This window comes from Coregonus lavaretus (genome assembly GCF_964263955.1).
Source record: "Coregonus lavaretus genome assembly, chromosome: 36".
NCBI classification, from domain to species: Eukaryota; Metazoa; Chordata; class Actinopteri; order Salmoniformes; family Salmonidae; genus Coregonus; species Coregonus lavaretus.
In genome coordinates this window covers 18,286,653-18,352,221 of record NC_140023.1, presented here as the reverse complement: position 1 = coordinate 18,352,221, position 65,569 = coordinate 18,286,653, and the positions used below count along the sequence as shown (strand labels likewise).

At 42.5% G+C, this 65,569-nt stretch overlaps 1 protein-coding gene across 2 annotated transcripts; it reads right to left on the bottom strand.

Moving 5' to 3' along the window:
• Positions 1 to 6,626: 6,626 nt before the first annotated feature.
• Positions 6,627 to 63,131, bottom strand: LOC311110566 (cullin-9-like). 2 transcript variants are annotated; one of them, XM_084153072.1, is made up of 41 exons: positions 62,989 to 63,131; positions 61,209 to 61,865; positions 55,972 to 56,126; positions 55,067 to 55,645; positions 54,776 to 54,956; positions 54,419 to 54,609; positions 53,882 to 54,269; positions 53,363 to 53,555; positions 53,055 to 53,256; positions 52,670 to 52,863; positions 52,350 to 52,546; positions 51,266 to 51,503; positions 48,544 to 48,649; positions 48,054 to 48,281; positions 46,933 to 47,023; positions 43,576 to 43,747; positions 43,158 to 43,263; positions 42,951 to 43,046; positions 42,659 to 42,834; positions 42,440 to 42,573; positions 41,889 to 42,074; positions 41,515 to 41,544; positions 39,485 to 39,618; positions 39,130 to 39,312; positions 38,757 to 38,914; positions 37,348 to 37,549; positions 32,987 to 33,158; positions 29,928 to 30,073; positions 29,691 to 29,820; positions 29,241 to 29,440; positions 28,784 to 29,040; positions 27,557 to 27,932; positions 23,402 to 23,542; positions 21,448 to 21,612; positions 21,046 to 21,209; positions 20,812 to 20,905; positions 19,753 to 19,938; positions 16,093 to 16,210; positions 9,029 to 9,162; positions 8,814 to 8,905; positions 6,627 to 8,688 (listed from the first exon to the last, which is right to left on the bottom strand). In XM_084153072.1, the coding sequence occupies exons 2-41, from the start codon at positions 61,858 to 61,860 to the stop codon at positions 8,508 to 8,510; spliced, it is 7,728 nt and encodes a 2,575-aa protein (XP_084009198.1). In that variant the 5' UTR covers positions 61,861 to 61,865; positions 62,989 to 63,131; the 3' UTR covers positions 6,627 to 8,507. The 2 variants fall into 2 exon arrangements, with proteins under 2 accessions (XP_084009198.1, XP_084009199.1); XM_084153073.1 differs by having other exon boundaries at positions 54,815 to 54,956.
• Between the last annotated feature and the right edge of the window lie 2,438 nt (positions 63,132 to 65,569).

Below are 65,569 nucleotides of genomic sequence, written 5' to 3'. Positions count from 1 at the left end.
GATCTTGACACCTGTAAGCTCATGCTGAAAGCTTGTGATATGAATAAACCTTATGATCAAAGTTCAGTATGAGCGGACTCCTTTGTTTATCAGCAATAATTGCCAGCATTCACCCGATACGACACGTCTCTCACAGTTGAAGTGTACCTATGATAAAAATTACAGACCTCTACATGCTTTGTAAGTAGGAAAACCTGCAAAATCAGCAGTGTATGAAATACTTGTTCACCCCACTGTAGCTACCACTCACTCACTCAGTCATGTGGCTGGCTAGCGCCATAATGAAAAGGGGCATGAGGGAAGTAGTGAGGACACTCGGGAGCAGGCAATATTGACAAGTAATGTTTAGACATGTTGTACTTTGCTTAAATGTAATTTACTAAAACAAGCAGACAAAAATAAAAAGGTTAAGTATTTGCTATGAGCCAATGGGGTAACCTAGGAAACCACAGATTGTTTTCCGCGGGCGGTGCTGCGACGTTCTATTTATGGACCGGCAGTTCACCTCAGTTTCATCAGCTGTTTATTAATGTTTGTTCTAATATCATTAACACTTAGCTCTATAAGCTATAAGTATAAGCAAGTGCAAGCAAACGAGCTGCGACGAGGTAGGCCTATTCGTTCAGCACTTCAAAAATGGACACCGACAGAAATTCAGATGTTAGTTCAGATCAATTCAGCAAGATATTGAGGCCTTAACTTTACTCTTTTTTAAGTCACCACACACACACACACACACAGGGAGAGAGCGAGCCACACTCGGTTAGTCTACCATTTGAAGTATTGTATTAGGCCTATGTGGTCTTAAAAGGAAAATACAACACAGATTGCGCAAACAAAACAACCCTCGCAATATCAATTGGAATTACATGGGTCTATTACTTTTTGTTTAAAATAAATATTTGAATGGTTAGAGATTGTCACTGACAACGTTATATAGTATCTCCTCCTCATCAAGAAAAGCACATGAGCTAATTATAATACACAAAGTAAGCAAAACAATGAAATCATTCCAACATTGCCTAAAATGATGAATAATATACTAATGTTATACCTATATTAGCAATATAACAATTGAGATGTACAAACTATGGCATAAGGGAATGATGCGCGATAAGATGCAATCCGTAATTTCGATTAAGATATTAATGAGCGAGCTAAAATGTGTGTAGTCAATAACTATTTGTTCAGCCCTTTTGAAATGTACAGCGACAGAATTCAGAACATGGGCCGTTCTTACAGTATTCACCCTGTACACCAAGTCAGAACCATAGGATAAATAAAGTGGGCATATAAGCAGACAAAGAAAGCTCTTACAATATTCAATGACATTTCTCTAAAACAGGCTACATCTGCGCCACCAAGTCAGAACAGTAGGTTAAGTTCTGATGGGGAAAGGGACCAAATTATTAGGGTGAGGCACATGGGCTACTAACAGCTGGATGGCCGTTCAAAATGTATTTTCCCAGTCTGCGCTCGTTTTTTTCTGAGTTCCCAATTGTCTTTAACTCACTGAAGTCTAAGATTTCCCAGTTCCGAGTTTCCAGTTGTTTTCAACTCGGCAGAAGTCATGCTGCATTGACAGCATGGCAAGTGTATTCAACCTTTTCTGGCCCATGGTGTTGCGTGTGAATGTTTATCCTTTTAAGATTGGAAAAGAGACCCTTTCAGACAGATGTTTTACATCCTTAAACTCAGACTTGGACCACACACCCTCTCCACCGAATAGCAGGCAGGTGAAGCAAAATAGTGATTGCTTTGCAACACTTGCATTTAGCAACTGATTCCTTCCAAACCACTCATTGTTGAATTTGCGATTTCCGACTTGTTGTGTAATGTTTATGTCCAATGGCCAATGAGCACCGATACGTTTTATCTATAATTTCTCTTCATATGAAAAATATTTGCCAGTAGATTGTCGATGTGATTCATGACTGCTTGTCTAGCTTGCTTGCTAAGATTTTGAAAGTATGATGTTGACATGATCCGTCCAATCAAAGCTATAGTAGATATAACGTGATTTGACATCATTTTATCTGTTGCCAATGACCTTGAGCCTTCTTGGATGGGCACTTCAAATGTAAATCTATGGCAGCACTCTAGGGGGCTTGAACTGCCTAGCTCTCCCTGTAGATTCTGCGGTGATGTGGTGTCCCCATGAGTGACAGGACACTGAGCCAATCACGGCGCAACTAGAGAACATCACCAATCCCTACGCTCCGAATTTTCCGCTGGCTGCCCCACCACCACAGAGTGCACTGAGCTAGGCTGAGACACCTGTATTTTGGAGCTGCCTTACTCAAGAAAGAGACCATGTTTGTATGCGGCTTTATTCACTCAATACATTAATTTTTACATTGTTTGCAAACTGATATGTGACCCAAATGAATGCCAAAATAACATACAAACAGGTGGGGCTCTGCCTGTTTCAACTGTGCTCCAAATCGTTTTGAAATCGGAGCATCTGCAATTTAAAATCACGAGCGGAACCTCTATCCTTGTCCCGTCTTGCCACAGCATTGTGATCCGCGGCACATGATTGGTGTAGTTATGGAAGGGATCAAGGGGATTGGAAGCATGTTTTAAAGAAACTCCCTTCAAGATTAGAGTGGAGCTGAATGCAGAGCGAGAATGTTCTCCGTTGAGTTTATAAAACTGTAAAAAGAGCAGCATGGTAGTGCTAAAGTCTATTTAATCCACACTTGCATTAGTCCCATCGTTTGGTGATTGGCATTTAGGCAGTGACAACGAAAAGGCATCAGACAGACCTACAATCAAACAGTATTTGGTTGGGTGACCTTATTTGTAACTATGAAAATAATTTTGTCAAACAGATTGTGAACCAAAGTTTGATTCTAGAGGGGGGACAATGAATATAACAATTATTTGGTTAGGGTGAAGGGGCAGATTTATGTAATTTTGTCTTCAGGAGATTGTCTATTTACTTGATTTAGTCTGATCAGTGGAACAACTCTCATTCTTAACAATGGGCTAAAATATAGGGTAATTGCTGTGCTTGTCAGCAAGAACACTACTGTTATTCCCCATACTTATTTTATTATTCCACTTCTTCCCAATTTTGCCAGTGTAATCACATATTTGAAATCTGATATGCCTACTTGTCTTTGAAAATGAATGATAAGAGGCTATGTATTATTGCAGCCATTCATGGACAGTTTTGAATAAGTTATACAAATAAGCATTGGATATGAAATGTTCCAGGAATCAAATAGTTTGTGCACAAGCTAGGCAGAGATGGTAGGGGGACTCACAACTCATAAACGTATCATATTTTGTCTATGTAGTGTAAGATGATGGCAAGGATCTTCAACTATATAGGTAGTAGGCATAAGTAGTAAGTAAATAGCCTTGCACAAGCCTTGGTTTATGCGAGCCGGAACGGCTCATAGGGCAGGAGCCTATCTTTTGTTTCTGTAGCGTGAGGCAGCTTGATGTACAAGTACATCCCCTAGACAGGACGCTAGTCCATTGCAGGGCCTCACCCCCAATCTATCTCCTTAATAGGCATAAACCACCTGAATATTGATATTCATTGGATTTTTCATGAAGCTTGGGTGATTTTGATTAATTATTGTTATAACAAGAACATTTTCAAACACCCAGAACTTGGGAAACATAGATCAGGGGTGGCCAACCCTTCTAGAGAGCAAACTGGATTTTCTTACAGCCCTATTTTGCCTGTGTCCCTATCTCATTTAATTACTGTGAATAAAGTGTCAAAGCACCTAAAAAAAGGTTTTAGCATTTTTTAAATATCTTCCCTAAAAAAGAATAAAGTAACAAATTAGTCGTATTTTGAGTGTTCATTTAATATTCTAAGCATCCTAAATACGTAGAATTGCAGGAAATAAACTTTAAAACAGTAACATTTTCCTGGGGGAGGACCCCCAGTCCCCCGTCTAGGGGTTGTGCAACGGGGCAATGAAATTCACATAGCAAATCTCACTCCAAGCTTTCTTCAAAAGTTGGCAGACCTGCATTGGACTTGACTGAACTAGCTAGCTAACGATAGCAGCAGCCACCTTGGGGTGCACGAGAATGGGAGGATTCGATTATGCTGAGACTAAATAATACTGGAGTCCAAAGGCGGAAAACGGGTAGAAGCCGACAGATAAATATGAGGGTTTACATGATCGCTGACCCTACCATCCAGCTGCTGAACAGGATAGGTACATTTGCCGTATAATATCCATACAGGACACACACATACACAGTGCTTGCTTTGTAAGTAGGCTAGGTGTGACTCTATCTTGTGATTAGACATACTTATTGAAGGTTATTTTACTGATTAAAGATCATGGACCCTGTGTATATTAGGATAATTATTATTAGATTAAATAATGTTTCCATATCTCAGTATCTTTAGACTATCCTGTGAGGCAGATCAAAGTGCATTATGGTCAGGAGGAGAGCAGCTTCTTGAAGGTTCTGGGGGAAACATTCCCCCAGATTAATCCAAATGTAGAGGCATTTAAGACAGACAGGAGGAGGAGGCTGGTTCCCCTGCAGCTCAGCTGGGGCTAGGGCGGTCTGTCCTGTACTTAAGATTTCAGGTATTTGATAGCTTGTGTGTTAGGGGGAGGGAGGTAGATTGAGCTTTATTATGTCACGTGATAAATGCCAGAGGTAATGAATTAATTAAAAAAGAAACAGGATTTCCCTCTGTGTACAAAAGTAATAAAGTATTTGAGTAACTAGTGCTTGCTTGTATTTTTAATTCAAAGGAAAGTGTAAGAGGAGACAACCTCAGAGGCAGAGACTCTGTCCATGGAGATATGCCTACCTGTTGCCTCACCACAAGCTTCAGTGACACTAGAGGTTTGGAATGTTAGATTACCTTTTCCACTTTTCTCATCAAATTATAATCTGGCCACGAAAATAATGCCGCATTCACATGCTAGTTGAAACTCTGAAATTTCCAACTTGCTAACTGGTTGTAGTCAGACCATATACTCTATTTAGAGAGTTAGGCCAACTTTTAGAATTTTGAATATTGTTCTAATTCTATACATTCAGTTACATAGCATTGTTTAAATATTCCCATTTAATGTTAATGGGGAGCTAACATGGCTGCCATAGAAAGTGAGGATTTTTTTATGGGGGGTCAATGAGTGTGTCAAATTTGGTTAGGTTGTTACCAATGCTGATAAAAGTGGATGCACGTGGCATTTCAGCAACTTTGGGGGGGAAAAACGACTTAAAGGTAGATTCCGCTAAAAGACATTGCCACGAGCAGCACCGCAGATATTGAGATGAGCAAGATGCCAGACTTTGCTCTCACACAGGTCACACACAGTATCTGTGCATGTGGACGGGTTCGCTTCACGGTAGACAGGGCACCAAATCAGTGGAGAAGTTTTGTCTCGCGCTTCAAAACTCTTATTGGCCTACTACGCTCTTTACTTTCTGCATCTACGTCATATCGCTGAGTCAACCTTTAATATTAGAGTTGTGCCTGTTGTTCACGTGTATCTGCAGGGGTGTAGTGCTGCCGGAACAGGGAGGAGCGGGGCTCTCTTACTTTTTTCAATTTGAGAATACAAGGAGCTGGTAAAACTATTTCTGGAAAATTAATTCTGATAAATTCTAAATAAATTCTAATTAATTACATGAATTAAATATAATTATTTAGAATTTGAATTCCATGAAAAACAATAGAATAACAAACCAAATAAATTTGTATAGCAACCTAGAGGCAGATGGTGGTTTCTTCAGTCTTCTCTCTGGCGGTGGCGATAATTATGAAATATAGGCTACGTGTGTGTGCTGCGGAGACCCAATAGTCACTATTATTATTATTATTATTATTATTATTATTATTATTACAAATAGAAGATTACCACTTCTCACAATGGTGCTCGTTTAGTAAAGTTAGAGGAGTGACAAAGCAGTATATGCTTTGATTGAAAGGCTAATAGTTTATCATCTGCTTTAATTCGCTCATGAAATAGTAATTCAAGAAAATGTAAACGCATATTCCCATGAAACTGAGATCAATCAAATGATTGGCATGGAGATGCAGTTTGGACATTTTACCAGTAAAACAAATAATTATCATTCACGATTGACAGTTATTATGGCCTATTTTGAAATTGGGTTGCCTATGCCTAATTTGGTGTTTTAGGGTAAATAGAAACATTTATTTAGACAATATGTGTGGGCACAGGCAGACGTTGCAATTGGAGGATGCATTTTATGCATATTCTATATTGATAGGCTATTCAATTGGCTACATCTGTCGGTACTAACTTTGAGGAAATTGACGTCTTTTTGTGGTTGCACTCCATCAAATAACAATAAATTGTACTACGCCACTGGTACCTTCCCTCTCATTGGCTAGAATGGTCCCACCTGATCTCACCTCCTCCCACCTGCCTTCCATCTTTGAGGACATGTATTTCCATTGTTAGAGCGGTCACTCAACTATCTTGTCAATATAATAGATATTCTTTGGGGAGAGCCCCCTGACAAAATATTTCACCCCTCACTGCACAGAAGTATTCTCTAGCAGCCTATGGTGAAATTATGACGTTAATAATGGCTCATTTAAATCAGGTAATGCAGTTATGAAATAATCTATATACAGTTATGAAATCACTCCAACATGATAGCAAAAGCGCATTTATTTAGTCAGCTGACATTGCACAACTTCAATGAGATCAGAAATATAACATTTTTGAAGATGCACAGTGTGAATATAAGGATCTCTCAACAGCAAAGTGGTATGTTGAGATATCAGATACCTCTCAACCCATATACAGATAAACATTGACACAATTTCAAATGTTCTCCCCCCCCCCAAAAAGCATGACGTAGCCTAGGCTAGATGAAGCACGTGGAGTAATGAGTAGGATGTTTTCACATGCAAAAGTGATTGCTTTTGATAAACATGCTTTCTGTGCCTTCCCAATGAAAACTAGTTTGAAAATTCAAACATATATTTTATGGAAAAGAGATGTAGGTTTTAGACGAAGCACCATGCTGCCTTGTTAACATGAGAGCGGTGCAGATTACTGTTCGATTTGTGAAGGGCGCTCCTCCCTCACCGCTTTTGCCCGTTCATGTCATGGGCCGTAGACTGGTGCACCACGGCTCAGGCCCTCTGTAGCTCAGTTGGTAGAGCATGGCATTTGCAACGCCAGGGTTGTGGGTTCGATGCCCACGGGGTGCCAGTATGAAAATGTATGCACTCACTAACTGTAAATCGCTCTGGATAAGAGCGTCTGCTAAATGACTAAAAATGTTTAAAAAATGTTAATAGAACTCCCTCATTGCCTGCCACGCCCACGGACGTTAATTTCTTCTCCGCAATGAGTTGCTCTGTGCTTGCGCATTGTTGTTTTAGGATGGGTATCTGTATAAGCATTTTGTGACAACTGCTGATGTAAAAAGGGATTTATAAAATACATTTGATTGATCCGAGTACCTCCCTGACCCTTCACCGACAACAAACACATTGAAAGGCAGTCTGATTGGTCCAGAAACCGATGGGTTGGTCCAGAAACCGATGGGTAAAGCAGCGGTTTGAAAATGTGTCATTGGCTTTGATACGGATTGGTAAGAGACGATCCAATTGCTGATTACTTTTGTACAACGCCTCTCGTCACCACAAACTACTTCAATGATGGCAGTCTGACTAAAGTATGTAGCAAACTACAATGCAGCGGAATTATTCAGTGCAAGTCGTCAAGCTACTGTGGCCAGGCACACCCAATACCTTACATCCTTCTCCTCCCAATCTTCTCCACCTCCAGCCCTTTAACCCAGATGCATGAAAATGTCTCACTCTTAAACATTATGTATTAACCGCAGTCTTGATTTTTAATAGCCTACTAAACTAACATAAAATATAATTGAACAGTATTTGAAGTTTCACTATGGAAATATACATTTTCTGATTGTGTTCTTTATTGTTATGACTGAAGGCATATCCATGTATTAAAACATATCAAGGCAAACCATTTGGTAATGAACGACATTCTGCCAACTCAACAGCCTTCCTAGCGCTGGATTATAAAATTCATTTTCAGTCAAAAAGCAGCATTTGTATTAAACAAAGTATGGGCTTTTTGTCAATTATATGCCCCCCCCCCAAAAAAAGAAAAGAAATACATTTCCTTCATTATGTCTGATGGTCATTGAACCCTCATCGGCTTCAAAACAGCGTCATGTGAAAAAGAATGAAAGGCTCTAGGAATTCAAACCTATGTGATAAATAATAAGTGGAACATGTAAGTGTGCCCATCCAACAATTGCAGTTGTGGCATGGGACTGAAATTGTTAAGGCTCAGCACAAAGAGGCTGACAGGAAAAATGAAGAATCACACCCAGCCTCACTTCAAACCAGACCATGGCTTTTCTCTGTTACCATCACTCTCTGATGGATTTTTGTTTGATTATTAAGTACTGTTTGTTTCTAATATTTTTATGGTGCACAGACTGAGACTGACATTTGTTTGATCCTTTTAAAAAATATTTTCAGATATTTAGTCAAAAGGACTGAAATCCCCCTCTAGGTTTTCGGACTCGTCGTCATCAGAGAAGAAGTCATCCTCGTCATCTTCATGCCATTCGGGAACGTACTCATCGTCATACCATTCATCCTCCTCTGCCTCATCTCCACCCTCATTGCTGTTGTCAGAGTCACCAGACTCAGAGCCCCCGGCCCTGCAGAGAGCGAAGACCTGGTCTCAACGTGAGCACAGCAAATCAGGAAGAACATTTTCACAGTAATATGCTACTAGATCCAGGAACCAATGTGGAGATCCACTTCCCAAATCTCCCGTACTCACACTTTGTTGGCATCTGTGGTCTTAGAGAGATTTGAAGCTTGAGCAGATTCCTGTTCCTGTCCCGTTTGGGAGTTGTATCCCACTCGAAAGTCCTGTGTTTGGAGAGACCAGATAGGAGGAAACCCTCATGACTTGCCGTTGATTGCACCCAATAAGTATTACCACCACACTTTGTGCTGTGCTCTTCAGTGTATAAATCCCTCCCTTGTCCCTACCTGGGTCGAGTGTTGTAGAATGGCCACCAGACGCTCCTGAATGCGGCGGATGAGTTCCAGGCCAGTGTTGAGGTGCTCAGGCTTCAGTAGACGGATGCAGGACGCTAGATCCGTACACTGCAACAGGGTCTCCTCTGGAGGGGAAAGACACAGACAATAAGAACTCATCCATGGTGTATGAAACATCCTTCAAAGTAGGGATGTTCGAATATCCAAACAGATGTTAGTATTCGATTACTTGGGAGAGTAATCATTTGAGAAAAATGCCTTTTATTTTTAGGCTTTGTCAAAAATTATCTATGTTACATAGCCTACAAGGATAGACTATTGCATGCAACATTTTAATAAAATAGTGAGTTTTTGAGTGCGCCCCATAAAAAAGATGCACCGGTAGCCTAAACACATTTCACACGTGTAGCTTGTTGTGTTATTGTCGGTCAATCAAAGCGGCGCAGCAGTCAGAGGCTCCATGTGTAGCAAGTGAAGTGGGAGATTTCTAAATCAATGCAAAATGGAATTAAAATTACAGAATTAAGTAGGCTTCAATGATCAACCAACAGGTAGGCAGTTGTTTCATAGGAATGGAGTTGTTGTAGATATAAAAAAAAATCTTGGTCGACCAAGAGTAGTCTGTTCTTTAGACCAATCAATTGGTTGACATTTAACGTGTATTTTTCCATATTTAGACACATCCAATGTGTTTTAATCTACAGTGAGGGAAAAAACTATTTGATCCCCTGCTGATTTTGTACGTTTGCCCACTGACAAAGACATGATCAGTCTATAATTTTAAAATGGTAGGTTATTTGAACAGTGAGAGACAGAATAACAACAAAAAAATACAGAAAAACGCATGTCAATAATGTTATGAATTGATTTGCATTTTAATGAGGGAAATAAGTATTTGACCCCTCTGCAAAACATGACTTAGTACTTGGTGGCAAAACCCTTGTTGGCAATCAGAGGTCAGACGTTTCTTGTAGTTGGCCACCAGGTTTGCACACATCTCAGGAGGGATTTTGTTCCACTCCTCTTTGCAGATCTTCTCCAAGTCATTAATGTTTCGAGGCTGACGTTTGGCAACTCCAACCTTCAGCTCCCTCCACAGATTTTCTATGGGATTAAGGTCTGGAGACTGGCTAGGCCACTCCAGGACCTTAATGTGCTTCTTCTTGAGCCACTCCTTTGTTGCCTTGGCCGTGTGTTTTGGGTCATTGTCATGCTGGAACACCCATCCACGACCCATTTTCAATGCCCTGACTGAGGGAAGGAGGTTCTCACCCAAGATTTGACGGTACATGGCCCCGTCCATCGTCCCTTTGATGCGGTGAAGTTGTCCTGTCCCCTTAGCAGAAAAACACCCCCAAAGCATAATGCTTCCACCTCCATGTTTGACGGTGGGGATGGTGTTCTTGGGGTCATAGGCAGCATTCCTCCTCCTCCAAACACGGCGAGTTGAGTTGATGCCAAAGAGCTCGATTTTGGTCTCATCTGACCACAACACTTTCACCCAGTTCTCCTCTGAATCATTCAGATGTTAATTGGCAAACATCAGACTGCCCTGTATATGTGCTTTCTTGAGCAGAGGGACCTTGCGGGCGCTGCAGTATTTCAGTCCTTCACGGCGTAGTGTGTTACCAATTGTTTTTTTGGTGACTATGGTCCCAGCTGCCTTGAGATCATTAACAAGATCCTCCTGTGTAGTTCTGGGCTGATTCCTCACCGTTCTCATGATCATTGCAACTCCACGAGGTGAGATCTTGCATGGAGCCCCAGGCCGAGGGAGATGGACAGTGCTTTATTTGCAGTTATTTTGTGTTTCTTCCATTTGCGAATAATCGCGCCAACTGTTGTCACCTTCTCACCAAGCTGCTTGGCGATGGTCTTGTAGCCCATTCCAGCCTTGTGTAGATCTACAATCTTGTCCCTGACATCCTTGGAGAGCTCTTTGGTCTTGGCCATGGTGGAGAGTTTGGAATCTGATTGATTGATTGCGTCTGTGGACAGGTGTCTTTTATACAGGTAACAAGCTGAGATTAGGAGTGTGCTCCTAATCTCAGCTCGTTACCTGTTTAAAAGACACCTGGGAGCCAGAGATCTTCCTGATTGAGAGGGGGTCAAATACTTATTTTTTTCATTAAAATGAAAAAAAAATTTATAACATTTTTGACATGCGTCTTTCTGGATTTTTTTGTTGTTATTCTGTCTCTCACTGTTCAAATAAACCTACCATTAAAATGATAGACTGATCATTTCTTTGTCAGTGGGCAAACGTACAAAATCAGCAGGGGATCAAATACTTTTTTCCCTCACTGTATATGCACTGAGCTTGTCTGATGCTTTAAGCGCACTGTTTGATAAAAAATTGACACACATTTATTTGATTGTGCCGGGCAGCGCTCAGACTTTCTGCGCTGTGTTAAAAGAATGACACAGAGTGACTGTGACTAGCACCCATTGTCTCTCTCTCCTCCCTGCTGCAGCGACCACCACAGAACATCAACAGTGTTTCTCTCCCTGTCCGTGTTGCTGAAGCTGCAACATAATTACAGCCATTTGACTGAAAAGTTATTTTACCGAAATCCCTCATTTGTTTAGGAAAAAACATTCCCTATTCCCTCAACACTTGCTCTCTTTACGTGACACATGTATGCATCACATGCACGTGACCAATAAGGCCTGACCTATAATGTATCATAATCACATAACTAAATTGGTTATAACAAACTCCGAACACCATAACAGCAAATTGGATGCAGAGGATGTGACAAACTCGAAACGGGGCAATGTTTACTGGTTGCTCAGGAGGTAAAGGGGAAGTCCGATGTCTGGAATAAATTTGAGTAGTTGTGGAAAATACTGGAGATCAAGAAAAATAAGATAAGGAGCAAGCGCTGCGTGCATATATTGTGTGTTCCAAACAGGTGTTGTTAGATTACAAAAAAATAAATTAGGTGTACCAGAGAGTCTGTTGTAACTTTTTTTTGCTAAGCCTTTATTACAGCAAAGACTAAACAGTCGCATTCATTCGTGAATGCAATTTCTGAAATGGAAGGGCTTATTTATTGTTTACGCTAATTATTCAAGGGTCGCTTTATTTTATAAAACTAAAATGCTTGATTGAATTTCAAATCATGAATGACTCGCCGAATGCTGTGTGATGACAAGAACGAATGAATTATTGATTCAGTAGCCTATTTAAGTATTGAAATATAGGCCTAAATAAGTTACGGTATTAATACTAAACAGGATGCGCTCTTAGTCCTACAGCTCGATGTGGTTATACAGTGCCTTCGGAAAGTATTCAGACCCTTTCCCCTTTTCTACATTTTGTTACGTTACAGCCTTATTCTAAAATTGATTCAATAAAAACAAATCTCATCAATCTACACACAATACCCCATATTGACAAAGCAAAAACAGGTTTTTAGACATTTTTGCAATCGTTTTTAGGAAACAGAAATACCTTATTTACATATGTATTCAGACCCTTTGCTATGAGACTCGAAATTGAGATCAGGTGCATCCTGTTTCCATTGATCATCCTTGAAATGTTTTTACAACTTGGAGTCCACCTGTGGTAAATTCAATTGATTAGACATGATTTGGAAAGGCACACACCTGTCTATATAAGGTCCCACAGTTGACAGTGCATGTCAGAGCAAAAACCAAGCCATGAGGTCGAAGGAATTGTCCGTAGAGCTCCGAGACAGGATTGTGTCGAGGCACAAATCTGGGGAAGGGTACCAAAAAATGTCTGCAGCATTGAAGGTCCCCAAGAACACAGTGGCCTCCATCATTCTTAAATGGAAGAAGACTCTTCCTAGAGCAGGCCACCCGGCCAAACTGAGCAATTGGGGGAGAAGGGCCTTGGTCAGGGAGGAGACCAAGAACCCGATGGTCACTCTGACAGAGCTCCAGAGTTCCTCTGTGGAGATGGGAGAACCTTCCAGAAGGACAACCATCTCTGCAGCACTCCACCAAATCAGGCCTTTATGGTAGTGGCCAGACGGAAGCCACTCCTCAGTAAAAGGTACGACAGCCTGCTTGGAGTTTGCCAAAAGGCACCTACAGGATTCTCAGACCATGAGAAACTAGATTCTCGGGTCTGATGAAACCAAGATTGAACTCTTTGGCCTGAATGCCAAGCGTCACACGTTTGGAGGAAACCTGGCACCACCCCTAAGGTGAAGCATTGAGGTGGCAGCATCATGCTGTGGGGATGTTTTTCAGCGGCAGGGACTGAGAGACTAGTCAGGATTGAGGGAAAGATTAACGGAGCAAAATACAGAGAGAGCCTTGATATTTATTTTATACATTTGCTAAAATGTCTAAAAACCTGTTTTTACTTTGTCATTATGGGGTATTGTGTGTAGATTGATGAGGGAAAAAAACTATTTAATCAATTTTATAATAAGGCTGTAAGGTAACAAAGTGGAAAAAGTCTAGGGGTCTGAATACTTTCCAAATGCACTGTACAAGGCTGCTATACTAAGCCTACTAATGATAATGACATTACTTATTATTATAATGATGATCATAACAATAAGGAGATCAAGAAAATTTGGAACAGTGTAAACACTAAATAAATAACAAATAATACCTTCTAACGAAGAAAAGTGTAAAGCCTTTATTACAGCATAGCAAAGATTCAAAACAGCAGAATTTGTGAAATTGTTTATCCGACATGTTGTGGTTGCATGAGGCTTGGTGTTCACGGAATCAGCAGGCTATTAAACAAACACTCAAACAGGCAACAGAAGCAGGATCTGCCAGGCAGATTTAACAGTTAGGCTATTGATTATAGACCTAATTAAGTTGGGGTTCCCCCTCTCCTCACTTTATTTTAGACAATTAAGGCAAGGGCTGTTTTCTCATCTAACTCCACTGCTGCCTCCGCCGCATTGTTCTCAAAACCAATATGCTGGTTAACTTTCCTATTATGCACATAGCAACATGGTCTAGGAAAAGGCGCCAATTCAACAGCGCCCTAATGTTTCAGAACCGCGGACAACGACCACTATCCAACGCGGGAGAAAGCGTATTTGTTATAAAATATTGTTCTTATGTAATATAACCATATACAATTTCAGTAGCACGTCTTAAGAGTGATGGACATTGCCATCCCCACGGCCTCCACAATGGACAAAAAAAATGGAGTCAGCCCTAGTTGTACACAAGGACACCTAAAAACTCGATTAGCCTGGCTTCTGTAGCTAGCTTCTTTACAATGATTTGATGCAGTCAAGATAGGCACTACCAGATGGTATGATGGACAAACTTGTTGCTGTCATAGGTTATCTAACTAGTGCGAATCAGTTTGGCTACTTTCTCGCTCTCCCTCCATGCCACTAGCTACGTTTCCATCCAATTAGTGACAGATTTTCATGCGAATATTCTAGAATCCGCATAAAATATTTTCTTCCCACCAGTGGTGTTTCCAAATGGACTTGTTGCGGATAAAAACCAGTGCACACAAAATGTACTTTTCCATGTACCGAATAAAAATCTAAAGTTTCCATCACATTTTCAACTCCACCGATAGATGTCACAAAAACGGTTGTGTTAAATAGCAAATGTGTCTCTGGTCTTGGCACGTGCGCTCTAGCCAACAACCGCTCGCAGGTACAGTGCAGGTAAGCTAGTCTACATTATGATATTATGATAAGAGCGAGAATATTTGTATTTGTCAAACGGCAGTTAAGCATCAATCATCAAGTCACCAGAATAAGACCCTCGATATTTATTGGAAAGGAGCATCAAGGTCACGTGCACTTTCACCACCCTGTGAAGTTCATCAACTTATTTCAACTGTAGCCTAATAAACTGTGTGGTTTCCCGAGTCGTAGTGACTCCAAGTTTACTTCGATATTATGGTTATTATGTCAATATTTGTGCATAAAGGAGTTTCCACCGCCAAACAAATTCTGTCGGCATTCAAATTTTTACTGAAACTTCCTGTTCCATCACAGCTGTCATTATTTTTTTTTTTTACAAATATGGTATGACTTCAGCCCTATTAGAAATCCCCTCCTCCACCCTTCTGCTGAAACAAGCAGAGTGCAGCACACCGGCAAGTCTCCATTGAAGTAAATATTTTACAAAATCATATTATTCTAATAGTGAAATCATTTCAAATGCCAATCTGTACTTAACAGAAATTTGCCTTGACAATCTTACAATGATCATTTTCCTTCCCGATATACAGTGCCTTCAGAAAGTATTCATACCCCTTGCCACCACCATGCTTGAAAATGAAAATATGAAGTGGTACTCAGTGACGTTGTGTTTGCCCCAAACATAACGCTTTGTATTCACGTCATAAAGTTAATTTCTTTGCCACATTTTTTGCAGTTTTACTTTAATGCCTTATTGCAAACAGGATGCATATTTTGGAATATTTTTATTCTGTACAGGCTTCCTACTTTTCAAATTCGGCCTCCTGGTGAAATCCCTGAGCGGTTTCCTTCCTCTCCGGCAACTGAGTAAGGAAGGACGCCTGTATATATTTGTAGTGATTGGGTGTATTGATACGCCATCCAAAGTGTAGTTAATAACTTCACCATGCTCAAAGGGATATTCAATGTCTGCTTTTTTTTTTTTACCATCCACCAATAGGTGCCCTTCTTGGCGAGCCATTGAAAAACCTCCCTGGTCTGTGTTTGAAATTCACTGCTCGAATTAGGGACCTTACAAATAATTGATGGTGTGGGGTACAGAGATGAAGTAATCATGTTAAACAATATTATTGCACACAGAGTGAGTCCATGCAACTTATGTGACTTGTTATGAACATTTTTACTCCTGAACTTATTTAGGCTTGTCATAACAAAGGGGTTGAATACTTATTGACTTAAGACATTAAAAGCTTTTCATTTTTTATTAATTTGTAAAATTTCGAAAAACATAATTCCACTTTCACATTATGGGGTATTGTGTTTAGGCCAGTGACACAAAATCTCAATTTAATCAATTTTAAATTCAGGCTGTAACACAACAAAATGTGGAAAAGTTCAAGGGGTGTGAATACTTTCTGAAGGCACTGTCATTCCTGCAGGTCTTACCCAGCAGGATCTGTAGGGCGTTGGTGTGAAGCTCCAGGGCTTCCATTTGCTGCTCCATCACATCCATCTTCTCTGTGTCCTGGTTGTAGTAGCTGTACACACATGAATAGGCCAGCACCTACATGGCAGTCAGGCAAGGGATCCATATTAGTCATATGGATACATCTTTTGAATGCTGACAAGGTTCATCATGAATAGGGCTCTTGCGGTGACCGTATTACCGCCACACCGGCAGTCATGACCTCAGTAAAATGCCATGTGACCGTTGAGTCATGGTAACCTCCTCTTATGCACTCTGGACATGCGTCGGTAGTACCCAACAAATTAACGACCATAAGGTCACTTAATGGCCTGGTACTCAGGGCTCTATTGTCCCTCAAACACTTATCATCAAAACAGTATTGTGCTTTTAAAACTCACCTCATTGTGATTGATCAAATTGAAGAAAGAAATTCAACAGGTTGAAACAGTGGAAAACATGGTCGTTGTGGATGTTGTTTCAAAGCCTAACAACGAAATTGGCAGCACTTTCTAAAGGTGATGATTCATTCAAAAACAACCATATGCATATTAGAGCTTATTCATCTACATATGAGGCCAAGCCCGAAACCCCCCGAATTAAAATAATGATTGTGCCGTTATACGATACATAGCGTACACATGGCAGAAAAACATTTAAAAAACTGATTTAAGATGTTTTTGGTTCATAATTGGTCTAGCCTATACTCCAAAAATTAAACAAATTCTAGTAATCGCCTTTGAGTGTGGACTGTATTATTATGCATACTGGATGGACTGGTTACCTTATACTACACTCCAAACTTCCTATCCATGAGTCTGGGAGAGAACGTATAGGCCTAGGAGATGCTGTTGGTTCATTGATTGTGCAGGGCGCCTTACAGAGTTAGCCTACAATTATAGTGAATTTGCATTGGATTTTGAATAGCCTAGTAATAGGCTTTAGCTACATGATCTCACCACCGTGCGTTTCCATCTCTCGCTCTCCTTCATTCCTTTCTCAAGCATGCAGAGAGGGGCTGGCAACAGTTTAATGAAATAGTAACATGTTTTCACAACAAAACATAGGCTATCGATGTTCATTAACAGATTTCACTTGGTTTCCCAAATTAAGCACTGGGAAGCTGCAGGAACATGGTTGGAGAGCCCATGGCATAGAGTTTTGGGGGGGAATATCATCTGTCGTGCAGCAAGATGCTGCATGCTCCTCAATCACAGTGCCATCCGTTTTGTCTCCAAAGCCCCATACACTACCCACCACTGTGACCTGTACACTCTTGTTGGCTGGTCCTCACTACATGTTCGTCGTCAACGAACCGGTGGGAAAGCGGACTCCATTCGCTATTCGAGTGCATACAGATTACATCTTTCTTCCCCTGCCCCTTTGATAATGGGTCATTCTGAATCTAAACTAATTTTACATATTAGTAAAGATGAGATTAAATTGAGAACAACACGTGCAGCCTGAGGCAAGGAGCAGAGCGTAAATTTGTTTTGCGACTTTCTCAAATTATCAATAGCCTATAGTCGCACCATATGTTTAAGATTTCTAAGACATTCTAAGGTGTGTATAATTTATACAAAAATATAAACGCAACATGTAAAGTGTTGGTCCCATGTTTCATGAGCTGAAATAAAAGATCCCAGAAAATGTTCCATACACACAAAAAGCGTATTTCTCTAAAATGTTGTGCACAAATGTGTTTACATCCCTGTTAGTGAGCATTTCTCCTTTGCCAAGATAATCCATCCACCTGACAGGTGTGGAATATCAAGAAGCTGATTAAACAGCATGATCATTACACAGGTGCACCTTGTGCTGGGGACAATAAAAGGCCACTCTAAAATGTGCAGTTGTCACAACACAATGCCACAGAGGTCTCAAGTTGAGGGAGAGTGCAATTGGCATGCTGACTGCAGGAATGTCCACCAGAGCTGTTGCCAGAGAATTTAATGTTAATTTCTCTACCATAATCCACCTCTAACGTCATTTTACATTTTTGAGGATTTGGCAGTATGTCTAACCGGCCTCACAACCGCAGACCACGTGTAACCATGCCAGCCCTGGACCTCCACATCCAGCTTCATCACCTGCGGGATTGTCTGAGACCAGCCACCCGAACAGCTGATGAAACTGGGTTTGCAAAACCAAAGAATTTCAGTACAAATGGTCAGAAACCGTCTCAGGGAAGTTCATCTGTGGCTCGTCGTCCTTACCAGGGTCTTGACCTGACTGCAGTTCGGCTTCGTAACCGACTTCAGTGGGCAAATGCTCACCTTCGATGGCCACTAGCACGCCGGAGAAGTGTGCTCTTCACAGATGAATCCCAGTTTCAACTGTACCAGGCAGATAGCAGACAGTGCGGTTTACTGATATCAACGAGTGCCCAATGGTGGCCGGTGGGTTTATGGTATGGGCAGGCATAAGCTACGGACAACAAACACAATTGCATTTTATCGATGGCAATTTGAATTCACAGAGATACCGTGACGAGATACTGAGGCCCAATGTCATGCCATTCATCCACGCCTCATGTTTCAGCATGATAATGCACGGCCCCATGTCGCAAGGATCTGTACACAATTGCTGGAAGCTGAATATGTCCCAGTTCTTCCATGGCCTGCATACTCACCAGACATGTCACCCATTGAGCATGTTTGGGATGCTCTGGATCGACGTTTACGACAGCGTGTGCCAGTTCCCGCCAATATCCAGCAACTTCGCACAGCCATTGAATAGGAGTGGGACAACATTCCACAATCAACAGCCTGATCAACTCTATGCGAAGGAGATGTGTCGTGCTGAATGAGGCAAATGGTGGCCACACCAGATACTGACTGGTTTTCTGATCCATGCCCCTACTTTTTTTTTTTATAAGGCATCTGTGACCAATAGGTGCATATCTGTATTCCCAGTCATGTGAAATCCATAGATTAGGGCCTAATTAATTTATTTCAATTGACTGACTGAAATTGTTGCGTTTATATTTTTGTTCAGTGTACAACTAAAGTTGCAAAATAACTCAATCTAGCGTATAGGACTGGTTTCAAATGATCACTTTTACACTCAACATAACTACGTCAAATGCGCACTCGCACCGGAATGGGAAAAAGACCCTTTATATTTTATTCAACTAAGTTCAATTATATTCTTCTTACTATAAAATCACATAATATAAAATAATGGCACGAGACCTATAAGCATATGTTGTCTGCTAAATGAACAAGCCTACTTACAGCCTATGGCATGGTGCATAGCCAGATAACATTTAGTAGGCCAACTCATTCTGTTCTTCTGAAATACATTTGATTCATATCATGTTTCTTTAGACCTGCCTAAAATAAAGGATATATTGTGATGGTGTATATTAAATTGACTTATTATACTTTTTAAAATGTTGATGTTCCAAAAGCGCGCATCAGCGGCTTGTATGCTTAGAGGCCTGCAGATGCTAAACGTGTTTATGTTAATTAACGGTCAATTACCGTGAGCCTGGCAGACTTTTGCATGACAACCAGCTGACAACATTTCATGACCGCCACAGCCCTAATCATGAATCTTTCATGTCAGATTGCATGGTGATTGCTTACATCTCTCTACAGATTGGTCGGTTATTTTCTTATTAGTTTACTTCCTCTTACCTTGCGAGCTTGAGCGAGGACTTTGCAGGCATCAATAACAAACGTCAAGGACTTCATTTGCAGGGCTTCATTGATGGAGGAGACTTTGCTCTCTAGATTGATGGCAAAGTCCTTGGCTTGGTTGTGGAAAGTGCATCTCTCGTTGTAGTCTTGGAACTTATTTTCCTGCCTTGCTGCTTTACTCACCTGCAGCCAGAAAAAAAGTGGATCACTGCATTGGAAATCAACAGAACTTGTTGTGTTGTATTAAAGCAGGGTTTCCCAAACTTGGTCCTGGGGCCCCACCCTGGATTGCACATTGTGTTTTGGGTAAGGTTTTGCCCAATAGGAACTGAATGGTGAATGGAGTAATTTTCTTTCCAAGTTAGTAGATAAGATGTTTCTGAACACTGAAAGATCATGAATGAAAAATGAATAATAATGAGTGAGAAGGTTACAAAGGCTAAAACAATACATGCTAACCTCACCATTACCAATAACAGGGGAGGTATGATCTTTGCGCTTCTAACTTTCTCACTCATAATTGTTCATGGTTCAGTCATGATTATCCATAATAATGGTAGCATCCACATTAATGTAGAATTGTTCAGAAACATGAGAAAATACATTATTCACCATTCAGTTCCTATTGGGCAAAATATAATCTGAAACACAACCAAAACAAACTGCAAATGCATCCAACGAGTTTGTAGAGTCACAAGCTTGATGTAGTCATTGAGTGCAAAGACAAAATACTAAACGTTTGACTCCTTTAATACAGTAATCGAATTTGTCCAAATACTTGACTTCCTCAAATACATAGTGCTTTCATTTCTAAACGGTGAAACATATGTATGAAAATACCCTCAAATAAAAAGGTGACATTCTGTAAAGTCGCCTCATGAAACATTTCATCAAATCCAAAATGGTGGAGTACAGAGCCAAATTAAAAATGTTCACTTCACTGTCCAAATACATATGGAGGGGAGTGTAAATACTCTGCAATTCATGGAAACCCTTTGCATTTGTACAAAATCGTATGAAGCACAAACTTAATTTAATCAAGTCATATGGACTTACCATAGCTGAGCAGTTGAAGTAATCTTTGTGGGTTGGTTTCCATGGCTTGAGACACCTCCAGCAAAATCCATGGTTACATTTGGCACAAGTCATACTGAAAAAGAATTAGAGTGGAAGTAACAGTGATGCCTATAAATCCCTACAACATACTTTGGTGAACCTTGAAATGGTTTGATGGAAATCGACAGAGAACAGGGCTGAGGATTGACACGGGTCCAGTGGCTTTATACTTACTGTAGGCAGCCTTCATTCTTCTCTATCTGGGCCTGGCAGCTAGGGCAGCGTTTGGAGATGAGTTTGGCAAGGTGCTTACTCTGGGCTTCCATGGTCATACCCTCGTAGTAGCCACCATCGTCCATCCACTGGGACATGTGACTGCAGCTGGCTGGGTAGTGAGCCTGGGGAGAAAGTGGGGGTTAAGAAATCAGCATAAATCTATACTCTGTGCTTGCTTGTGTCTCTATGAATAAAAATACTGTATGTACTAGATAGATTTACACTACACCAAGTCTGATGGGTAACCATACAAATATGGATTTCTGATTCAATGCCATTGAAGTAAAAAAAAGAAGACAAATAAACCACAAAAAAAACATTAATGAGGACAGGAGATGTGCATGACAGCTCAGTGCTAACCTCTGGGAAGTTGCAGCTGAAGCAGGAGGACCAGCAGCACTTTGAACAGTTGCCCATGCTGCCGATGTTGTCCCTACACAGGATCTGGTCACAGCCTACGGGGTTGGTGCACCAGGTCAGGTTGGAGCAGCACTCCACGTAGCCCCGGAGGAGCGCGTTCTCATACTGGGGGGAAACAGATGACAGGAGCGGAGGGGCCTCAGAGGATGGATAGGTGCTACTGTTTTAAACTCACGATCAGCAAACAAACATGTACAACTGGATATGTATAACTTTATGGGTTTATATACAGTACATTAAAGTATTCAGACCCCTTGACTTTTTCCACATTTTGTTACATTACAGCCTTATTCTAAAATGGATTAAATAAATAAAAATGCTCATCAATCTACACACAATACCCCATAATGACAAAGCGAAAACAGGTTGTTAGAAATCTTTGCCAATCTATAAAAAGTAAAAAACAGAAATACCTTATTTACATAAGTATTCAGACCCTTTGCTATGAGACTCAAAATTGAGCTCAGGTGCATCCTGCTTCCATTGATCATCCTTTATGTTTTTACAACTTGATTGGAGTCCACCTGTGGTAAATTCAATTGATTGGACATGATTTGGAAAGGCACACACCGGTCTATATAAGGTCCCACAGTTGACAGTGCATGTCAGAGCAAAAAACAAGCCATGAGGTCGAAGGAATTGTCTGTAGAGCTCCGAGACAGGATTGTGTGGAGGCACAGATCTGGGAAAGGTACCAAACAATTTCTGCAGCATTGAAAGTCCCCAAGAACACAGTGGCCTCCATCATTCTTTAAATGGAAAAGGTTTCCTAGAGCTGGCCGCCCGGCCAAACTGAGCAATCGGGGTGAAGGACCTTGGTCAGGGAGGTGACCAAGAACCCGATGGTCACTCTGACAGAGCTCTACATATTTCCTCTGTGGAGATGGGAGAACCTTCCAGAAGGACAACCATCTCTGCAGCACTCCACCAATCAGATGGAAGCCACTGCTCAGTAAAAGGCACAACAGCCCGCTTGGAGTTTGCCAAAAGGCACCTAAAGGACTCTCAGACCATGAGAAACAAGATTCTCTGGTCTGATGAAACCAAGATTGAACTCTTTGGCCTGAATGCCAAGCGTCACGTCTGGAGGAAACCTGGCACCATCCCTACGGTGAAGCATGGTGGTGGCAGCATCATGCTGTAGGGATGTTTTTCAGCGGCAGGGACTGGGAGACTAGTCAGGATCAAGGGAAAGATGAATGGAGCAAAGTACAGCGAGATCCTTGATGAAAACCTGCTCCAGAGCGCTCAGGACCTCAGACTGGGGTAAAGGTACACCTTCCAACAGGACAACGACCCTAAGCACACAGCCAAGACAACGCAGGAGTGGCTTCAGGAGAAGTCTCTGAATGTCCTTGAGTGGCCCAGACAGAGTCCGGACTTGAACCCAATCAAACATCTCTGGAGAGACCTGAAAATAGCTGTGCAGCGACACTCCCCATCCAACCTGACAGTTTGAGAAGGTCTGCAAAGAATAATGGGAGAAACTCCCCAAATACAGGTGTCCCAAGCTTGTAGCGTCATACCCAAGAACACTCGAGGCTGTAATCGGTGCCAAAGGTGCTTCAACAAAGTACTGAGTAAAGGGTATGAATACTTATGTAAATGTGATATGTCCATTTTTCTTTTTAATACATTTGCAAACATTTCTAAAAACCTGTTTTTGCTTTGTCATTATGGGGTATTGTGTGTAGATTGATGATATATATATATATATATATATATATATATATATATATATATATATATATATATATATAAAAATTTTTTTTAGAATAAGGCTGTAACGTAACAATGTGGGGAAAAAATCAAGGGGTTTGAATACTTTCCGAATGCACTAAGTGTGTTGCTCTCATTGGGCTGTGTGTGGGGTGGGGGGGGGGGGGGGGCAGACCTTGGCGATGGTGTCCTTGTTGGTCAGGATGTTGAAGAAGAACTGAGAGGTAGGTTGTGCTCGGCAGTCTGTTATTGGACAGTTGCAGTTCATCACCAGGTTCTGCTCAATTCTGGCCGTGAGGTACTCCTGCCAGCAAGACTGTAGGAAGGAAAAATAAATAAAGAATTATGAAATGGGAGTCCTGTGATGAACTGTTCACACATCAATTAGGAGCGGATGTTACGACTCCACATGTACAGATTCATTCATTCTTAAAGCAGCAATCAGCAGTTGAAACAATAACAAAGTACACTCCTCACCCGTTTCGGTAAAAAGCTGAGGGATAGGGCTGGAGAAATGTAACCACTCAAATTCATAAACAAAACATGCATTGTTTGCAGTAAGGCACTAAAGTAAAACTGCAAACAATGTAGCAAAGAAATGTACTTCATGTCCAGAAGCAAATCCAACACATCACTGAGAACCAATCTTCATATTTTCAAGCATGGTGGTGGCTGCATCATGTTATGGGTATGCTTGTTATCGTTTTTTTTAGGACAAAACGAAACGGAAGAGAGCTAAGCACAGGCAAAATCCTAGAGGAAAACCTGGTTCAGTCTGCTTTCCAACAGACTGGGAGACAAATTCACCTTTCAGCAGGACAATAACCTTAAACACAAGGCCAAATATACACTGGAATTGCTTACCAAGAAGACCGCGAGGTCTGAGGGGTTAGTTTTGACCTAAATCGGCTTGAAAATGTCTGTCTAGCAATGATCAACAACCAACTTGACAGAGCTTGAAGAATTTTTGTAAGAATGTGTAAATATTGTACAATAGCCGAATCAACTAATTTGAAGGGGTGTCCACATACTTTTGTATATATTGTGTATGTGGACACCCCTTCAAATTAGTGCATTTGGCTATTTCAGCCACACCCGTTGCTGACAGGTGTATAAAATTGAGCACACCGCCATGCAATCTTCATAGACAAACATTGGGCCGTACTGAAGAGCTCAGTGACTTTCAATGTGGCACCGTCATAGGATGCCACCTTTCCAACAAGTCAGTTCGTCAAATTTCTGCCCTGCCAGGGCTGCCCCGGTCAACTGTAAGTACCGTTATTGCTGAAGCGCATAAAAATTGTCTGACCTCGGTTGAAACACTCCCTACCAAGTTCTAAACTGCCTCTGGAACATGGGCGGTGTGTTCAATAGGGCGATATGGGCGACGCACTGCCAAACGGGAAAAGGAAGGGATTTTTTTTCTAATCAATTATATCATGGCAACAGTAGTTCAGTGTTCACGTCTGATCTGCCAGCCACTAAATGTCCAATCAGGCTAAAGTCGTGCTTCAAATGTCCCCGCCCGTTTTGGGGCGATTTCAGTCAGGTTGAAAATCGCCCAGAAGTCTCTCATAGCCTCTAATGTAAAATATTTTTTTTTCAAATTTCTGAGCTTTCAATACATTCTCTATGGGTGTCTGAGGGCATGCACTTACGCGCTTTCGTCATACGTAACGTAACGTAACCATGAACGGCAGACAGCAACGCTTGGACAGCGACTGGTGTAACCGACATGCACCATCTTTCAGAAAAGATTAAGAAAAATGAGCTGTCAAAGACCCACATTGATAGCTGTTTGAGATTGTCTGCTTTGGTGAGAGTGAATATTGCCACTCAACTGGATGAGGGATACAGGCTAGCTGTCCGCCGCCACAACGATGAGGTTAGCAACAGCAGAGTCGTGAACACTGTCTACGAGAATCGAGACGACCTCATAGAATGTTTTGAAGCCATCCGGACGGGTTCATTGGGTTCATTTGACCAGCCCACCGTACCAGAAGCTACAGAATAAGGACATCGATGCTGTCTTTATCAAACGTGCCCTCGACAGCTTCGCAAGCAGTGTGCAGGCCATAAGGTAAGATAAAGATTAAACAATATCATTCGATCTTTCTCAAAGCAGAGCTTTATTTGAAAATGTATGCATGAAAGGAGACTGCATTTGTGTTTGAAATTACATTATTGTCATTATATATGGCCAGTGGTGTAATCTATCTTATTTTATATACTATGTGTACTGTACAGTGGTGCTCATAAGTGTATGAACACATTCTAAAGCTGACTAAAAAGAGGAATAAAAAAATCATCTTTTGGAAATTGATCTTAATGACTTAATTAAAAAAGTTGGAAAATCCAACCTTTAAGGACACCAATTTTCTTTTCTTTTTTATTCCTCTTTTTAGTCAACTTTAGCATGGGATCATAAGCTTATGAGCACCACTGTATACTGTGCTGAACATCCAGGCTATGTGAGACACAAAGGCTAACTTAAACACTAAAGACTTTATGCATCCCTGCCCATTTTAAGTGGAACTGAAGTATTTGTACTATACATGGATACATTGCATATACCTGTGCATCACATAGACAACAATACTGTACAAAGCCAACAAACACATTGGTCTGTTTGCCTTCAGGGACTCCTCTCAACAGCAGCTGCAAGAAGCAACAGGAGCCAAAAGACCCAGAACAGCTTTGAGAGAAGAGGAGAAGCAGAGGCTGTCTGAAGAGGTCTGCAACACCATCCTGGATCACACCAAAGAAAGGTTCTCTTTCTCTGGCCACCTTGTGAGTGCTACCTTACTGCAAGCAGACATGTTTGAAAGGTACTGCCATTCAAAAAAATCTGTTCATGTTCATTTTTACAAATCTATACAATTGGCCAGAATATGGTTGTTCATATTTACAAATCTATACAATTGGCCAGAATATGGTTGTTCATTTTTACAAAGCCATACATATTGTTTATGCAGTGTTGAGGAATGTGAAAGAACACCCTTGATTATTTTTACTGTGATAACTTATTTTGCTTTTGTAAGCCAACACTTTTGAGATCAGTCAATAAATGCTTCTGGTATTGACTTATATGCTGCCCCTGTCTTCATGTTGTTGCTGGACATATCTTTTTAAAAATGTGTGTAGGTCACCTAAATCATCAGAAAAATTGCCCCTCCTGAGAATTTTTTCAGGAGCCGCCACTGCTCTGGAAGCAACGTCAGCACAATAACTGTTCGTCGGGAGCTTCATGAAATGGGTTTCCATGGCCGAGCAGCCGCACACAAGCCTAAGGTCACCATGCGCAATGCCAAGCGTCGGCTGGAGTGGTGTAAAGCTCGCCGCCATTGGACTCTGGAGCAATGGAAACACGTTCTCTGGAGTGATGAATCGAGCTTCTCCATCTGGGTTTGGACAAATCTGGGTTTGGCGGATGCCAGGAGAACGCTACCTGCCCGAATGCATAGTGCACACTGTAAAGTTTGGTGGAGGAGGAATAATGGTCTGGGGCTGTTTTTTATGGTTTGGGCTAGGCCCCTTAGTTCCAGTGAAGGTCAATCTTAACGCTACAGCATACAATGACATTCTAGACAATTCTGTGCTTCCAACGTTGTGGCAACAGTTTGGGGAAGGCCCTTTCCTGTTTCAGCATTACAATGCCCCCGTGCACAAAGCGAGGTCCATACAGAAATGGTTTGTCGAGATCAGTGTGGAAGAACTTGACTGGCCTGACAGAGCCCTGACCTCAACCCCATCGAACACCTTTGGGATGAATTGGAACGCAGACTGCGAGCCAGGCCTAATCGCCCAACATCAGTGCCCGACCTCACTAATGCTCGTGACTGAATGGAAATAAATCCCCGCAGCAATGTTCCAACATCTAGTGGAAATCCTTCCCAGAAGAGTGGAGGCTGTTATAGCAGCAAAGGGGGGACCAACTCCATATTAATGCCCATGATTTTGGAATGAGATGTTTGACAAGCAGGTGTCCACATACTTTTAGTGTATTTCTGTATCTTATTTTCAATAAATGTGAAAAAAAATCTAAAACACGTTTTCACTTTGTCATTATGAGGTATTGTGTGTAGATGGGCGGGAAAAAACATCTATTGAATCCATTTTGAATTCAGGCTGTAACAACAAAATGTGGAATAAGTCAAGCGGTACGAATACTTCCTGAAGGCACTGTATATTCTTCAAGAATCAATGGGTACATTAATTAAGTCCAAAAAACTATATAGAAACTGCAAAATGCCCCTTTTAAAGTATCCATACAAGATTAAAACTAATTTAAAGTTGGAAAAGGATTAGAAAAATCTGTAAAGTGACTGACCCGGCAGCAGTAGTGCATGCAGCAGAGGGTGGGGGCGGGATCTGCCTCCCCTGTTTCAGAGATGAGGCACACAGGGCAGCTGGACACAGGGCTGGGGGGCGGCTGGGGGTTCCAGCCCTTCAGCCCAGCAGCCATGACCAGGGAGTCTGGGTCGTCTGTGTAGCGCTGGATCAGCACGTCCACGTTCCACTTGCAGTGGACCAGCAGGTGCTCAGCCCGGTCCAGGTCCAGACTCAGGGTGCCAGAGACCTGCTGGACTGTGCGCTGCATCAGCTGCCGTACCTCCTCCTGGTTCATAGTCCGGCCCATGGACAACAGGACAGCCTCCAGGACCCCGTCTTCCACACTCTGAGGGGCTGCAATGATGCCTTCCAGGCTGCAGGAGGAGACACAGCGGGTCACAAGAGGTAACTTACAGCTACGGAAATCTTAACTTCTTAAACGTGAGGGGGTCTCAGTTTAGTATGATTACATTGGAAATACTCTCATTTCAGAGAACAAGCATGTGTTATTAAAAACAGTGCGACAGAATAACATCTTTATGGAAAGCAGAGCTTGTAATTATCAGATTAGTAGTAAGTGTGATTTTAATGGCAAAGAGCTGTAGAGACTAATTTTGGTATCTTCATTAATAAAGATCTCACCCCACACAGCATTTATAGACTACTGTATTATAACCACACAAAATAAGGCAGCAAACATGGTTCAAAGTTGAAATTGTCTTTTATTTATATTAATAGAACATTCACTAGCATCTTTTGACTGTTTCTCAACATATTGCATAAAAGCCTTGATCATTTTTGTGTTTCATGAATCGTTTCAGTATTAGAGCCATGGGTTTCTTTGAAGGTAAACAGCATCAGTGGTCAATGGTCATCCTGTATGTGAAATGACTGACGTTGCCAGGCATTGCCATCCAGCCACAGTTTAGGTCAATGTGTATTTAAAAGCTCAACTAGGACAGAACGAGTGCATATGGCACAAATAAGTGCTGTAATGTCAGGGCTGAAGACCTCAACCCAATTGGTTATCTATTAAAGCATTTATGCAACGGCTATGGCAGACAGACATAGAAATGGAAAAGGCCTGTTAGTAAATCTTATTCTACTCTCCTTCTCTACAATTCAAAAACCAAACATGCCCTGAGATACAGAATCACCACAGAGGCTACACCAGCCGTCTACATTAAAAACCCTTCCCCCACTAGGTCAAGGGTCGTCCGCACACCTGATGTCAGCGTTGCTGCTGTTGCTGGGGTTATTCTTCAGCTCTGCCTTGCTGAAGGAGAATTGCGCCTGGCCCTTCAGGGGAGTGGAGGGGTCTTCAGGCAGGAACTCCACGATGTGGGGGCTGTCCTCATTGCGCCTGATGTAGCCCTTGCTGATGACGTGCATGACACAGGACAGCACGTCTGTAGTGCTGCAGCTGAAATGCACCGAACCTGGGGAACGAGTCGCCTCCCGCTTCTGACATGTGTCCAACACCTAAGGGAGGACAAGGGATAAAATAGGGACGTAAAAGACACCCACTGCTAGCATCTGGCACATCAAATAAAGAGGAGTCTAAATAAAAGCTGGACCTGAAACATGGAGGGATGTATGTTTATGCTGCCACTACATAGGATCAGTTGATTATCTCCATTGGTCACACATGAGGGAGGACACATGAGGGAACAAGGCCTTACTCTGAACACCAGGTTGTCTATGTGCATCTCTTTCTCAGCCTTCATGATCTGGATGATGAGGCAGTAGATGAAGTTCCTCTTCCTCTCCAGCAAGCGGGCAGCATCCTCGTCCACATTCAGGTAGGTCTGCTTGGGCAGGTAGCAGTAGCTGTGGTTTTCCAAACTCTGAGACAGAGCTTTTTTGTTCAACCTCAGGACTCCTATGTGCAGAGAAGGACAAAACCTTCAGTCCAACTCCACAAACGCCAACAGTAAATTCAAATGGTCATGAAAATAACAACTAACTGGGAAACAATTGAGGGGATGGAATCTTTGGGTGTAATTATTTTTGTAAATGCAATGTCACCAAAAAATCTGCTGGATTACAGGGATCCACAGTAGCTCCATATAATGTATTTGTGAAAGGCTCAAAGAAAGAGCTAGCCAGGGAAAGAAAGAGCGGGAGCTCACCCTTCACAAAATTGTTATTGGGGCTGTCTGTGGTGAGAATGCCCTTCTCTGCAGTGAGGGGAGACAGCGCATGGGCCAGCACTATCGGGGAGAGGCCTGTGGCCTGCTGAAGAGCCTCCACAGATACATCCTGAAATAATAACAACAGGAGGTAGTTTAAGAGACATCAGCCCATTATCAATAAAAAATTTTAAATAATTAAACTCGCTTTGCACTGCGTTTCCCCCATCTAGTTACCTGTTGGTGGTTGAACTGCAGGAGGATGTACATCTGCAGGGTGGAGACATAGAGAGTGCAGGAGCCGTAGTGCAGCTCTGCATGGCCCAGCCAGGTCCACTGTAGACGCCTGGGCTTACTGTGGGTCAGATTGTACACGCACTGACCTGCAGACAAACACACATCACACACCAATCAGCCTCTAGCACTTCCGTTCTGAAAGATGCCTTCGTAACGGACTGGCTCTGATGGAACTTCGCAAGATTTTGGCATATGAGAAAGATCTAAAATATACTGAACAAAAATATAAACGCAACAACTTCAACGATTTTACTGAGTTACAGTTCATATAAGGAAATCAGTAAATTGAAATTAATTAGGCCCTAATCTATGGATTTCACGACTGGGCAGGGGCGCAGCCATGGGTGGGCCTGGGAGGGCATAGGCTCACCCACTTGGGAGCTAGGCCCAGCCAATCAGAATGAGTTTTTCCCGCCCCCCGAGTGGCGCAGCGGTCTAAAGCACTGCATCGCAGTGCTTGAGGCATCACTACAGACCCGGGTTTGATCCCTGGCTGTGTCACAGCCGGCCGTGACCGGGAGACCCATGAGGCGGCACACAATTGTCCCAGCGTCGTCCGGGTTAGTGGAGGGTTTGGCCGGCCGGGATTTCCTTGTTCCATCGTGCCCGAGAGACTCCTTGTGGCGGGCCGGGCACCTGCAAGCTGACTTCCGTCGCCAGCTGGACGGCGTTTCCTCCGACACATTGGTGCAGCTAGCTTCCGGGTTAAGCGAGCAGTGTGTCAAGAAGCAGTGCGGCTTGGCAGGGTCGTGTTTCGGAGGACGCATGGCTCTCGACCGTCGCCTCTCCCTTGTCCGTAGGGTAGTTGCAGTGATGGGACAAGAATAACTACCAATTGGATATCACGAAATTGGGGAGAAAAATTGGTAAAAGTACAAAGAAAGGGCTTTATTACATACAGAAATACTCCTCAGTTTCATCAGCTGTCTAGGTGGCTGGTCTCAGACAATCCCGCAGGTGAAGAAGCCAGATGTGGAGGTCCTGGGCTGGCGTGGTTACACGTGGTCTGCGGGTGTGAGGCCGGTTGGACGTACTGCCAAATTCTCTAAAACGATGTTCGCCTCGCTTATGGTATAGAAATTAACATTACATTCGCTGGCAACAGCTCGTGGACATTCCTGCAGTCAGCATGTCAATTGCACGTTCCCGCAACTTGAGAAATCTGTGGCATTGTGTTGTGTGACAAAACTGCACATTTTAGAATGGCCTTTTATTGTCCATAGCACAAGGTGCACCTGTGTAATGATCATGCTGTTTAATCAGCTTCTTGATATGCCACACCTGTCAGGTGGATGGATTATCTTGGCAAAAGGAGAAATGCTCACTAACAGGGATGTAAACAAATGTGTGCACAAAATATAAGAGAAAAATAAGCTTTTTGTGCATATGGAACATTTCTGGGATCTTTTATTTCAGCTCATGTAACATGTGGCGCTCATATTTTTGTTCAGTGTACACTACCGTTCAAAATGGTTTTTCTTTATTTTTACTATTTTCTACATTGTAGAATAATAGTAAAGACATCAAAACTATGAAATAACACATATGGAATCATGTAGTAACCAAAAAAGTGTTAAACAAATCAAAATATGTTATATTCTTCAAATAGCAACCCTTTGCCTTGATGACAGCTTTGTACACACTTGGCATTCTCTCAACCAGCTTCACCTGGAATGCTTTTCCAACAGTCTTGAAGGAGTTCCCACATATGCTGAGCACTTGTTGCCTGCTTTTCCTTCACTCTGCAGTCCGACTCATCCCAAACCATCTCAATTTAGTTGAGGTTGGGTGATTGTGGAGGCCAGGTCATCTGATGCAGCACTCCATCACTCTCCTTCTTGGTAAAATAGCCCTTACACAGCCTGGATGTGTGTTGGGTCATTGTCCTGTTGAAAAACAAATGATAGTCCCACCAAGCCCAAACAAGATGGTATGGCGTATCACTGCAGAATGCTGTGGTAGCCATGCTGGTTAAGTGCGCCTTGAATTCTAAATAAATCACAGACAGTGTCACCAGCAAAGCACCCCCATACCATAACACCACCTCCTCCATGCTTTACGGTGGGAAATACACATGCAGAGATCATCCGTTCACCCACACCGCGTCTCACAAAGACACAGCGGTTGGAACAAAAAATCTCACATTTGGACTCCAGACCAAAGGACACATTTTCAGCGGCTTAATGTCCATTGCTCGTGTTTCTTGGCCCAAGCAAGTCTCTTCTTCTTCTTATTGGTGTCCTTTAGTAGTGGTTTCTTTGCAGAAATTCGACCATGAAGGCCTGATTCACACAGTCTCCTCTGAACAGTTGATGTTGAGATGTGTCTGTTACTTGAACTCTGTGAAGCATTTATTTGGGCTGCAATTTCTGAGGCTGGTAACTCTAATGAACTTATCCTCTGCAGCAGAGGTAACTCTGGGTCTTCCATTCCTGTGGCGGTCCTCATGAGAGCCAGTTTTATAATAGCACTTGATGGTTTTTGCGACTGCACTTACAGAAACTTTTAAAGTTCTTGAAATGTTCAGTATTGACTGACCTTCATGTCTTAAGGTAATGATGGACTGTCGTTTCTCTTTGCTTATTTGAGCTGTTCTTGCCATAATATGGACTTGGTCTTTTACCAAATAGGGCTATCTTCTGTATACCCCCCCCCCCCCCCCCCAAACCTGCATTCCAGGTGACTACCTCATGAAGCTGGTTGAGAGAATGCCAAGAGTGTGCAAAGCTGTCATCAAGGCAAATGGTGGCTATTTGAATTATCTCAAATATTAATATAATTTGTTTAACACTTTTTTGGTTACTACATGATTCCATGTGTGTTATTTCATAGTTTTGATGTCTTCACTATTATTCTACAATGTAGAAAGTAGTAAAAATAAAGAAAAACCCTTGAATGAGTAGGTGTTCTAAAACTTTTGACCGGTAATGTACATCAATGTGAGGAGGGAAACATACAGCCAAACTTTGTGAAAAGACAGATGACAGAAGGGGACTGACTGTTAGAGTAGAAGTCTGTGAACTCCGCCAGGTAGGTGCAGAGCTGCTTGGGGAAGTATCTGCTGGAGTTGTCCAGGTAGCAGGGTGAGGAGACGGCCCAGCAGCGAGGTGACAGGACCAGCACCTTCACCTCACTCTCCTCATCAGGCTCCGACGGCTGATCATCCATCATCTGCAGCACAGCAAAGGACAACATTTTTTTGGGGTTATGGGTTGGATTCCCAAGAGGTCATATAACATCGTAATATGTGTATGCTGCTTTGGAAACGATCATCTGCTATATACAGTGAGCTCCAAAAGTATTGGGACAATGGCACATTTTTGGTTGTTTTGGCTCTGTACTCCAGCACTCTGGATTTGAAATATTACAGAGACTATGAGGTTAAAGTTTGGACTGTCAGCTTTAATTTGATGGTGTTCTCATCCATATCAGGTAAACCGTTTAGAAATTACAGCACTTTTTGTACATAGTTCACCCATTTTAGTGGATCGAAAGTATTGGGACAAATTCACTTATGTTTATTAAAGTAGTCAAAAGTTTTTAGTATTTGGTCTATATTCCTAGCACGCAATGACTACATCAAGCTGACTCTACAAACTTGGAGTCATTTGCTGTTTGTTTTGGTTGTTTCAGATTATTTTGTGCCCAACTGAAATGGTAAATAATGTATTGTAACTTTTATTGTAAATAAGAATAGAATATGTTTCAAAACACTTCTACATTCATTTGAAAACTACCATGATTACGGATAATCCTGAATGAATTGTGAATAATGATAGGTGAGAAAGTTGGATGCACAAATATCATACCCCCAAAACATGCTAACATCTCACCATTACAATAGCAGGGGTTAGCATGTTTTTGGGGGTATGATATTTATGCGTCTAACATTCGCACTCATTATTACTCACGATTCATACAGGATTATCCGTAATCAGGTAGCATCCACATTAATGTAGAAGTGTTTAGAAACATATTCTATTCTTATTTACAATAAAAGTGACTCCAAAATGACACAATACGTTATTTACCATTCATTTCTACTGGGCACAAAATAATCTGAAACAAACAGCAAATGACTCCAAGTTTGTAGAGTCACAAGCTTGTTGTAGTCATTGCGTGCTAGGAATACAGACCAAATACAAAAAAAATCGGAATACTTTAATAGACTTAAGTGAATTTGTCCCAATACTTCCGATCCACTAAAATGGGTGAACTATGTACAAAATGTGCTGTAATTTCTAAACGGTTCACCTAATATGAATGAAAATACCCTCAAATTAAAGCTGACAGTCTGGATTTGATACAATGACTGAGGTTAAAGTGCAAAGTGCTGGAGTACAGAGCCAAAACGTGTCACTGTCCCAATACTTTTGGAGCTCACTGTCCAGTGCATTCGGAAAGCATTCAGACCCCTTCCTCCACTCCACATTTTGTTACGTTACAGCCTTATTCTAAAATGGATTAAAGAAAACATTTTCCTCATCAATCTCCACACAATGCCCCATAATGACAAAGCGAAAACAGGTTTTTAGAAATGTATGTACTTCTATTAAAATAAAAAAAACAGGAACACCTTATTTACATACGTTTTAAAACCCTTTGCTATGAGACTCGAAATTGAGCTCAGGTGCATCCTGTTTCCATTGATCATCCTTGAGATGTTTCTACAACTTGATTGGAGTCCACCTGTGGTAAATTCAATTGATTGGACATGATTTGGAAAGGCACACACCTGTCTATATAAGGTCCCACAGTTGACAGTGCATGTCAGAGCAAAAACCAAGCCATGAAGTCAAAGGAATTGTCTGTAGAGCTCGGAGACAGAATTGTGTCGTGGCACAGACCTGGGGAAGGGTACCAAAAAATGTCTGCAGCATTGAAGGTCCCCAAGAACACAGTGAACTCCATCATTCTTAAAAATGGAAGAGCTGGCCGCCCGGCCAAACTGAACAATCGGGGGAGAAGGGCCTTGGTCAGGGAGGTGACCAAGAACCCAATGGTCACGCTGACAGAGCTCCTCTGTGGAGATGGGAGAACCTTCCAGAAGGACAACCATCTCTGCAGCACTCCACCAAATCAGGCCTTTATGGTAGAGTGGCCAGATGGAAGCCACTCCTCAGTAACAGGCACATGACAGCCCGCTTTGAGTATGCCAAAAGACACCTAGGACTCTCAGACCATGAGAAACAAGAGTATTCAAGTATTTGGCCTGAATTCTAAGCGTCACGTCTGGAGGAAACCTGGCACCACCCTAAGGTGAAGCGTGGTGGCTGTGGGGATGTTTTTCAGCGGCAGGGACTGGGAGACTAGTCAGGATCGAGGGAAAGATGAACGGAGCAAAGTACAGAGATCCTTGATGGAAACCTGCTCCAGAGCGCTCTGGACCTCAGGCTGGGGCGAAGGTTCAACTTCCAACAGGACAACTTCCAACGACCCTAAGCACACAGCCAAGACAATACAATAATAGCTGCCAATGGTGCTTCAACAAAGTACTGAGTAAAGGGTCTGAATACCTACAGTGGGGGAAAAAAGTATTTAGTCAGCCACCAATTGTGCAAGTTCTCCCATTTAAAAAGATGAGAGAGGCCTGTAATTTTCATCATAGGTACACGTCAACTATGACAGACAAAATGAGAAAAAAAAATCCAGAAGATCACATTGTAGGATCTTTAATGAATTTATTTGCAAATTATGGTGGAAAATAAGTATTTGGTCACCTACAAACAAGCAAGATTTCTGGCTCTCACAGACCTGTAACTTCTTCTTTAAGAGGCTCCTCTGTCCTCCAGTCGTTACCTGTATTAATGGCACCTGTTTGAACTTGTTATCAGTATAAAAGACACCTGTCCACAACCTCAAACAGTCACACTCCAAACTCCACTATGGCCAAGACCAAAGAGCTGTCAAAGGACACCAGGAACAAAATTGTAGACCTGCACCAGGCTGGGAAGACAGAATCTGCAATAGGTAAGCAGCTTGGTTTGAAGAAATCAACTGTGGGAGCAAATATTAGGAAATGGAAGACATACAAGACCACTGATAATCTCCCTCGATCTGGGGCTCCACGCAAAATCTCACCCCGTGGGGTCAAAATGATCACAAGAATGGTGAGCAAAAATCCCAGAACCACACGGGGGGACCTAGTGAATGACCTGCAGAGAGCTGGGACCAAAGTAACAAAGCCTACCATCAGTAACACACTACGCCGCCAGGGACTCAAATCCTGCAATGCCAGACGTGTCCCCCTGCTTAAGCCAGTACATGTCCAGGCCCGTCTGAAGTTTGCTAGAGTACATCCAGAAGAGGATTGGGAGAATGTCATATGGTCAGATGAAACCAAAATAGAACTTTTTGGTAAAAACTCAACTCGTCGTGTTTGGAGGACATAGAATGCTGAGTTGCATCCAAAGAACACCATACCTATTGTGAAGCATTGGGGTGGAAACATCATGCTTTGGGGCTGTTTTTCTGCAAAGGGACCAGGACGACTGATCCGTGTAAAGGAAAGAATGAATGGGGCCATGTATCGTGAGATTTTGAGTGAAAACCTCCTTCCATCAGCAAGGGCATTGAAGATGAAACGTGGCTGGGTCTTTCAGCATGACAATGATCCCAAACACACCGCCCGGGCAACGAAGGAGTGGCTTCGTAAGAAGCATTTCAAGGTCCTGGAGTGGCCTAGCCAGTCTCCAGATCTCAACCCCATAGAAAATCTTTGGAGGGAGTTGAAAGTCCGTGTTGCCCAGCGACAGCCCCAAAACATCACTGCTCTAGAGGAGATCTGCATGGAGGAATGGGCCAAAATACCAGCAACAGTGTGTGAAAACCTTGTGAAGACTTACAGAAAACGTTTGACCTGTGTCATTGCCAACAAAGGGTATATAACAAAGTATTGAGAAACTTTTGTTATTGACCAAATACTTATTTTCCACCATAATATGCAAATAAATTCATTAAAAATCCTACAATGTGATTTTCTGGATTTTTTTTCCTAATTTTGTCTGTCATAGTTGACGTACATGAAATGATGAAAATTGCAGGCCTCTCTCATCTTTTTAAGTGGGAGAACTTGCACAATTGGTGGCTGACTAAATACTTTTTTTCCCCACTGTATGTAAATGTAATATTTCAGTTTTTATTTTATTTTTATAAATGTGCAAACATTTCTAAAAACCTGTTTTCGCTTTGTCATGATGGAGTATTGTGTGTAGATTGATGAGGGAGAAAAACGATTTAACCCATTTCAGAATAAAGCTGTAACGTAACAAAATGTGGAAAAAGTCAAGGTGTCTGAACACTTTCCGAATGCACTGTATAAAATATCACATTGCAGTGGTGGTTTTGGTCCTTTGCTCACCTCCTCGTCGACATCCTGCAGTGTCTTGTCCAGCTGCTGGAGGCGGTAGAGGTGGAACTCCTGCTGCAGCTCCTCAGACTCACTCAGGTTCTTCAGCATCTGCTGGGGGAAGCGGTTTGGGAAGCAGGTGCCTATCTGCATTATGACGGCACTCTCCAGCCACACCTTGCCTTGGCCCAGCAGCCTGTCACCCAGGTAGTACCTGTGGAGGAGGGGGGAAAAGAGATGGATTGAGACTCTCCCGAGACAATGCTACAATATGGTCCTTTTATGGATGATAAATGGTCTTAGGTTGGCCTTCCAGATTTGAGTCCCCACAGTTCCCCGTGGTTCACCCGCAAAGAAATCAGCTGGCGGGTGGAATTAAAAATGTTTTTAACCCGCGGGTCGGCTCGCGGTTCAGAACAGTTATATTGCGGGTCGGAAACGTTTTAAATCAAGAGAATATTATTTGAACAAAGGAGCTTGTTGTGTTGCGAATTCCATTATGTGAGCGGTGATGCAGACATAGCCAAGGCTACTAGCCACGCAGCGAGAGAGTGGAGCAGGGAACTGTCCATTATGTGTATGGTGTTGAAACATTCCTAATTTGTCCACGTGCAGAGCTTATGTTCCCTTCCTCCACATGACAATACATTGCCAAGTTTACTTTCCCTGACTCCTAGCTCACACAAATGGCTAACGTAACAGGATAAATCAAAAAAGATTATGATGGTGGAATACACTGTCGTGGAAACAGGTGCTGCACTAGTGAAAATCCCAGGTTTGGAAGAATTTTTTCAGTCATTGCGGACAAGGAGAACAACAACCCGGTAGATGGATACACAGCTGGTAAAAGTGCAAGCAAGTCTTAGTTTACGATAATTCGGTTAATTATTACATGAATTCAGGCTTGCACTTAGACCAATACGCAGGCCATATAAAGTTTAAACCTGTGAGGCTGGTAAAAGTTTGAGTAGCCAATAGCCTACAGCATATTCGATTCTAGGAATTGTTTATTTAAATTAAATATTAGTTTTTCTAAACAACACTGAAGTAAAGGTATTGTTATGTCTGCTATAAGCTTTCATTAGGGAAGAAGGAGGCTAATAAGAAGGCTATTTTTAAAAAGCGATTGGAGTTGTGCAGCATTACATTGTGAACATAAAAAGATAGGTCTATCATTCTTAATTCATGGCATGGTTTCCTTTTATCCAAATGTTGAATAGACATGCAGACTAATTAATGCTAATAGCCTACTACTCTGGAGTTATAAAAACAATTAAATAAATATATGTTATTTGGCAGGTCACAGATCGTCTCTCGGAACAATTCTAGGCGGAAATTGATGTGGCCGGCGCAGAGCAGATGCGGCTCCAAAAAACTGACCCGTGCAAGAGTCTGCTACAGAGATAGAAATGTGGCCTTACCTGTAACAGTGCTCAAAGGTGTTGGCAAGCTCCAGGCCGGAGAGAAAGAGCATAGGTTCTAGAAATTGCTGCAACTGGTTAAGAGTCTCCACATTGCCAGAGTCCACTCCACTCTCCTGGATCATCAAGTCAATGTACTGGGCAAACTGCTCACTCATCTGCAAACACACATAGAGATGAAGAATGTAACCCACACAGACAGCAGTGATCTGGAGCATAGATGTGTTACAGGTACACTGCCGGGTCATGTTCATTAGGAACCAAACAGAAGAAAACGGACTGAAACAGAGAAGAACTATTGCAGTTTTTCGTTGCGTGCCCTAATGAACGTGACCCAGGTAGTATTGAGTACAGGTCATACAGTATAACTCACATGCATGGCGGTGAGGATGGAGAGCTGTAGGAGAGCAGCAGAGAAGCCGTGGCGGAGAGCCAGCACAAATGCTGTCTGTTGGCCAAACAGCTCCTCCATGGCATTCTTCAGACTGAGGTACATGTTCCTGTAACGCTCCACAAAGTCTGGCAGACTGCACCTCGAGTCCAAGAATTTCTTCACCTGTTAAACATGGGTCGAATAATCACTCTCAAGTAAAAAAAGATTAATTTAGTGATGCCATCTTGACTCAAGCTTTTGATCAGAATTACACCACCAACTTACTTCAATAACATTAGATCAGAGTAGGTTTATAATGGGCCTCAGTGTTTTTAGAGACGTAAGAGTGGCTTACCCGTCTCTGTACCACGCCCTGCCAACACAGTGCTATCCCTGCAATACTGCTGGTGTTCTTCACCTTCGGCTTGACAGAACTGGAGGAGGAAGAGGACACAGCAGCTGCATCTTTGTTCTTTCCCTCTTTTCCATCTGAAAGAAAATGACAAAATCAGTTATCTTCTAAGCAAAAGGTTTGAGACAAATTCAGGGTAAAAATAAATACACTATATATACACAGAAGTATGTGGACACCCATTCAAATTACTAGAATCGGCTATTTCAGCCACACCCGTTGCTGACAGGTGTATTAAATCGAGTACACAGCCATGCAATCTCCATAGACAAACATTGGTAGTAGAATGGCTTTACTGAAGAAGAGCTCAGTGACTTTCAATGTGGCACTGTCATAGGATGCCACCTTTCCAATAAGTTAGTTCGTGAACTGTAAATGCTGTTATTGTGAAGTGGAAACGTCTAGGAGCAATAACTGCTCTGCCGCGAAGTGGTAGACCACACATTAGATCGCAGAACGGGACCACCGAGTAGCACGTAAAACTTGTCTGTCCAGCGCAGCGGTCTAAGGCACTGCATCGCAGTGCTAGAGGCATTACTACAGACCCGGGTTCATTCCCGGGCTGTGCCACAACCGCCCGTGGCCGGGAGTCCCATAGGACGGCGCACAATTGGCACAGTGTCGTCAGGGTTAGGGGAGGGTTTGGCCGGTGGGGCTTTACTTGGCTCATCGCGCTCTAGCGACTCGTTGTGGCGGGCCAGGTGCCTGCGGGCTGACCCCGGTCGCCAGTTGAACGGTGTTTCCTCCGACACATTGGTGCGGCTGGCTTCCGGGTTAAGCTGGCGGGTATTAAGGAGCGAGGTTAGGCAGGTCATGTTCCGGAGGACGCATGACTCCAACTTCGCCTCTACCGAGCCCGTTGGGGAGTTGCAGCGATGAGACAAGATCGAAAATTGGGGAGAAAAAAGGGGGTAAAAAAAAAAAAAAAAAGGTCTGTCCTCGGATGCAACACTCACTACAGAGTTCCAAACTGCCTCTGGAAGCAACGTCAGCACAATAACTGTTAGTCAGGAGCTTAATGAAATGGGTTTCCATGGCCGAGCAGCTGCACACAAGCCTAAGCTCACCATGCGTAATGCCAAGCGTCTGCTGGAGTGGTGTAAAGCTCGCTGCCATTGGACTCTGGAGCAATGGAAACGTGTTCTCTGAAGTGATTAATCAAGCTTTGCCGTCTGGCAGTCCGACGGACAAATCTGGGTTTGGCAGATGCCAGGAGCACACTACCTGCCCCATTGCATAGGGCCAACTGTAAAGTTTGGTGGAGGAGGAATAATGGTCTGGGGCTGTTTTTCCATGGTTCGGGCTAGGCCACTTAGTTTCAGTGAAGAGAAATCTTAAAGCTACAGCATACAATGATACTCTAGACAGTTCTGTGCTTCCAACTTTGTGGAAACAGTTTGGGGAAGGCCCTTTCCTGTTTCAGCATGACAGTGACCCCGTACACAAAGCGAGGTCCATACAGAAATGGTTTGTTGAGGTCGGTGTGAAAGAAGCACAGAGCCCTGACCTCAACTCCATTGAACACCTTTGGGATGAATTGGAACGCCGTCTGCGAGCCAGGCCTAATTGCCCAACATCAGTGCCGACCTCACTAATGCTTTTGTGGTTGAATGGAAGCAAGTCCCCGCAGCAATGTTCCAACATCTAGTGGAAAGCCTTCCCAGAAGAGTGGAGGCTGTTATAGCAGCAAAGGGGGGACCAACTCCATATTAATGCCCATGATTTTTGAATTAGATGTTCAACAAGCAGGTGTCGACATACTTTTGGTCATGTAGTGTATGAAACTACAGCCAAAAACAACTGAAAGAAACAAATGAGTAACACATCGTCCTGATCATTTTCAATTCAAACTGGAGGGTTACGTGTGGTGGGGAAAGCGGAATGACTCAGTCATTGGTAATATAAAAATGGAGATGCTGGAAGAATAACTTAAAAACTGAATGCAGTACATTAGCCTCTAAGCTGTTACTTACTCTTTAAAACTTTGCTTCGGTTGATACCTTCTGAAAACAAAAGAAATACGGAAGACGTGATGGGTTGCGTCTAACAAACATTATGAATAAAGTATCAATACGTTCGCATTTCCAAATATTATACTACCATGCAAAATCTAGTCTTTAGTCTACTGAGATTTATTCGCAGCTCATTTTGATTGCCAATTCCTGTAGCATTTCCGCACCCAATTTTATGGGCAATAATTGCCAATTCACTATTGAAAAAGATTGAGAAGACCACATTTTGTCCCACTACGACTGATGAAATATCAGTCACAGCTGGACAGAGAAAAGACTTGAGTGTTTATCAGAAGTGAAGAGGTGGTAGGGTATAGGGTTACAGGATTACTCACTGCATTTGATGGGCGGCTTGAGCTCCTCTGTGTCCACTCGGCTGGTATCCACATGGACCAGTAGGTGTGTGAGGCGACGGACGCGGGAGTTGAAGATGGCGGCCCGGCTCTTGCAGCGCCTGGCTGACTCTGCGTTGTCCAGGTACTCAGCGAGTAGCCAGGAGAGGGGACTGAGGACTTCGGTCTCTGTTGGGAGTGGAGGAGACAGAGAATCATCTTAGTTGATGAAAATGTATGGCTGACTGGCTAGCTAGATTATTACGATTTCCATATAGCTAGCTGATAATTATGAAGTAAAACGTTTGCTTTGTGTATATCTTGTTTAGTCTCTATTGTTGCCATTGTCCTGGCTGGAAGAAGGTTCAGTGAATGGGAAGGTGCAGCGTGAGGTAATTCAGTAGGGGGAGCGCGAGTGCTTCTCAAATGTAATGTGTTATGCATTCTCTACACTCTCAGCCTCACAAGAACTTACTCAGAGAATAAACTCGGAGCATGAGTGTGGCGCACTGTAGTATGCATATTGAGAAACACCCAGACATTCAGGAAGTTACCCGAGATGGTGATGCTCTGTACGATGGGGGTGATGAGGGCCTCCCAGCAGGTGCGTCCCAGAGCCTCCGCTGCCTCGGCATCGGGCAGGAAGCGGTCAGCAAACATCTGCTCATGTCGCAGTGCGCTGTTCAGTCTGCAGAGACACACACCAGGCCAGTTTAGAACAGTCTGGGGGTGAGTGTAGTTAGCAGTAGTGTGTATAGTAGAGACAGGCTTACTTGTTGAAGAGCTGCAGCAGCTGGGCCTTGTCCTCCAGGATCTCCTGGCACCAGGTGTGGGCCTTGGTGCTGTAGAAGAGGTAGGTGCGACAGCAGAGCTGCTCCTTGAACACGGGCCAGAAGGTGGGCTTGGGCCCCAACACCTCAAAGCCGTGGACCCTCGCGTCGATGCCACCCTGGTGTGAAGAGAAAGTACTGTTAATCCAGGGTTGAGATCAATACCATTTCAATTCAGTCAATTCAGGAAGTAAAACGCAATTGAAATTCCAATTTTCATGATGTGACAATCCACCTGCTGACACCTCTTGATCCTGATCTGCACAATGGACCAGAAGCGGTTCATATTCTCCAGCAACACTATGCGATTGGCTGACGGCGGCACATTGACCTGTAAACACAAAGAGTTGGGCTGAGGGGCTTAAACCTTAAAAAGACAAGATCATACATATATCCTACTTCCAAGAGTTTCTTACTCCTGCCTGCCTATACAGCTACTTACTGTGTTCAGCTCTGTGTTGATGTTTGTGGGGTCGTCTCCTCCAAGTACCACCATGCGAGCAGGCATATAGCTGGAGTCTTCACCGGCTACAAGCACAGCCAATTGCCTGGGTTTAACAAGAACAGGAGAAAATGTGCTTACAGTAAGTGCCCAATAGTTACAGTAAGAAATAGTACAAATATGAATGCCATTGAAGTAAGCACAGCAGTTGTTTAAGATAAAGCATGCAGTCTAGCATAAAAATCCACAGATGCAAGAACAAGGCAATAACAGAAACGTTTCAGTATACAGGCAAGGTAACAGTGAGCAACACAGCTGTGCTTCATTTTCAATTCTTTACATATTGTGCATACATATCACGAGTAAACATTCCAACATTCTAAACCCTTAGTATGACCAAAGTGATGTGTGGACATACCTAATCACCACCCCCTTGTGCATGTAGATGTTGATAAAATGGGAACCTGTGCAGCCATTGGACTCCCAGTAGGTTTTAGGGTTCTTGTCAGTGAGCTTGTTGGCGCGATGGTGATTAGAGGAAACCTCCACTTTCTCCCAGCACTTGTCCTCCTTGAGTTCCACACTAGATCCTGTTGTTAACGGTCACATACAGTAGACAAAGTATGACAAAGGTGAACATGACAGTTTAAGACAAGTTGGACTTTAACTTCCAGAAGCTTAATAAAAACTTAAGGGATGATTGGGTAAAGTAATTCATCTACCAGTACTAGTCATTTATTTCTTGATTTTATGAAAACTGAATACAAAAGGAATTACATATTGATACATTTTGCAGGGCTCCAGACTGCAACCATTTAGTCGCAACGGTATGTTCTGAATCAGAGAGCCTATTCTAAAATCTTTGTCTAAATGTAACATCTATTAAAATGTAACATCTATTCAAATGTAATTAGGGCCCCCTGGGAAACACTGACCAACACTTTGGTTCCTACCCTGCCATAACTCCTACCCGTTTTTTTTCCATTTGTTGTCATGCCAAATACCAACCATAGAACTAGAAAAATAATTATATTTTTTTGATTCCAACAGTTCACCAAAGTGTTTATGTCTATATCGCAAGTCAAATTGCAATTGCAATATTTGGTTGAAAAATCACAATTAGATTTTTGGCCCATATCGTGCAGTCCTATTTGGAACCAACTAGTTGTCCATAATAAAAGAGAGGAGGGTCTCAGCTTTCTGTAGGTAGCGCATCGGCCATTGAGAGTGCACTAGGCCTCATTGCAAAGTTTTTTTTAGGACATTCAATTTACTGTTAGATTAATACATGACTACTAGCAGTAGGTGTTATGTTCTGAGTTTCAACTTCATCAGGTGGTGAATTAGCAACAATTGAATTAGGATATTAGCCTAAAGATGGAGGCAATTCATCTCTATTGAACAAAAACAATCTCAATTCTGGAGCTCTATTTTGAAAGTAAAATAACAAAATTGCCATATTGTCAACCTATGACTTCCATCTCCAGGCCGTTAGACTGTTATATAGTCACCGCTAGCCGGCCTTCCGCCCAGTACCCTGCCATGAACTTGGTCATTGTTACTAGCCGGCTACCACCCGGTAATGTACCCTGCACCTTAGAGACTGCTGCCCTATGTAAATAATAAATTGAACACTGGTATCTTTAATAATCGTCACATACTGTTTTACCCACTTCATATGTATATACTGTATTATAGTCAAGGCTCATCCTATACAACTACTGCTGTACACATATCTTCTATTCATATACTGTCCATACACACCATAAAGTATTCACACCCCTTGACTTTTTCCACTTTGTTGTGTTACAAAGCGGGATTAAATTGATCTAATTCTCATTTTTTGTCAAAGATCTACACACAATACCCTGGAAGAAAAATTATAATATTTGTAATGAAAAATAAAAACACTCATACAGTACATCTTGATTACACAAGTATTCAACCCTCTGAGTCAATACATGTTATAATCACTGTTGGCTGTGATTACAGAGTCTTTCTGGGTACGTCTAAGAGCTTTGCACACCTGGATTGTACAATATTTGCACATTATTCTTTAAAAAAGTATTCAAGCTCTGTCAAGTTGGTTGATCATTGCTCGACAGACATTTTTTTGCCATAGATTTTCAAGCCGATTTAAGTCAAAAATTTAAATAGCCACTCAGGAACCTTCAATGTCATCTTGGTAAGCAACTCCAGTGTATATTTGGCCTTGTGTTTTAGGTTATTGTCCTGCTGAAAGGTGAATTTGTCTGTTGGAAAGCAGACTGAACCAGGTTTTCCTCTAGGATTTTGCCTGTGCTTAGCTCTATTCCGTTTCTTTTTATCCTAAAAAAACTCCCTAGTCCTTGCCGATGGCAAGCATACCCATAACATGATGCAGCTACCAACATGCTTGAAAATATGAAGAGTTGTACTCAGTGATGTGTTGTGTTGGATTTGCCCAAAACATAACGCTTTGTATTCAGGACATAGTTAATTTCTTTGCCACATTTTTTACAGTTTTACATTAGTGCGTTGTTGCAAACAGGATGCATGTTTTGTAATATTTATATTCAGTACAGGCTTCCATCTTTTCCCTCTGTCATTTAGGTTACATGTAGTATTGTGGAGTAACTACAATGTTGATCCATCCTCAGTTTTCTCCCATCACATCCATTAAACTCTGTAATGGTTTTAAAGTCACCATTGGCCTCATGGAGATATCCCTGAGCGGTTTCCTTCCTCTCCGGCAACCGAGTTAGGAAGGACGCCTGTATCTTTGTAGTGACTGGGTGTATTAATACACCATTCAAAGTGTAATTAATAACTTCACCATGCTCAAAGGGATTTCAATGTCTGCTTTTTTATTTTTTACCCATCTTCCAATAGGTGCCCTTCTTTGCGAGGCATTGGAAAACCTCCCTGGTCTTTGTGGTTGAATCAGTGTTTGAAATTCACTGCTCGACTGAGGGAACTTACAGATAATTTGATGTGTGGGGTACAGAGATGAGGTGGTCATTCAAAAATCATGTTAAACACTAGTCCATGCAAATTGTTACTCCTGAACTTATTTAGGCTTGCCATAACAAAGGGGTTGAATATTTGACTCAAGACATTTCTGCTTTTTATTTTTTAATTATTTTGTAAAAATTCCCCAAAACATCATTCCACTTTGACATTATGCGGTATTGTGTGTAGGCCAGTGGCACAACATCAAAATGTGAATACATTTTAAAATACAGGCTGTAAACACAACAAAATGTGGAAAAAAAAGTAAAGGGGTGTGAATACTTTCTGAAGGCATTGTATATTTATATTCTGGACTCTGACATTGCTCGTTCTGATATTTCTTAATTTCGTTCTTAGATTTTTTTTAATTTGTGTGTATTGTTTTGTATTTTTATGTATCAGTGCACTGTTGGAACTAGAAACATAAGCATTTCGCTGCACCTGCAATAACATCTGCAAAAGATGTGTAAGCGACCAATAAAATTTTATTTTATTTTGATTTGATTAAGTTATTTATTCTCAGTAGTCTATTACACTTCTTAATAAAGCATTGTGAATTACTATATAATTACTTTAAAAGATAATTACTCCTACCTTTTTTTGTGGCTCTACAATTATACTTTTTTTGGGGTGCGATCAAATCATGGGCTGGTGCCACCAACTGAAAAAGTTAGTGGCACCAGTGCCACCAGAGGAAATGTTAGTTTGGAGCCCTGATTTTGTCACCATTTCTTTGCGTGGCTGGTATTTAGTTGTGCTTTGAGTCAGCTAAAAGTAAATATACCTTGGCACAGATTGTGCAGAAAGACGTCAAAGAAGGGGATGTTGATTGGTTGGTGGCTTCGCCGATGCTCCTCTATTTGGCCCAAAACCATCTATATTTGGTTAGAAAGGACAGCATGGATTACAAATGAGCTATTAGCAACAGACAGAGTGGCATGACACTTGCAAGCCAAATGTGACATCCCCTATTGAAGTAACATTTCTAAGAACAACAAGTAAAAAATATAGCTGCGAGCAGCAATGAACAGGGTTCACAGGATGACAAAAGACACAAGATCAATTGGATTACAAAGCAAGCACTATTATACATTTACATTTTAGTCATTTAGCAGACACTCTTATACAGAGCGACTTACAGGAGCAATTAGGGTTAAGTGCCTTGCTTAAGGGCACATCGACAGATTTTTCACCTAGTCAGCTCAGGGATTAGAACCAGTGACCTTTCGGTTACTGGCACAACGCTCTTACCCACTAAGATTCCTGCCGCCCCATTATGTAGGAACTGTCTTCCTTTATGTGCAATCATGAGTCTAAATAAAACATCTGGAGTGAATCTGATATGTTTCATGAAGATGTTTGCAGATTATTGTGCGATTTAGCGTTATATATGCAAATAATTAGTTAATAGTTTCCTTCCAAATTCAGTGTGGTTCATCTTAAAAATGTCCATGACAGCGATGCTAAGTTTTAAGTTGATAGGCCACTATGGAGTGGATTTACAGTGGTTTAAATGGACAAGTAAAATCAGATTGACCAAATCATTAGCTTTTCTCAAACTAAGTTTAAACATATACCATGGGCCTACATTTATAAATAGTGTATTATATGGTTCATGAGAACGTATATTTTAGCATGTTAGCACGTCTTCCAAATGTCCAAGATGGAGGGAAATCTATCCTGATGGACATTACGGGTCCTATAGCTAATCGATGCATTTCTTTTTGACCAAGTTACTCGAAATTTACCAATCTATGCTTGAATTATTTGACCATGTCAAGGTAAAAAAAAACTGTTTTTAAAAATCGAAGAACAACAATAGGTTTCGCTGTGAATAAAAAATGTGGAGAGAAAATATAACAATATAACTGACTGAATATTTAGATAGTAGCACTTGTACTAAACCTGTATGCAACCAGCCAGAACGCTGGTGGTCATTTTCTTGTAGAGACTGGCGTACTTCTCACAGTCTGTGATTAAGTCCCGCAGCTCTGTGACCATAAGCAGGTTGATACTGTGCTTGTCCAGCGCCTTGACCAGGGCGTCCTTTGTGCCCAGACGACACATCACCACGGCATAGTCTTTGTTCAGAGAGGCCAGGCGATACAGGAAGCGGATGAGCAGCTGGACAACCTAGAAAAAAACAACCTTGTGTCAATTACATGACCATTAATTGAATAAGTAGCTAAAATAGAAACAGGATTATAGCTATGCGTTTATAATCATGGAGGATCCACAGGAGGCTGGCGAGGACAGATCATAATAATGGCTGGAATGGAGTGGTATCAAACACATCGAAACCATGTGTTTGATTTTATTCCATTCGAGCCATTACTATGAGCCAGTCCTCCCCAATTAAGGTGCCATCAGCCACCTGTGGGAGGATCTTTCCTACCTCATGGTCATTGATGAATGCAGTCATAGAAGACAAGCATGGTTCTATGCTCTCATGCCATGGAAGCAGATCCTCCTGGTAATTGTCCAAGAACTTGTTCAATATTCTACAGGAGAGAATATAAAAACAGTCACAACTGTAACCAACTGACCCAATACATGCATTGCATACATACATAACGTACTGCCCTTTGAGGTTCATTACACAGTACATTGATGACAAAATCTAGGCACTGACATGACATTCCAACAAGTAAACCCTGTAGTTCAGGGCTGCCCAACCCTCTTCCTGGAGATCTACCGTCCTGTGGGTTTTCAGTCCAGCCCTAATTTAACACACCTGATTCTACTTATTAGCTGCTCAACAAGACCTTAACTAGCTGAATCGGATATGCTAAATTAGAGTTGTACTGAAAACCTACAGGACAGTAGATCTCCAGGAAGAGGGTTGGGCAGCCCTGCTGTAGTTAGTAGTGTGTTGTCACGATACCAGATTTTTGACTTTAATACCAATACCGGGTTAAGTATCATGATACTCGATACCAAAACGATACTCGATAACAAAATGATACTACGGCAACAAAAAAAAACTGCATATTAGCTAGTCACAGAATAACCACTGGGCTTTATTTTTTTAAACATTGAACAATATGTTGATAACTGTTAATCTGTAAAATAAATATCTTCTATACTGAACAAAAATATAAATGCAACAATTTCAAAGATTTTACTGAGTTACAGTACATAAAGAAATCAGTCAATTGAAATAAATAAGCCCTAATCTATGGATTTTACATGACTGTGCAGGGGCGCAGCCAAGGGTGGGCATAGGCCCACCCACTGGGGAGCCAGGCCCACCCACTGGGGAGCCAGGCCCAGCCAATCAGAATGAGTTTTTCCCCACAAAGGGGCTTTATTACTCTTTGTTAAGTGTTGCAGTTATTTCAGTTGCTGTAGTAGCGGACGTGTATAGTGTTGAGTCATATGCATACATAGACACACTGTCTTTACTCAAAGCCAGTGGCATGTCGTTAGTAAAGCTGGAAAAAAGCAAGGGGCCTAGAAAGCTGCCCTGGGGAATTCCTGATTCTACCTGGATTATGTTGGAGAGGCTTCCATTAAAGAACACCCTCTGTGTTTTGTTAGACAAGTAACTCTTTATCCACATTATAGCAGGGGGTGTAAAGCCATAACACATACGTTTTTTCAGCAGCAGACTATGATCGATAATGTCAAAAGCTGCACTGAAGTCTAACAAAACAGCCCCCACAATCTTTTTATCATCAATTTCTCTCAGCCAATCAGTCATTTGTGTAAGTGCTGTGCTTGTTGAATGTCCTTCTCTATAAGCATGCTGAAAGTTTGTTGTCAATTTGTTTACAGTAAAATAGCATTGTATTTTCCAATAGTTTACTAAGGTTTTGTAACAGGCTAATTGGTCGGCCATTTGAACCAGTAAAGGGGGCTTTACTATTCTTAAGTAGCGGAATGACCTTTGCTTCCCTCCAAGCCTGGGGGCACACACATTCTAGTAGGCTTAAATTGAAAATATGGCAAATAGGAGTGGCAATATCATCCGTTATTATCCTCTGCAATTTTCCATCCAAGTTGTCAGACCCCGGTGGCTTGTCATTGTTAATGGACAACCATTTTTTCACCTCTTCCACACTCACTTTACAAAATTCAAAATTACAATGTCTTTCATAATTTGGTCAGATATACTTGGATGTGTAGTGTCAGCAATTGTTGCTGGCATGTAATGCCTAAATTTGCTAATCTTGCCAATGAAAAAAGTATTAAAGTAGTTGGCAATATCAGTTGGTTTTCTGATTAAATAAATGATGGAGCCGAGTTTGCCTTTTTTCCCAAAATTTCATTTAAGGTGCTCCAAAGCTTTTTACTATCAATCTTTGTCATTTATCCTTGTTTCATAGTGTTGATTCTTCTTTTTATTCAGTTTAGTCACATGATTTCTCAATTTGCAATATGTTTGATCATGCTTGTTTAATCAGCTTCTTGACATGCCACACCTGTCAGGTGGAAGGATTATCTTGGCAAAGGAGAAATGCTCACTAACAGGTATATAAACAAATGTATGCACAAAATTTGAGAGAAATAAGCTTTCTGTACATAAACATTTCTAGGATTTTATTTTTTAGCTCATGAAACATGCATGTGGCATTTATATTTTTGTTCAGCGTATATTCAATTTCTTTTAAAAAATAAAACACCATATTAAAGAACAGAATAATACCTTCAATTTTCCTTATGCAAAACCATATCGGAGACTCAGAGCAGACAAAATACATTTTACAATTAAATCTAAACTGTTTTAAAAATGTAATTAGATAAATATCAGGGTTAATTTGCTAATCTATGGCCATAATATTGGGTGAAATTACATAGACCTATGATTCATTATAGCTAAATAATTGTATGTATTAAATGAATAGTTAAGTTCCAAAACACAAGCTCATTTCTGAAGCTTTTATATTTCAATAGTCTACACGCCATAGAAATACAATGGATTTCACACAGCATACATACATAATTCCCAGATTGCATTTCACTTCCCAGGGTGCATTTGACAGAAGTACTGAAAGTAACACAAATTCTAGTACCGAACCGTTTTTCATGTTATAGTATGGAAAAAGTATTGAGGTTTCGGTATACCGTGCAACATTAGCAGTTAGGCAGCACAACAACACTCCCCCCCGTCTCACCTGAGGATGGAGAGCTGTGCGGCCCGATCGGCTCGGTGCTGGTCCATGAGGCGCACCAGGTCCTGGTAAGTCTCTCGGCTGCGGGTCACCTGGTAACGCTCCTCCTCTAGCTGGGAGGTGTCGTCACACAGCAGCTTCTCCAGGGTCAGGATCACCTCCTTGTTGGCCGTCATCTCTTTCAGGCTCACCACCAGCATCTTTAGCTCTGCGTCCTTGAAGTCCAACTCCTCCATCAACTCTGAGGAGACATATTCAGAACATAACATACTTAATCCTCTTTGTCCAGGGTTTTTAGTGCATAGAAAAGTATTGGGCGGCCCGCCTAAGTGTTTTTTTGGGCCACTTATGTTCAAAATAAAAATAAATAAATAAATACCTTTAGAAAATTGAAAATAGTATTTAGGATGGAAAAACGTTTTCAGTGTAATTTTAAACTAAAACCAGATCTAAAATATGTAGAAAGATAAATGGACCTATATATTTTTTTATAAGATCTTTAAGAACTAACAATCACCTAAATAAAAATCCCCCCCCCCAAAAATAAAAAAAATATTAAAAAAACAAAAAACAATCACCAAAATAAAAGCTAGACAGTCAGGGAGAATCAAATATTCTAAACATTATGCATTCAGGAGTATTTTTGGCATGGCATGGGGCCCCCATTGATTTGGTTATAATGTTTGAGTCACTCAGATAGCATAAGCCATGGCAAAAAGTGTAAGATTGCAGGAAATTGCTTTAAAACTGCACATTTTCTCTCAGCCCCATGGCAAGGTGTAGAATTGCAGGAAATTAGATTTAACAGCAAAATTGAATCACTGTGGCCAACACGCCCCCACCACAACCAACACCTAAACCCAATTTTGATCCAGAAAAAACCCTGTTGTCCACATTGGGACATAAGGCCACAAGAACAGGATGTCATATTTTGTTTATTATTTATTGTTTTTTTAGGAACTTTCATAGTAATGCAAGAGGCGTGGCAGAAAAAGCTAATGTGCAACTAGCCAGCTAGGAACGCCTACACATAACCTGACCTCGGCACTGTTTGAGGAGTGTGTTCAGACGAGCAGTGAATTCGCACCTTTTTTCTCCAACTTGTGGTCCACGGAGATGTGGTTGAGGGCGATGATGGCCAGCCATTTCTCTGGCCGAGAGGCCGCAAGGCACTTCTTAAGCACGGTGCTGACGTCACAGGCCACCAGCTGCTCCGCCAGGCTCTTACTACTAGAGATCAGCATGATGATCACCAACAGACCATTCCTCACCGACAACATACACCTGGTAGGAGAGACCGCAGATATCCCTTAGCCTCTACTGTAACATAGCAGTCTCATCATAGGAAACAGTGGAGTTGGGCATGTTAACATTCCCTTAGAGCCAGTTGGGGTGCAAAAGACATACCCAGGTGTGTTAAGCATCAGTTCAATGGCAGCGGGGATGGCAGCCAGCAGTCCCTTGGAGCCCTCGGGAGTGACAGAGCCAATACTGGCAAAGACTCCAAGCATCATGGGTGTGACAGACTCGGAGAGAGGAAGATAGCAGCTGCTCATGCTGCCCAGGTCATACTTACTGGCGCCTGTGATGACCATCAGAGTCTAGAGCAGAGGGGAGAAACCAATCATGTTTCTATCCAAGTGTGGATAGAAACATGATAGAAAACTACTCCTTTACAGCTGTATAGTTCTCATTACTTGTCGTCCCCTAAAACTGTATAAGAAAACTAGCTAGATTACATAACAGACGGTAGTAAAAACAACAACTCAAAACAAAGTGATTGAGAACTCACCGCCAGGGCGATTTGCTGGACCTGTGGGACAGTGCGGTATTCCTGCATACAAGAGAGGATGGCTTTGACGCCCCCTTCCGTGGCGAAGGAGACCCTCCACTCGTACTTGACCATGAGGGCGCGGGTGAGACGCAGGGCGCTGACCACATTCTCCTTGGGCTGCCCACTCAGCATCTCGACCACAAGCTTCAGGACTTTATCCCTGGGGGTGGTGGAAAGAGAAAAGTCAAAGATCATATTGGAAGACACAAATGTTTGAGGTGAAATGTGACCCTATAAGAGAGGAAGTGTGCAGGCAGCAGCCTTACCGGATGGTCTGGACAGCGTCCGTCCTGAGGGTGCTCCTTTCCTGAGGCCCCTCGTCCTCTAGGACCTTGATGATAAACTTGATCCCAGCCAGCTGCTGGACTGGATCTGAGCCACTCTTCTTCATGATGTCCACCACCTCCCCAAGCTTCTCCAGGGCCGTCTTCTTGCCCTGCACCTTGGAGTTGTTGAACACTGGTGGGGAAAACACAAGGCAAAGCATGTTAGAGCAAAATTGGCTGTCATTATGTAAATCATGCTACGTCATCATCCTGTATCCTGGGATGTATTCACTAGGAACCAAACGGAAGCAAATGGACTGAAATTAGGAGGGCTCTACCTGAATTTGTCAAATAAGAAACGCTTGTTTTCATTTTCCCATTGAAAAACATTTTGCTACAACTTTCACTAATAAGAAAATGGTTTTGCTGGTCTTTCTCTGGAAAAAGGTGTTGGCTACAGCTAGAGGTAGTTTGCCAACTGCAAAAACAAACAAAGCTCAAACACACTGACTGCCACACCTTTCATCTTCTCCTCCAGGTCTTCTGAGTAATTAGACTCATCTTCCATTGGCAACTCAGACTCTGTGTCAGAGCAATAGTCTGTAGGACTCTCCTTCTTCGGCTTCTTAGAAAATGAGCACATGACAGAGGAGGCGGTGGCAGCAGATGAAGAGGTGGTCTGTCCTCCTCCCAGGCCAGAGGAGCCCGGGGAGCCGTCAGGCAGCAGCTCGTCATCCTCCAGGCCTCCCCCACCGCGCCGCAGGTAGTGTTTAGAGAAGGCATGGGAGCAGAGCAGGTCCCACAGACACGAGTTCTGCAGGGTCTGCTTCAGGTAGTGAAGCAGCTTCCGGGCCACCTCGCCTGGCACCGACAGCCAGATAAGAGTGGCCTCGTCTGAGTCTGACATCTGACAGAGCAGAGAGAAGCAAGTCAAAAACATGAACTATACGGTCAACTTCCATTGGGGCTGAGTCATGAAAAGAGCAAGAAGAGTGATTAGATTAGAGAGTGAGGGAATTGAAGCCAGAGAGGAGGATTTGAGTGATGGGCACTTGCCTGTTCATCGAGGCTCTGACGCAGGATGTTGTTGATCTCCTGCTGTTGCTTTGGTTCCAGCTTCTTGATAAAGAAGAGCACTTCCCACCACTCGGCCCGGCTCAGGGTGGCTCCATCAGCATGCAGCCCCTCAGCCAGGTAAGGCAACGAGTACAGCCCACCAGGAGGCTTGGAGAAGAACGTCTGACTCACTGAATACAAGGGAGGACAACACCAACGATATTAGACGACAGTTTCTAATAAAACAATATATTAGGGCAATTTGTTGAGTTTACAGAATAACCTGCAAGTCCATTAGCGCTCAAAGTTCATGGGCTTTGATGCTTCGGAGCCACGTTACTGTTGAAAATCACTTACATGAGTGCGAGTCTGTGGGTGCAGGTGACCCCCTCTTACCAGCCGTGAGCTTGATCGTCTCAGTCAGGGAGGAGGCCTTCTCCTGGGCGTCTTTCTCACCCTGTCCACTGGTGCCAGTGGCCATGATCTCAACCATGTGCCAGTGCACCCAGTAGGTCCGAGATAGGGAGTTCCAGTACACCTGTGCGCACAAAAATAAGCATTTAGTTTTTACTAAATCTGTCGTCACACAACCCTAACTCAGATCTCAGGAGCCAGCTGTGTGCTAATACAAGGTGTGATGTTTTGTACCTGCACTGGTGGCGAGCCGTCATTACTGTAGCGGAAGTCCCCCTCATCACCAGCGCTGACCTCCTCATAGTCTTCTAGCATACGGACCAGCATGCCGCTCTTCAGGTTGTCCTGCACGTATTCCACGTAAGCAGAGCGGCTGGCAAAGTCTGTGCGTGTCTTGAAGCCGTTGCAGGTCTTCTTCTTGGGTGGTGTGGCGGTTGCCATGCTAGAGGAGGTAGCGACAGGAAAGGCAGAGGCAGAGAAGCGGGGCTGGAAGATGGAGCGCACCATGCGGCGGGGCGGCTCGTTCTCCCCGCAGGCCCTGCCCTGGGCCAGGCTGCTGGACTGTGGCGGCTGCCGGTTGTGGTCCCAGCCCATGACCCGCACCAGCTCAGAGATGAGGTTAGCCATAGCCATGGTGAACTCAAACTCTCGCTGGACACGCAGGTTCTCTGTCTGGTGGCCTGCCCCTGCGGAGGAGCCTGCTGCGTCTTGCCGCTCAGAGCTTGACTCCACCCCTGCCGTGTTGAGCTTGTCCATCAGGGACGTCACACACAGGTAGCGCTTCACCAGGGAGAACAGCAGCTTCCCTGGGATCTGGAGCACACAGGGGAAACGTCACATTACATCTTAGTGATAGGTAATTCACTGGTTTGATCTAGGACAGGGTTCTCCAACCCAGTTCCTGGAGAGCTACCCTCCTGTAGGTTTTCGCTCCCACCCCAGTTGTAACTAACCTGATTCAGCTTATCAACCAGCTAATTATTAAAATCAGGTGCGCTAGATTAGGGTTGGATTGAAAACCTACAGGACGTTAGCTCTCCAGGAACAGGGTTGGAGAGCCCTGATCTAGGGGTGCATGTAGGAACCCATTGGTTAGTAAAAGTACTGTCCAGAGACATAGAATGTGATTTGGTAGCTACCTGAGGGAGGTGGATTCCCTCGAAAGAGATGCCATGCTCCTCAGAGGAGGTGGTCTCTGCAAACAGCTCCAGTAGGGTGTAGCGATTGTCAAAGTCCATGTGCTGCTCAATACCATCCTGCTGGCTGAGGGACAGGAGCACGTAGGCACGGCTCCCTGGGGGAAGACAGGAGCACCATTGTGTGTGTCCACATAAAATAATAACAATCTCTTGCTCTCTCCCCCTCTCTGAGCTTTCACTGGTTGGTCTGTTATGACACCTAGTATTAGGGGTGTGAATGTTTAAACGAAATTGGGATCTTTACAAAAATGTAGTTTTTTTCCCCCCACAACTTATAATCACAGTGCAGCTGGCTAGCTAATGATGCGAGAGTGTTCAGTCGTTGGTCTGTTGCATGTAGAATATCCTAGCCTATTCATTGATGATAGGCCCTGCTTTACTGAAGTTGCGAGACATTGCAAGCCAAGAAATTGCAAAATACAGCATTCCATTGTTAGATACAGCTTTTGATTGCCGATAGATAGGCCTAGTGCAGGGTTCTGAATGTCTGCCTGGTGGCCGACCTGCCTATACTGTGCCCCTCCCCTCTCTCTCAGTCCTTCGCCAACTCACTATGAAAGATACTAGTGTTTGTATTCTCAGAAGTACAGAACTAAAATCAGTCTCCTCCATTTAAAAAATACTGAATCTTAGGAGTCAATTCCTAGCAGAAGATGTGTTTTCTTTCAACTAAATATTATTTAACGACCTTTAAAGTAGAGTGGTCTGCGCACAGGCAGGAAGGCTGCGATTAGGCCGCACAATATTATTTGATTGACAGTTCTGGTCGCCTAGTGATGGACGTCGGTCCCGCTTCAGAAGCAGCATTCCTTTACAAAATGCCCGTTCAGTTGCGACTTACAAACAAGTAAAATGCCCGTTCAAGTGGTTCTTCTAAACTAATCTCCAGAGGTTTCGTGTCGGCATTTAAAAAGCCGTAGTTCCCCCTACAGACAAAAAAACATGCCGTACCAAAGGCACTTTCAAGAGTATATGACTACGGTAGATAGAACTTCATTGCCCGGCCCTAGCAGTCATACATACGTAATAGGACCATTATTCTGCATTATGAATTGACGAGGAATTGTACAATTGTTTATAGTTTTAACAGAAAACCAATTTTTTTTAAATGGCAGTTTAAACGTTAAGCAAATTTGTCCATTTGTCATCTAGTATCTAATGAGGTGGTTACCACTGTCCCAGGAGAGTTGAGATATACCAGAGCTTAAATCAGCTACCTGATTAACAATACATTTCAGTTTCTAAAATCATGGCATGGTAATAGTACTTTAAATGATGTGCTTTGTATTTGCACTTGCACCAAGGAGCCCATGTGAACATGTACAAATGTGTTTTTAAGTGCAGAAGTGTCTGACTACATTTACAGGCAGCCCAATTCTTTTTTCCACTAATTGGTCTTTTAACCAATCACATCAGATCTTTTCATATTATATCTTTTTCAGAGCCGATCTGATTGGTCAAAAGACCAATTAGTGAAAACGCAACCTTAGTGACAAAGCGAAGGCCTTTACAACCACATCATCTCCCATTCACCTCTCAGAATACGGAAAACTTGTAAACACAGCCAGGGTTCAAGAGATGTCCTGTGCACTCAAGCGTTTCAACAGGGCTTAGCTATGAAAACAAACATCAGTCAGTGACAGACACTGACAGGAATGCAGAGCTGCCCTTAGCGCCATGGCAAAGGTCTCAGCCCTTCCTGATAGGGGAGTTGCATCGAATAAAATTCCACAAGGATTGTGAGCCTCATGGCCCAAGGAGAGGGAATTCAAAAAGTACAGAAACCAAGAGGCAATACAACACTATATTTGTATTATTATTCTATACAAGACAGCAGAGCAGACACATTCAGATCTTCATTTTTAAAATGAATTGTGAGTGGGTTAATAAAGAACAAGTAGCCTACCATAATAATAAAACAACGAAATTCAATGAATGGTCAACGGTTTTCATAAAGCACGTAAAGACAAATATTTCCCTTAAACATGAAAATGTTCTCCATTTCCTCTCCAGCAGAAAGTTGCTAAGAAACCTTAAAAGTGGCAGTGCAGTTAAAAATGTTATTTCCTGTTTTTTAAGTCAAAATAACCCTACGAGGTCGAAATAACACTGAAAGTATTCAGACCCTTTGCTATGAGACTCGAAATTGAGCTCCGGTGCATCCTGTTTCCATTGATCATCCTTGATGTTTCTACAACTTTTGGACATGATTTGGAAAGGCACACACATGTCTATTTAAGATCCCACAGTTGACAGTGCATGTCAGAGCAAAAACAAAGCCATGAGGTGGAAGGAATTGTCCATAGAGCTCCGAGACAGGATTGTGTCGAGGCACAGATCTGGGGAAGGGTACCAAAAATATTCTGCAGCATTGAAGGTCCCCAAGAACACAGTGGCCTCCATCATTCTAAAATGAATGACGTTTGGAACCACCAAGACTCTTCCCAGAGCTGGCCGTCCAGCCAAACTGAGCGATCGGGGGAGAAGGACCTTGGTCAGGGAGGTGACCAAGAACCCGATGGTCACTCTAACAGAGCTCCAGAGTTCCTCTGTGGAGATGGGAGAATCTTCCAGAAGGACAACCATCTCTGCAGCACTCCACCAATCATGCCTTTATGGTAGCGTCCAGACGGAAGCCACTCCTCAGTAAAAGGCCTGACAGCCGGCTTTGAGTTTGCCAAAAGGCACCTAAAGACTCTCAGAAAATGAGAAACAAGATTCTCTGGTCTGATGAAACCAAGATTGAACTCTTTGGCCTGAATGCCAAGCGTCACGCCTGGAGGAAACCTGGCACCATCCCTACGGTGAAGCATGGTGGTGGCAGCATTATGCTGTGGGGATGTTTTTCAGCGGCAGGGACTGGGAGACTAGTCATGATCGAGGCAAAGATGAACGGAGCAAAGTACCGAGAGATCCTTGATAACCTTCTCCAGAGCACTCAGGACCACAGACTGGGGCGAAGGTGAACGAAGGTTCACCTTCCAACAGGACAATGACCCTAAGCATACAGCCAAGACAACGCAGGAGTGGCTTTGGGACAAGTCTCCGAATGTCCTTGAGTGGCCCAGCTAGAACCCGGACTTAAACCCGATCGAACATCTCTGGAGAGACCTGAAAAAAGCTGTGCAGCAACGCTCCCCATCCAACCTGACAGAGCTTGAGAACATCTTCAGAGAAGAATTTAAGAAACTCCCCAAATACAGGTGTGCCAAGCTTGTAGCGTCATACCCAAGAAGACTCAATGCTGTAATCGCTGCCAAAGGTGCTTCAACAAAGTACTTAGTAAAGGGTCTGAATACTTATGTAAATGTAATTTTTTTTTTTTGCAAAAATTTCTAAAAACCTATTTTTTCTTTGTCATTATGGGGTATTGTGTGTAGATTGATGAGGGGGGGGGGAATAATTTAATCAATTTTAGAATAAGGCTGTAACGTAACAAAATGTGTAAAAGGTCAAGGGGTCTGAATACTTTCTGAAGGCACTGAACAAAAATATAAATGCAACATTTAAAAGTGTTTGTCCGATGTTTCATCAGCTGAAATTAAAGATCCCAGAAATTTTCCATTTGCACAAAGATCGTATTTCTCTCAAATTTTGGGCACACATTTGTTTACATCCCTGTTAGTGAGAATGTCTCCTTTGCCAATATAATCCATCCACCTGACAGGTGTGGCATATCAAGATGCTGATTAAACAGCATGATCATTACACAGGTGCACCTTGTGCTAGGGACAATAAAAGGCCACTCTAAAATGTGCAGTTTTGTCACACAACACAATGCCACAGATGTCTCAAGTTGAGGGAGCATGCAATTGACATGCTGACTGCAGGAATGTCCACGCCAGCCCAGGACCTCCACATCCGGCTTCTTCACCTGCGGGATCGTCTGAGACCAGCCACCCAGACAGCTAATGAAACTGAGGAGTATTTCTGTATGTAAAAAAACGAATTCTGATTGGCTGGGCCTGGCTCCCAAGTGGGTGGGCCTATGCTAAAAAAGGGTCAGTTGGAAGGCAAAAAAAATTATACATTTGAAAGGAGTGCTTTGTGGGACCTGGTACAAGGCATTACCAATTCCGCTAATATTTATCACTAGCTAGGTTTCCATCCAATTGTTTACAGATTTTCATACAAATATTTTAAAACCTGCAGATTTTCCCACCAGCGGTGTGTTTCCAAATGGACTTGTTGCAGATTTTTGTTGTTGTTGAAAAATCAGTGAGTGCATGATGACGTAGTGCACACAAAATGTACTTTTTCGCTTAAGTTTTCATGTACCGAATAAAAAGTTAAGTGTTTCCATCGCATTTTCAACTCCACCGATAGTTTTGTCACAGAAATGAGCTTTTTGGTCTTAAATTAAGGTTAGGCAATAGGGTTACGTTTAGGTTTAAAATCAGATTTTATGACTTTGCAGAGCTGCCTCCAGGGCAAGATTCATGACAATAAATGCCAACCTGCTAGTTAGGCTTACCTTTGCCCACAGACTCTCACTTTCAAAATTAAAATGGGAAGTATTGTCAGTCAATGACAACAGAAAATGCTACGCAAATTAAAGCTATGAGCCAAAGGAAAGATTAAACAGTGGCTAAATCCAGAATTCAAGCCCTTTTTTGGCAAATAAAGCTATGAGTCATGCAGAAATACCATTATTCAGGTCAATGACGTTTACAGAAGAATATCACACATACCTAGTGACCTAATTACCTAATAGGGGTCCGTGTTTTACATTGCAGCACATGCACAATAATCCATTAAACCACACTCAACAAACTGCGTAATCGAAAACACACCAAATCATTACATTAGGGACCATAGTCTAATTCATAAACAGACTGCAGGAACTGTGTGCAGATGTAAAACAGACAGTGGTCATGTCCTCACGTATTAAGTAGCCTACACAATACATTTTCCCTTACTTTTCACAGCTCATAACTGATAAAGAAAACGTACTACTGGTAAAGGCCAGTCTAGGTGAAAGCAAGAGGGCAGAAACCCTGCCTAGCCGCCTCCCAGTAAGTCTGTCTTTTCTGTCTGGTCAGTTCAGAGGTCTATATAGAAATGAAGGCGATATGTACGGAATGTATTACCACAGCCTCAGTCTCTCTACTCTGTCGTTTCCTATATGGCTGACACTGGGACAGTCTAAGAATGAAACTATCAAAGCCCCACCATACCTGCGTCATGAGAGGCCAGAGCCCGGAGCATCTTCCCAGCACTTCGGCGGGTTTGTCGCTCCTTGTTGCAGAGCAGCTCCATGAGCAGGTCCAGGGCACCTGTCTCCTTGAAGACGCCCACCAGTGAGCCGATGCTGGCGTAGGCACTCAGCACATGGATGGTGTGTGTGATGCTGATGGCAAAGTTGTTCTTCTTGGTCATCTGCTTGCGGGCCCTCTTGACCAAGTTCTTGACATCGTCCTTCATGTCAGAGAGCTCCACCTCGTCAAAGGTGACATCAGCGGGGAAATCTCCGCTGGGCCTCTCCTCCGCCTCCTGGAGGGTCCGCTGGGCGTCTGCCTTGCGCTTGCCCAGCAGCGTGGGGCAGTTGGCGTAGACATCCTCCGTTGACATCCACATCAGGATGTTCTCTGTCTTGCTCTCGCCTGAGGTTGAGCCGCCCACCCCTGAACTGCTGCCCCCTCCTCCTCCTGCCTCATTGCTCTCTCCATCTGAGCCACTACCGTCATCTATAGCCAGCAGGCACCAGCGGATCAGGTACTCAGTCTGGCCATCATGAGTCCGCCGCTGCCGGATCAACTCCTCTGGGTAGGCCTGCAGCTTCGGGCCCAGCTGAACAAGCAGGTTCCCATTGCGGCGTTCGCCTAACATGATTGCTGTATGGAAAAAATTAAGAATGAATGACTAATATCAATATACCTGGGGTGGTGATACTTTCAACATAAGATTAAATAAAAATAATGCTGTTGGACAACTTGTAGCCAGGCTGTATCTTGTTAGTTGTGCACCTCTATGCAAATCAAAGTGAGATACTGGATCACTGAGGTATAATTAGAATGTACTGGATTGGCAAATCAGCCAATGAATGAAGGCTTGGCTGTTGAGAGATACATTTACCCTTGTTTGGAAGGATATACATAATAAAACTATTGGTGAATGGACAAATATAGCTAGCTAGTTTGCTATACATTTCCAGAAACGTTAGTTTCATTTTCATTATGAGAGATTTGAATATTAATTTTTCGAGAAGAAAAGGTACCTATCAACACATATGTAGCTAGCAAAGTATTTAACTAGCTAGTTACCGAAATAACGTTAGTTGCGAACATCGTTTGAATAATTTGCATAAGAGATTGAGTAACAGTTAGCTAAGCTATTATCCAGCAGTTGCAAATTCTAACGACAGTCGGCAAACGCTGGCTGCTGCTGTAAAGTTAATAGCGAACGTTAGCTAGCAAACGCTATCTAGTTTAGAAGCTAACTTTTAACTTCATTACATTTACATTTTATTCATTTTTGCTTATCAACGCCCTCTTCAAACATCTGATTGTATCAGCTGGGAGGTTAACGTTAGTCAGCTCCACTTTTTAAACACTAGCGAACGTTATCGTCCTATTTACTATGAAAAAGGTGTGGCTGCCAATGTCACTGATTAACTCCAACAAGTTTACCCTATAGACTGCCTCATCAGAAGGGGCCGTTTTAACAAAGCAACCCTGCCTCAAATAGCTAAAGTAGCTACATTACCTAGCTAGCTTGCTAACGCCTGCCTCAGTAGCTAACGTTAGTGCAATTTTTTTTTAGAACTAACCATATCTGTGGTACTATCTGCCCAGCACAGCTGATTTGTTGTAAAGACCATAATAAATATTTGGTTTACTAGCTACCAGTAACTAATGTTAGCTACAAAAATATATATACTATGTGGTTAACGGCTTTGCGGTTAGCTGAAATAGTGCGGCCTAATAACACCAAAATAGCAGGAAATAACTCGTTTACCTTAAGTTTTAAGTTTACCCCGCTACTTTGTCGATTGAGTTTTCTTCTCCGTTTTAATGTATCGTTTCCCAGCCTGGAAAAAGTTTGTAGGCAGCGTTTGATTCTACGTGGTGCGCCGCACCGTGACAGCATAGACAGTCCAGTATGGTTTAGAAACTGTGGTGACGGGTAGGAATTTCCCTGTGAAACTAACGGTTGTTACTAGTTACCACAGCCACAAAGTTGGCTATATCGTCAAAAATGATGAAAACAAAAAAATAGCTTTTTGGTCTTAATTTAAGGTTATGGTTAGACAAGGTTAGCAGTGTGGTTAGGTTTTAAATCAGATTTTATGAAGAAATATTGTAGAAATGGGCTGGGTATATGACTTTCTGGCTGTAGTAACTAGTGACAACCGATTGAAACCGCTTTACTTCCGCTTTACTTCCCTAGCTTGTCCCCCTAATGTCAGAGAAGAAGAGGCGAAGCGAGAGGTTGTACTCCACCCAAAATCTCTCCACCAAAATAAACCCACGAAGTGAGGAATATTTGTATGGAGTTCAATGAGAGTGTCGAATTTGGTCAACAAAAATGAAATTGGTAATTTGCTACGTGAGGCTTATTTAATCGAATAGAAGTTTCATAATGGTAGGTTGTTACCAATGCACTGATATAAGTGGCCACACTTTGAGAAAATAAAACGACTTTATATCAGAGTTTTGACTGTTTTCATATATAGAGGACTCATCATGGCCGTTTTAGCATGGCCATTGCCATTGAGGGCTTCCACCATTTTTAAGTAGTCAACTGGGTGGGGATTCCTATGAGTTGGGAGCAATCAGCAAATTAATAAGAAGATCATTCACTAGTTTAAAATTGAGATAGCCTCAAAGGCGTTGTCCATGCAGTTACAGACGTTATAATGGCACAGATTCAAAGATGAGCCCTTTATCCATCTCTATGGACTGTTGTTCACATGCATATGTGCCCTCTCATTGAATAGAATCACAGATAGACAGATATTTCACTGGATATATAAATGTGAAGCATTCGGTTGGCGTTCCCACTCAATACCAAATATCGTAGTGAGAGGAAGCCCGTGGGAAGGCAGTGGGAGAAGATGGAACAAGATAGATTTTGGCCGACATTCTGTTAATTTACTCATCAATGAGACATTTGATCTCAATACAGTTCTGTTCCAAAAACTACAATCTGTCACGAACAGAGTGAACTAAGTTTTGTAGTCTTTACCCTTTGCCAAAGTTGTGTTGTTTAGAAGGAGTGCAAAGGCGAATTGAGTTATTGCGTAGGCGTTCCCCAACGGAAATATGCAAATGGTGCTAGAACACGCCAATAGGACCTCGCTAGCTCGTGCTTAGCTCTGCCCACCTCCTTCCTTGTTCTGCCCACTATGGCTCCTTTGTTCCCGTTTGAAACGACAGGCAGTTGTCCATCTTGGTTTAGTTATAAAAATCTTTGCTAGAATGGTCACACCAGAGCTCGCCTCCTCCCGCCTGCCTTACCTCTTTGAGGACATGTATTTCCATTGTTAGAGCGGTCACTTGACTATCTTGTCAATATAATAGACAGTCTTCGCTAATGTTTTGAATGGCCTTCAGGATTATTTTTACATTTTAGTCATTTAGCAGACGCTCTTATCCAGAGCGATTTACAGTTAGTGAGTGCATACATTTTCATACTGGCCCCCCGTGGGAATCGAACCCACAACCCTGGTGTTGCAAGCGCCATGCTCTACCAACTGAGCTACACGGGACTATATTATATCATCAAATTCGTGAAAACGCACTAATTTAAGATATACATAGACTTATATTCGTATTTGTGGATGAATTTACTAATGCCAGATTTTACTTCTGCCTTTTATGAAGTTTTTGCCTTTGAAGACCTTTGCACTACGTTTTTACCCATTGAAGGAGTAATGGGTAACTGCATATGTGGTGTGTCTGAAAATGGGCGTTGCGAAATAAGTGGGAGGATCAACATGAGTGGGTGTATGGAAACCTAACATCTAACTGGGCAGATTGGTTGCCACTCAAGACTGTTTTGTCTGGCTGCTTGCTGCTTCCTTGTAGCATTTTAGCTAAGCCTAACCATAACCCTTTTCCTAACCTTAACCTTATAACCTGCGCGGTTAGTTCTCCTAACCTGCCACGTTAATTATCCTAACTGGCTACTGTTGTGTTTTGGGGTTGTGCCGCAGAGCATCATAGGACTTGTGGAGTGTGTCGAGATGATCACATTCCAGATAAACGGTTGAACTGAATTCCTGTCTCCCATCATCATTATTGAATTGTTATAAAGATGTGGTTATGAATACCCACAAGACATAACAAAAGATTGGCGACGAGTAAGTCTAAACCTACGGGAACTATTCTGTCCGGAAGAAGTCGGTTTGTACATGTTTGAAACTGTTATTTTCCGTGGTACAGTCTAGGCTAATGATAGCACAGTATATTGCTAGCAAAGGCAAGTGCATAGTCAAGCTAGCTAAGAGAGAGAGTTAGCATCGTCATTGACAGCAGAAAAGGATTCGAGATGGATGTCAGAGTGGGAAAACAACGTGATTAAAAAGGGAGGAATA

Coding starts and splice junctions, on each gene's coding strand:
- LOC311110566 (XM_084153072.1), bottom strand. CDS start 61,860: ATGTTAGGCGAACGCCGCAATGGGAACCTGCTTGTTCAGCTGGGCCCG. Junction 43,047..43,157: donor TCAACACAGAGCTGAACACA/GTAAGTAGCTGT, acceptor TTGTGTTTACAG/GTCAATGTGCCGCCGTCAGC. Junction 9,163..16,092: donor CGCCCTACAGATCCTGCTGG/GTAAGACCTGCA, acceptor TTTCCCCTCCAG/AGGAGACCCTGTTGCAGTGT.